The sequence below is a fragment of the Zea mays genome, chromosome 9, assembly GCF_902167145.1.
Source record: "Zea mays cultivar B73 chromosome 9, Zm-B73-REFERENCE-NAM-5.0, whole genome shotgun sequence".
Classification (NCBI taxonomy): Eukaryota; Viridiplantae; Streptophyta; class Magnoliopsida; order Poales; family Poaceae; genus Zea; species Zea mays.
Window position 1 is genome coordinate 39,258,688 of NC_050104.1, and position 60,948 is coordinate 39,319,635.

The 60,948-nt window shown below is 46.3% G+C and overlaps 2 protein-coding genes and 1 long non-coding RNA gene across 4 annotated transcripts; 1 reads left to right on the forward strand and 2 right to left on the reverse strand.

Annotated features, from left to right (window-relative positions):
- The first annotated feature begins 43,868 nt into the window (after window positions 1–43,868).
- On the forward strand, window positions 43,869–53,528 carry LOC100284960 (nodulation receptor kinase). Of its 2 annotated transcripts, none has more exons than NM_001157855.2 (8): window positions 43,869–44,344; window positions 44,436–44,959; window positions 45,190–45,343; window positions 51,771–51,897; window positions 52,080–52,165; window positions 52,249–52,320; window positions 52,578–52,781; window positions 52,947–53,528. In NM_001157855.2, exons 2-8 carry the CDS (start codon window positions 44,607–44,609, stop codon window positions 53,265–53,267), a joined length of 1,317 nt encoding a protein of 438 aa, NP_001151327.2. In that variant the 5' UTR covers window positions 43,869–44,344; window positions 44,436–44,606; the 3' UTR covers window positions 53,268–53,528. The 2 variants fall into 2 exon arrangements, with proteins under 2 accessions (NP_001151327.2, XP_008658698.1); XM_008660476.4 differs by having other exon boundaries at window positions 43,920–44,344; window positions 44,505–44,959; window positions 52,947–53,513.
- A 31-nt stretch (window positions 53,529–53,559) lies between these two features.
- LOC103638274 (phosphatidylinositol 4-kinase gamma 5) lies at window positions 53,560–57,408 on the reverse strand. The gene is made up of 3 exons (XM_008661235.4): window positions 56,906–57,408; window positions 56,177–56,270; window positions 53,560–56,086 (listed from the first exon to the last, which is right to left on the reverse strand). The coding sequence occupies exon 3, from the start codon at window positions 55,999–56,001 to the stop codon at window positions 54,073–54,075; it is 1,929 nt and encodes a 642-aa protein (XP_008659457.1). The 5' UTR covers window positions 56,002–56,086; window positions 56,177–56,270; window positions 56,906–57,408; the 3' UTR covers window positions 53,560–54,072.
- A 682-nt stretch (window positions 57,409–58,090) lies between these two features.
- LOC103638275 (uncharacterized) lies at window positions 58,091–58,772 on the reverse strand. The gene is made up of 3 exons (XR_558664.4): window positions 58,588–58,772; window positions 58,255–58,511; window positions 58,091–58,164 (listed from the first exon to the last, which is right to left on the reverse strand). It is a non-coding gene; the product is annotated as an uncharacterized lncRNA (long non-coding RNA).
- Between the last annotated feature and the right edge of the window lie 2,176 nt (window positions 58,773–60,948).

Consider the following 60,948-nt stretch of genomic DNA (forward strand, 5'->3'; position numbering starts at 1 on the left):
TGAAGGTATATTTTAGTCGAACCAGACCACCTTCGTGAGGGTTGTTGTTGGTTTCCTTCGGCACTTCCCAGATAGCTACCAATGGCCATACCCTGTAGGCCACGTGCTCTTGAACTAAGTCCCTAGTCCCGATGAAAGAGCAAACTATGATGAAGGCCCTCTGGCATTCTTTGGCTGCTTCATCCATTTCCACCTTCGGTTTCCGGAGGCCGAAACGCTGCCAGATAGGGCGCATGATGATATCTTTAATATCTTCTCATGCTTTCAAATCATTTTTCACATAGAACCATTCCTTCATCCAGTCTCCAGGCCATCTCTTTCAAAAGGTTGGCACGAGACAGCTTGACCCAGATCGAGCACCAAAGCTATAGCAGCCAAAATTGTTATGATATTGTTCTTTACCCCAGGGTTTCGTCTCATATAAGATCTCATGCATATTGCAGAAACTTTTTGCATTTGGCTCCAAACCTTGGCTCTTCACGGCCCATACGAAGATTCCCATCCTTATGATTGCTTCGGGGGTAATTTGATGAAGGCAGATTTCAAATATCTTCAAAACTTCAACCACAAAACTGCTTAGAGGAAACCGAAGCCCAGCTTTGAAGAAGCTTCGGAAGATCACGACTTCATTTTCCTCACGAGTAGGACAAGTCTTCTCCCCTTCGTCAGCCCTCACAATAGACAAATCCCAAAAGTATCTACCTCTCATATTGGCAAGATGGCTTTGTTTAATGGTTGATTTTCCAAAAACTGCATGGCTTGGCCGCCAGGGTCGATCTTCCGAGTCTTCCCCCCACTTTCGACATCATAACTGTCACTATCACCAGTATCTTCAGATAAACCTTCCAAAGTTTCCCTTGTAATCTTTTCTGTATTTGTCTTTGATATTGATTCAAGAAAGCCAAGATTCTTCTCCTCAAGAAGGCTCAGCTTTGTTTCAGCAACAGCTTTCTTATCTTCAGACATCTTCGGAAACACTAAAAACCGCTTTTAAAGCCGAAGCTTAAAAAACTTACAAATTAAGCAAGTCTTGTTGCGCAGGAGCTAAAAACTGAGTAAGCAAGAGCAGATGGCAAAGAAAGCTTACCAAATGACATTGCGGTGTGCTCTTATTTATACATCTGACGCATTGAGAACAGGAGGGTCCCGCTTGACATTGACTGTTGCTATTCTAGCAAGAGGAAGGTGTTTTTTCGGACCTTTGGCTTAGGGCCTTCGTCCATATCGCAATCTGAATTTATTATCCTAACAAATTAATATTGCGAGGGGATACTGTTGGGGGCCTTCGGCTTCCGAAGGTCCTCAAAAACGTGATTTGACGATGTTTCTGGAGTATAATACATGAGCAGGTACCTTCGGACACGAACCCTTCGGACAAGTCAAAATTGATGTATGAAGAAACACAAAGAGAACGAAGGATGGAACAGAGACGAAGCTGTGCGCAAGGAAGCTTCGGCATGATGGCAGAAAAGAGGAAACCGACTTAAAGAGGAAAAGACTATTTAGACCCCGATAGATTACTATAGAGTTATTATCAAAAGCAAAGGACCTGGATGTAATTTTACATGGGCTGCGACCCGTGCCTATAAATAGGTGAACAGTACTCCCGTACTGTTCACATTGACTTGGCATTTGCTTTTGCATCACGCTTGTACTTTTACCTTCTTTCAAGTCAAAGGTATATTTGTAACCCAACGTCATTCCTATTCTTCTATAGCAATAAAATAAAAATGAGTTGATAATAATACATAACTATTCACATTATCTTTTATATTCCATGTAATTCCCTTTTCATTATGATATGTAATATTTATGAAGGTATGTCCTTCATAACCTTCGTCCTAAAATCATTATATCTCAGGGGAAATAATGCTTTGAAGGACAAAGGACCTTAACGTTTAACGTTCTCTGTGTTGCCTTGTTCTTGACTCTTAGCATTTGAGAACAAGTCCCCAACAGGGTCGGACTTCCGTAATAGCCTGAAGAAGGGTAGCGCCCTCTCGACCAGTCTTGAGATGAAGCGGCTAAGGGCGGCCAGTGACCCCGTAAGCTTCTGGACATCCTTGATTCAGGCCGGAGGCCTCATTGTCTCAATTGCTTTGATCTTCTCTGGGTTTGCTTCAATGCCCTGGTGTGAAACCAGGAATCCCAACAACTTCCCTGAGGAGACACCAAAGACGCACTTTTCCGGGTTCAGCCTCATGCGTATTGGCCGCAGCTTGTCAAAGACCAGGGTTAAGTCTTCCACTAGGGTCGACCCTCTCTTAGTCTTGACCACGATGTCATCAACTATACCTCTATCCTGTCCCTAATCAGGTCACCAAAGGTCTTACTCATCGCCCGTACAAATGTCGGCAAGGCATTCTTCAGACCGTAAGGCACTACAACATAATAGTAAAGCCGATCCATAGTTACAAAAGTGGTATGCTTCCTATCTTGCCTAGACATCTAGATCTGATGGAAACCAGAGTAAGCATCTAGGAAGGATAGAAGGTCGCACCCAGAGGTAGAATCCACGATCTGATCTATTCGTGGAAGTGGATATGGGTCCTTGGGACAGGCCTTATTGAGGTTGGTGTAGTCGATGCACATCTGAAGCTTCCCGTTAGCCTTGGGAACGATGACTGGATTGGCCAGCCATACTAGGTGATGGACCTCTTCGATGAAGCCAGCGCGTAGCAGCTTCTGGGCCTCCTCACGGATGAAATCCTGGTGCTCAATGGACTGTCTCTAAGGCCTTTGACTCACCGGTTTAGCATCAGGGTGGATCTTCAGATGGTACTCGATCACCTCCCTAGGGATCCCAGGCATCTGCAACGGTTCCCATGCGAATATGTCGGCATTTGCCTGGAGGAAGGCGACGAGCACGATTTCCTATTTCTCCTCCAGATTGCCCGCGATGCGAGTGGTCTGGGAGGAATCCACGCCGACCTGGATGGTCATGATGGGACCGCCGTCTGCTCCATATGGTTGCACCTTAGGCACCTTGGTAGGTGCCTTGGTACAAGAAGTCGAGGGGTCCCTCCCCCCGTCATTCGGGTGAGCGGTTTCTGCCGCAAGGGCGTGCAACTTCTCGATAGCTGCAAGCGCAGCGGGGCGATCGCCCCGCATGGTGAGGACCCTAGCAGGGGACGACATCTTGAGGACCAAGTACCTGTAATGGGCAATGGCCATGAACCGGTACAGGGCCGGCCTGCCAATGATGGCATTGAAAGGGAGGTTAACCTCCGCAACATCGAACTGGACGTTCTTAGTGCGGAAGTTCTCCTCAGTCCCGAATGTAACCGGGAGTGCGATGCTTCCAAGGGGATACACCGGTTGAGGGCCCACTCCAGAGAATGGGCGAGAGGGTCCCAGTCGGGATCCTGGGATCTGCAGCTTCTTGAACGCAGCATGACTGATGACGTTGAGCCCAGCCCCACCATCAATTAGGACATGATGTAGCTTCATGTTGGCGATGACAGGGGTGGTGATGAGTGGTAGTATGCCGGCCCCTGCCATGTTTTCGGGGCAGTCGGATGCCCCGAAGGAGAGTGGTGCTCCACCACCGCTGATGTGGGGCTGCCTTCGAGACCCCTGGGATCGTCGAAAGGACCTCACGATGCAGGGACTTCACGTTCCTAAGAGAGGTGAGTCCCAGCTTCCGCCATACATCACATACAGCTTCTTGCGGTGGTCATTGTCATCACCGGAGTCGGAGTCTCCAGTGAGGATGTCCTTGAGGACTTGCTCGGGGGACTGATACCCGAGGTCCCGTTCTCCCACGGTCGCGCCACCATCGTCGACCTTCTCCTTGTCAGGCCGACGTCGAGGCGGCGAGCCATCCTTGGAGGCCTACTCGCGCCGCTCGCTGATGCGCTTCGTGAGCTTGAGGATCTCTCGGCATTCCACGGCGTTGTGGTGACTGTTGGGATGGACAGGGCATGACCCACTGTTACTTCCCTGTTGTCGTGGACGCTTGCTGCGCTCGTCCCGGCCCCCAGCCGCTGCTGTGGCGACCGGAGCACAAGACTGTGGCTTATCATGACCGTGGTTCTTCTTCTTCTTCTTGCCACTGCCCTGGGTGGCGGCACCTGAGCCGCCCATCTGGGTAACTCCGGTCTGCGGTGTCGAGTGTCATGCACGGCCCTCGGCAGCTCTGACACATTTATCGACCAGACCAAAGAGTGTAGTGACGGTCTCTACGTCATGTGTCGCTAATTTCTCCAACATCTTCTCATCACGCACTCCCTGTCAGAAAGCAGTGATAATGGAGGCATCGGAGATGCGAGGTATAGTCCCTCGTACCTTGGTGAAGCAGGAGATGAAAGCCCGGAGAGTCTTCCCGGGTTCCTGCCTTATTGCATGGAGATGAGCCTCCACACCATGCTGCTAATAAGCACTGGCCAAGTTTGCTGTGAACCGCACACAGAGCTCTTCCCAGGAGTAGATCGACCCTGGGGTGAGGTTCATGAGCCAGGTCCGGGCCAGCCCGGTCAAGGCTACATGGAAGTAGCTTGCCATTACAGCAGTGTTTCCACCAGCTGCCGTAATGGCAGTGACGTAGACCTACAAGAATTCCGACGGGTTTGATGTATCGTCATACTTCTTCGGCAGGTGTGGCCGGAACTTGGGTGGCCAAGTCGCCGCACGGAGATGATCCGCTAGTGCGGCACAGCCCACGCCGACCAATGGGACACCCGCCTGGATTCGGGCACCCCTTGCAGTGAAGTCTTGGTCGAGGTTGCGACCCTCGAAGTTTTGCCAGCGCTCACATGCCCTCTCTAGAGAGACTCGAGCATCCTGCCCGCACGCCTGCGGTTGAGCTCTGCCCGCAGGTCGTCAGTCTGTGCACCCTTCACTGAGGGTGAGTGCACAGATGCCGACACCTCGCGTTGACGCCGGAATGATCGAGGACTAGACCTGGCCGAGCTAGGATGGGCCATGCCGAGGAGACGGTCGACATATTCGTGCCACTGCCTCATGGCCCCCGGTGAGGCCACGGAACTTGGAGGGTTACGTAGCAACTCCCTGGCTGCAGACAACGCCCCACCAGGAGCAGCCCTCGAAGGAGTCCTAGATGTCTGCGCGGTCGTGTGCTGCTACGCAGCGTGCATAGCAGCAGCACCAAGCGCAGGGTGGTTAGAGCTTCGTGGCACGGAAGATGTTGCCCCTTCCACCATCAGGAAGTCCTCGGGAGACAAGTACGGTGCTCGACGATCTGAACCATTATGTCGAGCAAGAAAATAGGCGAAAAACCCGAGGCCAGACACCCTACCTGGCGTGCCAAATGTCGGTGGGAAAATCCTCCGGCCGGGTGGCGGAATGCACCCGCCCTAATCCTAAGATGAGGAGGGGGCCTAAGCGCTCGCCTGATTGGTGAATTCTGGAGGAACACAAGAACACTCAAGGGTTTATAGTGGTTCAGGCCGCTGGAGCGTAATACCCTACATCCACTGTCTGTCAGTTGTATTGACTGTGTCCCTTGTAACGTTGTGTCCCCTCCCTTTTATAGTTTAAGGGAGGTACATACAAGGATGCTGAGCTCCGACATGCGGGCCCAGGAGCATAATGGAAGGAATACATTATGTGAATAATTAACGCTAACAGCACACATGAGTAGAGGCGTATAGGCGGAGCCGTTCAGATTTCTTCCACCTTAGTAACGCATGAGTAATCAGCGGGAGTCATGATGACTGCAGTCCATGTAGCGTTGATAGGCAGTGACCCTTTTATTGGAAACACACGAGTAATGGTGAGTCATTGTCCTTGCTATGGTAACGTGTGAGTAACAGCACGTCCCACGCAGCGTGGACTGGGCACACCGCCTGTTACTGGAATGGACAGGTGCATGTCTTATCCGTAATGAATGCAAAGACGTGCGTAGTCCAGAGGCTTCATGCCAGGTTCCGCCCGTTGGCTTACGCCGCGCGTAGTAGGCCACATGGCAGCATCGGGTCTCCGCCTGGGCGGGGAGCAGGAGTGTATGTGATAAGGTCCGGATCCCACCAGATCAGGTCTGGACACGTGTCGGCACCGGACCCCCGCCTGGGTCCTGATTAAGGCCCGGGTATGTTCTGTCCTAGAACCCTGGGACCCTACTGTGGGCGGCTCGGACCCCATACGGGGGGGTCTGGATCCCATTCCAAGGGTCTGGTTCCACATGTGGAGGTCTTGGACCAAACTTGGAGGCCCGGACCGTATATGCAGGGGTCCGGCACCTTACCATGGGGGTCCGAACTCACTGGTGATGTCTCAGAGTATGTCACTTTCTCTGGACACGTGGCGGCATCGGACTCGCCCATGTGGTGGAGTCAGGTGTTGTTGCTGGCCCAGAGTAGTCGCCCAAGGCTGGGGCGAGTCATGGCCTGGTCCCACATACAGCTCTTTTACCACGCGACTAAAAGTAGCCACGTGGGTACTGCGTTTTTATATAGTAGTAAGGTGTACCCTAGTTTTAGGGTACCGATAGTGACCTAATGCGATTAATCTGATCTAGTCTAACTTTATCTAATCTAGTAGAAAACCCTCATCTTATTTGATTCAACATTCTTGCCTATATTTAAAGGTTAAAACCAAGTAACTTAGAGTAGCTAAATCTGGTAGATTAAACAATATTCATGTCTAACTCTAAAACCTAAATTGGTGCCCTAGACCAACTCGGCCATGCACTCCTAATAGGTTACATAATCCATCTATTCTAACATATTGATAAACAAAATTTTGACCTACCCATGTACCCCAGCTATCTTAAACTATATGCCCCTAACTCGGATGATCACACCAAGACCAAAGGAAAGAAGAAGGTCAACCTCGACAAGGAAAGATATGAGTAGAACTAGATCTTTAGATGAATCAAGATTCACTATTTGGGATGGAGTCTGTCGGGGAGGAAATCCCCAGCCGGGTGGCGGAGTGCACCCGCCCTAAATCCTAAGATGAGGAGGGGCCTAAGCGTTTTGCTCGTTAGTTGGAAAATGGGAAGAACACAAGAACTTACAAGGATTTAAAGTGGTTCAGGCCGCCAGAGCGTAATACCCTACTCCACTATGTGATGTATTGCTTGGGAGCTCGCGTTGTCTAGAGTCACTTGGGTCTAAGTGAGCCTGTCCTTTGTAATGTTGCATGCCTCCCCTTTTATAGTTGAAGGGGGGCATGCACAATGGTACTGAGCCCCGACATGTGGGCCCAAGAACATAATGGATATAGCTCTTGGACCTACAGATATTCGCCACTGGTGCAATCTTCTCGCGCCCTGACATCTGAGATCTGTGTATCCTCGGCGTGTAGGGGAAGCTTCTTGTATAAGGGATGGTGAGCACAGTGCACTTCTTGGCATGGGCGCACTATTTGACAACAGACTAGACAGGTGCGCCATCTGTAGGACGACCCTGACGTCGTCTGCCAGCGGAGAGGACTGGATGCATTAAATGCCGAGATGGCACATCGTCTGTCAGCATGGTGGCAGGCGGCGCGTCCTCTCTGCAATGAATGCAAAGACCTCTTGGCTTTAGAGGCTGTTGGGGACTTGTTCTCAAATGCTATGAATTAAGAACAAGGCAACACAAAGTGTTAAATGTAGATGCCCTCCGTCCAACGAAGCATTATTCCCTTAAGGATTAATGAACTTTGGACGAAGGTTGAAGGCAATACAATTACGAAGGTTAAATCTTCGTAATAGATTGAATAAAGTAATTTAGAATACGAAGCGTCAAAGGTAAATAAATTGCAAACAAACAACATTACTTTCATATTAAATTGATTTAACATATTTAAGCATTGAATACAATTATACCTTTGCCTTGACAAAGATTGATTCCCAAATGATGCGGTTGCAATTACAGAAATCTGTGAACAGTAAAGGAATACTGTTCACTATTTATAGGCACGGGACACAGCCTGTGAGGAATTACAATTATGTCCCTCATAAGGAATTACAACAGCGACTCAAACATTTATGGACTAAAACGTCATTCTACTCCTAAGTCGGTTTGTAATTCCGAAGCTTCATACAGAGGAACCCTCGGTCATCACATGCGGACAGCTTCAGCCGAAGCTGTTTCTCCCTACAAGACCTTCGGCGACGAAGCATAGTCCCAACAGTAGCCCCTTCACGGTGCTAGATCGTTTTTCGTAACGAGCTTGATCCGTGAAAAAAGTCTCTTAGGCTTCGGGAAGCCGAATGTTCGAAAAACACCTTCCCTGAGCTCGTTGTCGAGAAACGATTTAGTTTCCGAGCGCGTAGCGGTCCCACCTTGCAGCGGGTGCAAGCAGCTGTTCGCCTGGTGTAAAAATCCTGGCGATTCACCTTCTTACCTGCATCACTATATAAACAGACGGATAGGTGTGAAGTTACCACAGCATTCATTGCTATTTGCACTGTTTTGCTGCCAAAATTTTTAACCATAGCCGAAGCTTGACTCTCGGAATCAAACGAAGCTCTAGTTTGAAGCCTACTTCGTCAGAAGAAAAAGCTTCGGAAGAAAAAGTACTTAGTTCCCAAAAAATTCAGAATTAAATGGCCAGAGTGCGTTCTACCGCTAGGGTTGAACGTGAGGGGGGCGAAGCTGAAGGACTGGAAACTGTTCCCATCTCCGAAGCGATGCAACGATCCGGACTGGTAACTTCGGAAGGAATCCATACCGCTGAGACAGAGCTGACTGTCCCCATCTCCGAAGTTGCTGCCGACGCGGAGGAAGGAAATATTGAGGAAACTGATTCCGAAGATGATTATCATATTGCCATGCCAAGTAAGCCCAGCCACTTGGACTTCGGAAAATCAACTGTTTCTAAGGCTGATCTCTCCAAAATGGTGAAGTCGGGTTATTTCAGTGAGAGTGAGAAGAAGCTACTTCGCTTCGGGGGGGAAGAAACTACCCCGAAGCCAGAGAAGGATGAGATAGTCATTTTCAAGAGCTTTCTAAAGGCTGGGTTGAGATTCCCCCTTCATGGGATTATTGCAGATGTATTGAAGAAGTTTGGGATCTACTTTCATCAGCTGACTCCTAACGCTATCGTTAGGCTTAGTGTTTATATCTGGGCCCTCCGAAGCCAGGCAGTGGAGCCGTTTGCCGACAGCTTTTGTCGAGTTCATGAGCTGCATTACTAGACGAAGGCTAGAAAAGATGGATTGCATGATAACTTTGGGTGCTATAATTTTGCCTATCGGAAAACCACAAAGTTTCCTGTAATCAGCTACCGAAGCAAATGGCCGGCAGGCTGGAAGTCGGAATGGTTTTATGTGAAAGTTGACGAAGACAAAGAGAAGCTGGTACAAAGCCCTCTTGAATTGATCTTCGGAGAAACAAGACCGCGATGCCAAATGTCATTAGAAGGTCCCACTTGGGCTGCACTGGCTGAGTTTAAAATTGTTTCAGAACATATCAGCACTAGGGACCTGGTTCAAGAGTTTTTGGCCTTTAGGGTTTTTCCTACTTCAAAAGAATGGGAAATGCCGAAGCTAGAGGGGGAGAAGAAAGAAGGGGAACTTGTGCGGTTACCTTACTATTACAAGTTTAAGAAATACTTTAAAACACCTTGCCAAGAGTGGCTGGAAACAATTGAAATAATGTGCAATGAAATACTCGGTAATTACTCCAAAAAAGAAGATCAGTTGATGACTGCGGCCTTCGGTACCCGTCCGAAGCGAAGACTGAATCGAGTGCTGGACGCCTTGGGTTTTGAATACCCTGATTATGAACAACTGAATAAAATTGTCGAAGGCCGGAAAAGGAGAAGGGTAACCGAAGCTTTAAATGAAGATGAGAAAGAACCACCAAAAGAGAAGAATATTCTGAAGAAGAGAAAAATATCATCTCCGAAGCGAAAAGTATCTGACGAAGAAGAGACTCCCGCATCACACTCTGCCACTGACGTGGAAGAGATTTTGAAGGTAATGACTGAATCCCTGCCTGTGAAGCTAAGTCCATTAGGGCCTCAACTGACAAAGTTTTTTCAGAAGGAAAAGGAGCCCGAAAAAACGAAGAAAACAACTAAAACAAAGAGACAAAGAATCATCGCAGTGACCGAAGTCATTGACAAGACACCACCGAGAGCTTCAGCTCGGAAGGCACCAGCGGCTGAGGAAATATCAAATGTTGAAGTCGCACCTTCGGAAATCGCGGCTACCGAAGCTACCTCAGCCGAAGATTTGAACTTGGAAACCACAATCGAACATATCGACAAAATACTGCTAGACATGGCCACAGAAGAAGCTACTACTGCCGCCGAAGAGACCATGGCCGCAGTGTCTGAGAAAGGGAAGGAAATAGGTGACGATACTTCGGAGGACGAAACCTTCATGTTTCAAAATTTAGTTGGACAAGAATTGTCAAAAACCGAAATAGAAGAGCTTAAAGAATATGCCAGATCTTGCGGATATAAACCAGGAGCACTCCTCTTCGGAGGTATTGACGATGAAAAATTAGACTGTATCCGGGATCAAACTGGAGCTAAGATTATCGGTACTCTATCAAAGAGTATCGGTTTTCCGAGGCTGGAAACGGATATTAGCCGCTACCGACGACTACATATCGTTGGTAGATTATTTTATTCCAATTTCAAGGTGAACTACTTTTCCCTTGACTTTTATTGTTTTTAATAATGAAGACATTTCTAACGAAGGTTGTTTATGCGCAGAGTATGCTGTTGAGTAAGGCTTTGAAAATGCAGCAGGATCTGGAAGACAAAAAACACGAGGTTATAATTGGAAATTTAGAGAGCAAAATAAAAGAGCAATCAACTACTATTGAAAAGAAAAACTTCGAGCTTCAGACAACTGAAGGCTTATTGGCAGAAGCCGAAGCTAAAATAGCAGAATTGAATGCGAAGCTTCTCTGCCAATCTGAACAGTTTGAACAAGAAAAGCAAGAACTTAATGCGAAACTTGAAGCCGAAGTCCAACAAAATTCAGATTTGAAAAAATTATTGGCAAGCCTTCAAGACAAATGTTTGGAGTTTAGCAATAAATGTATTCAACGACTGAGAAAGATATTCCATTCAGTTGGGGCTAGCAGTGAGAAATTCACCCCGTCAACTGAAGATTTACAAAAGACCTTCGAACATATTGAGGGTGAAATTGATGAGCTTGACGAAGTTATAGCCGGGCACGGTGACTTCTGTGCCTGGGTAGCTTCTCGGGGCACTGCTGCAGCTTTCCTGAAAGCTGGCTGCGACCATGGAAAAATTGTTAATAGGCCCAATTTCACTCTATCACCATCAATTTTAGATGACATTCCTGACCTCGCCCAAAGCATTTCTAATAGATTTGTAAAGATGATATGGACAAAAGGCGGGCGAGAAAAGGCTGGAGACGAAGCTCGGAGTCATCTTGAACCAGTAAGAAATCATACCTTGTGTTTACCTTTTCCTTCAAACTTGGTTTTGACTCACAACAACTTAATTCATGTACGGTGACGAAGCCGAGACCGATGCTTAAAGAGTATGACGCCGAAGCTGAGGCCCCGTGAAGATCAGTAGGAGTAGACTGCAGAAAAACTCAAGAAACTTTTGTAATAACTTTTGTAAATATGGCTAAACTGTTTTTAATGAATTTTGTTCATACCTTGTAATATGCTCTTACCCTTCCATTAATGTAAGAGGTGCTTTGATGTGGACGAAATTATCTTTTTGAGCCCAAGGCGAAAAAAACACCTTCCCTTCTTTTCGTACACAGCAAAGCATAAAGCAGCTTTTCCTTTCTATCGAAGCTCTTCTTTTCGTATACGACGAAATACAAAAGACAATTTTTTTTTTCTTTTTGCCGAAGCAACCACTTATGCTATGATGATGGTTATCCTACATATGCCTGGATGAATGTTTATGAATGCAAATGTTATGATGTAATGTGGTGTGCAAATGAATGTCCAAACACATATCCGAAGCCATAATGACAACCGTTATTTCCTTAGAAACAATCACATATCAGCGTTGATTTTTCGCTGTAAGCCTCCCTTAGGAGCTTCTTCGCCTTTTACTTTCGGCGGTATCAGCGTTGATTTTTCGCTGTAAGCCTCCCTTAGGAGCTTCTTCGCCTTTTACTTTCGGCGGTATCAGCGTTGATTTTTCGCTGTAAGCTCTGCATTCCCTTTGGAACGACTTTTGTGCAGAAAACTTACACTGCGCCCCCCTTTGGAGCGACTTCTTTAGTAGCTTCGTCGTGCTCCGCATCCCTTTAGGGACGGCTTTCGAGCTTCTTCCCTGTTTCTCTTTTTTTTCGACACTCGATGGTGCGTTCTCAGTTTTTACATTTACATCTCTGGGGGATTTTGCTCTTATAGAACTGGAAAAAAAAATTACATGTGATGGCCCCATTAAAAACCTTTCTCCCCCTTCAGAAAGGAAAAGGGTGCCATAAAAGAAAAATAAAAAATATATAAAAAATTACATCAAGTTATACATAATATCGCCGAAGCTCATCCGCATTCCAAGATCTAGGAATGTCGTTGCCGTCCATATCCTTCAATCTGTATGAACCGGGTCTTGACGAAGATACTACCAAAAAAGGTCCCTCCCATTTCAACTGCAACTTGCCCACTGTATCTGGGTTAGCCACTCTCCGAAGCACCAAATGCCCTGGCTCAATATTCTTTAGCCGAACCTTTCTATCACGCCATTTGATTGTTTCGGCTTGATACTTATTGATGTTCTCCACAGCTTGAAGCCTGATCCCTTCTATAGCATCTTTTTCCACAGAATGATCAGCTTCGGAATCTGATTCTGTCGAAGCTACTACTCTTATTGATCCAGTTTTAGCTTCCTCCAGAGTTATTGCTTCGTCACCAAACAATAATTTGAATGGAGTAAAGCCTGTTGACCTTGATGTTGTTGTATTGTGGCTCCACACCACTTTGATTAATTGATCTGGCCATTTTCCCCTGGGTTGGTTGAAGATTAACTTCATTATTCCTGTCATTATGATGCCATTAGCTCTTTCAACAAGTCCATTTGACTCCGGATGTCTAACTGATGCAAAATGGATCTTCGTGCCAATTTGATCACAAAATTGTCTGAAATCTTCGGAGTCGAATTGTGTTCCATTATCTACAGTGATGGCCTTTGGTACTCCGAAACGACAAACAATATTCTGCCAGAAAAACTTTTGAATGGTGGCCAAAGTTATTGTGGCTAAAGGCTTTGCCTCAATCCATTTAGAAAAATATTCCACGGCCACTACAACATATCTTAAGTTTCCTTGGGCCGGTGGTAACGGACCTAACAAGTCGAGGCCCCACCTTTGCAATGGCCAGATGGGTTGTATCAGCTGAGTTAGAGACGAAGGTTGTTTTTGATCTCTTGCACATTTCTGACAACCTTCGCACTTTTGAACTAATTCCGCTGCATCCGAAGCTGCCTTCGGCCAATAAAACCCTTGACGAAAAACTTTTCCAAGTAACGGCCTAGATCCAATGTGAGATCCACACAGGCCTGCATGTATTTCTTTCATCAATTCTATGCCTTCGGCTCTGGACAAACACTTGAGTAATGGAGCACAAACTCCATGCTTGTACAACTCCCCTTTTATTATGACATATGGACGAGCTCTTGCCTCTATCCTCCTGTTATAAGTTTCGTCATCTGAAAGGAAGTTACCCTAAAGGTAAGAGATGATCTCAGTTCTCCAGTCTTCACTATAAACAGGAGATATATTGAGGACTGCTCTTTCAAGAAGCTCCACTGAAGGTGCTTTTATTGTTTCGAAGAACACATCCGAAGGTAAGGGCAGCCCCTGTGCCGCTGACTTAGCTAGCAAATCAGCATGCTCATTTTCTCCTCGAGGAATATTTTTGACAGAAAATCCTTCGAAAGAGGCTTCAATCCTTCGGACCGTGTCTAGATATTTTTCGAGCTTCGGATCTTTAGCCTTACAACTCTTGTCAATATGACCCGAAACAACCTGGGAATCAGTTTTAAGAATGGCCCTTCTGATTCCCATTGCTTTTAACTTCCGAAGACCCAAAAGCAGGGCTTCGTACTCAGTAATATTGTTTGTGCAACTAAAATCGAGTCTTGCCGCATAACAAGTTTTAACTTTGGATGGTGAGACCAACACAGCAGCTGCTCCTGCTCCGAAGGTTCCCCAAGACCCATCGCAAAACACTGTCCATACTTCGGCATTTTTATTTGTTTCTTCATCCTGAGCCCCTGGCGTCCAGTCGGCAATGAAATCTGCCAGTGCTTGAGACTGGATCGAAGATCTATGCACATAATCAATGCAAAATTCATTGAGCTCTGCAGCCCATTTTCCAATCCGTCCAGTAGCTTCTCTATTTCTCATAATATCCTTCAACGGTTGCGAAGAAGGAACAACAATATTGTATGCTTGAAAGTAATGCCGAAGCTTCCTGGATGCCATCAAAACAGCATACAACACCTTCTCCAATTCTGTATAGTTTTTCTTTGATACACTAAGAACCTCAGATACAAAATATACTGGGACCTGCTTCTTGACTTGGCCATCAAGCTTCTCCTGGACAAGTGCTGCACTTACCGCTGAGTGCGAAGCTGCCACATATAATAACAAAGGAGCCCCTGGTGTTGGTGGAGTTAATGTTGTTAGATCCATCAAATATTGCTTCAGTTCCTCGAAAGCTTTTTGTTGGCTTGGTCCCCATTGAAAGACTTCGACTGATTTCAGCACTTCGAAGAATGGTAAATTTCTCTTTGCTGATCTGGATATGAATCTATTGAGAGATGCCAGCCTCCCCATCAATCTTTGGGCCCCCATTTTTGTATTTGGTGACTCCATTCGAAGTATAGCTTCAATTTTACTTGGATTAGCTTCAATTCCCTTTGTTGAAACCAAGCATCCAAGAAATTTCCCCTTCTTTACTCCGAAGACACTTTTTTCTGGATTCAGCTTTAGACCAGCTTGTCTAAAACTGGCGAAGGTCTCCTGCAAATCAGCAATGTGATTTTCTTGTTTCGTGCTTTTTACAATGATATCATCAACATAAGTTAGCACATTTCTGCCTATCTGAGACTGAAGAACCTTCGAAGTCATTCTGCTGAAACTTCCTCCAGCGTTCTTGAGCCCCTCAGGCATCCGAAGGTAACAATATGTTCCACTAGGGGTTATGAAACTGGTCTTCGGCTCATCCTCCTTCTTCATCCAAATTTGATGATAGCCTGAATAACAATCTAAAAGACTCATAAGCTCTGACGAAGCTGCTGCATCAACTAAGGAGTCTATCCTTGGCAATGGGAATTCGTCCTTCGGACAGGCCTTGTTGAGATCCGTAAAGTCGATACACATTCGCCATTTGCCATTGGCCTTTTTTACCATAACAGTGTTAGCTAGCCATTCTGGGTACTTTACTTCTCTGATAACTCATGCACTGAGGAGTCTTTTGACTTCATTCCGAGCTCCTTCGGCCTTGTCATCAGACATTTTTCGAAGCCTCTGCTTTCTGGGTCTGAAGGATGGGTCAACATTGAGTGAGTGTTCAATAACATCCCTGTTAACTCCGCAAAGATCATTAGCTGACCATGCAAAAACATCTTTGTTGTTGAACAAAAACCTTATCAAGGTTTTCTCCTGTTCTTCGGATAATTGGGAGCCCAACAGCACCTTCTGCTCTGCTATGTCCTCACATAAGAGCATGGGCTTCGGCTGATCTGCCGAAGCTGCTTTCTCCCTTCTGAATTTGTACTGTTCACAAGCTTCAGCTGCATCTATATTATGGATTGCTTTTGAGTCAGTCCAGTTTCCTTCAGCCCTTCTGGCAGCTTCCTGACTTCCATGAATAGCAATGGGTCCTTGATCCGAAGGTATCTTCATGCAAAGATAAGCAGGATGAAGAATTGCTTCGAAAGCATTGAGGGTGCCACGACCAATAATTGCATTGTAAGGGTATTCCATGTCAACAATGTCAAACACAACTTGCTCAGTTCTGGTGTTGTTGATGAATCCGAAGGTCACTGGCATGGTGATCTTGCCCAGTGCTACAATCTGTCTTCCTCCGAAACCACAGAGAGGGTGTGTAGCATCATGGATCTTATCTTCTGGCTCTTGCATTTGTCTGAAGGCCTTAGCAAATATAATATCAGCTGCACTGCCTGTATCAACCAAAACATTGTGGACCAGAAACCCTTTGATAATGCAAGAAATAACCATAGCATCATTGTGAGGAAAATCCTTGAGTTGAAGATCCTCTTGGGAGAAGGTGATTGGAATGTGAGACCATCTTGACTTGATGAAGGGTCCCTGCACTCCAACATGTTGTACCCTTCTCTGCGCCTCTTTCTTCTGCTTTTTGTTGGTTGGCTCTGAGCATGAACCACCTGTTATCGGGAGCACCAGCTTCGGGCCGAAGCAGCTCCAGCTTGATCGCTAATCGAAGCCATCAGCTCAAAAAGTGGAAGTGGGTTGACCGGAGGTGGGCGCCAATGTTGGGGACTTGTTCTCAAATGCTATGAATTAAGAACAAGGCAACACAAAGTGTTAAATGTAGATGCCCTCCATCCAACAAAGCATTATTCCCTTAAGGATTAATGAACTTTGGACGAAGGTTGAAGGCAATACAATTACGAAGGTTAAATCTTCATAATAGATTGAATAAAGTAATTTAGAATACGAAGCGTCAAAGGTAAATAAATTGCAAACAAACAACATTACTTTCATATTAAATTGATTTAACATATTTAAGCATTGAATACAATTATACCTTTGCCTTGACAAAGATTGATTCCCAAATGATGCGGTTGCAATTACAGAAATCCGTGAACAGTAAAGGAATACTGTTCACTATTTATAGGCACGGGACACAGCCTGTGAGGAATTACAATTATGTCCCTCATAAGGAATTACAACAGCGACTCAAACATTTATGGACTAAAACGTCATTCTACTCCTAAGTCGGTTTGTAATTCCGAAGCTTCATACAGAGGAACCCTCGGTCATCACATGCGGACAGCTTCAGCCGAAGCTGTTTCTCCCTACAAGACCTTCGGCGACGAAGCATAGTCCCAACAAAGGCCTTACGTCAGGCTCCGCCTGTTGGCTTTTGTCACGAGCCACCAGCCACGCGGCAGCAGCGGGCTTCCACCTTCACGGGTAGCGCGAGCACGTAGGGTAAGGCCTAGACACGTGTCGGCACCGGACCCTTACTTATTCCTAGGTTCCCCTGCCCCGGGTCCTTGTTGTGGTCCGAACCTCACTCGGAGGGACCTAGGGCCCATCCAAGGGACCCGGTATGCCTTCTTGGGAGCCTCGGATCGTAATAGTGGGTCTAGGTTGTGCGTCCAGGGGTCCGGTATTCATCCATGGAGGTCCGGACCCAATGATGCATCCTGGGGTGCATCATCTTCCCTTGTCGCGCGGTGCCCCTAGACCTGCCCATGCGGTGGGGTCGGGTGCCGTTCTTCGTGCGGCCAGGAGACGTTGTATGTGTACAGCGTCTTTATACCGTAGTAGAGGGTACCCCTGATTCAGGGTACCGACAGTGGCCCCCGAGCCCACCTCAGGGGAGGATGCGAGCCTGCAGGTGGGGCCAGAGTCTGATTGGCGGTTGGCTTGCTGCTCCTGCGCGCCTGTTGACGCAATTAATGACAGCCCACCTATGGGCACGCTGACTGCCATGCCTGTTTCCACAGTTGACTAGTTCGTGACCTTCGTACTTAATATCACTGATGGGCCGTGCGCGGGGTGCCTCGAGTCGCTGCACTAGTTCTGAAAACTTATCTTTTCAGTTTTCTGCGACGGTCCCGAGGAGACGTGGCATTGGCGCGAGCGACGGTGCAATTTTCCACACCCAGTAACCGGCGCCGGTTGCATGACATGTGGGCCTGGGCCCCCAAGTTGGACCGCCGGTTGCAGCGAAGCTGAGGGGGCGCACAACCACGGGGCAGTTGTACGCTTCCTGTGTGGTGGTTCGCCTTCTTGACCGCTGGTTTCGGCGAAGATGAAGGGGCGTATAACCGTGGGGTGGTTGCACGCTCCTCGTGCGGCGGTTCATCTTCCTGACCGCTAGTTGCAGCGAAAGTGAAGGGGCACATAACCGCGAGGCGGTTGTATGCTCCTTGCGTGGCGGTTTTCTTCTTTGCGCTTCGGGTCAGCCTGTATGACACGTGGGGCCTAGCCCCCGTGTCATAGGGTGGGAACCCCGGTACGCATCAGAGGAGACCTTGCCCGTGACGCTTCGGGGCGTGAGTGGGGAAATCCGCCTTTAAAAAGGGGGTCCATCCCTCGGGCAGTAGCCATGCCTCGCTCCTCTTGCACCTTTCCGCCTTCTGGGCCTCTGGATGGGGCGCGCTGGTGTTCACTGGAAGAATCCACGTCAGGGCCACCCCCTCCGGTGGTTTCACCGCCGGAGGCCTTGCGCTCTTCGTTTTCTGCGCAGTGGTGCTATCGATCTTGTCTTCTTCCTGCTGCTGCTGAAGGAGCACGACCTCGTGGAGGTTGGCGCTCTTCTGCCATCGCTCGGCTTCAAGGATTTTCATCATGCAGCCCGGCTGCAATCTCCCGCCAGTGGTCATCTAGAATTATGACCACCAGCCTTATGGTGGAGAGAAGCGAGCTGGGCTACGGCCTCCCCCCCGCCCTCACCTTCAAGGATGTTCATCATCCTCGCTGGGGTGGAAGGCAAGCTGAGTTGGGGTCCTGCCTTCCGCATGGGCTGGCGACCCGCTTCTTCCTTCAGCATTCGGGGGAGAAGGGCGTTCACCAGCCTTGCGGAGGAGGCGAACTTTGGCTACGCGGGGCCGGCCGGCTGCAGGCACCGTCAGCTGCCGCGTGTCTGGCTCCTTGGCCTAGATGGCTTTGGTGCCGCCTCCGGCGCTGCCTCCTGCTGCTTGGTCGAGGCGTGGCTGTCCGTCCACCGCACGGGCGATGGTCGTGCCGTGCGCAGGTCCGCCACATCCACGGCGTCTCCCGCGCCGCTGGCCGCACTGCTCCGACATCGCTTGGGGGTTGTACAAGACGTCGTACGCCGTGGGGGGTGGCGGCCGTGTTCTTGGATGGTCTTGTCCTCACTCCCGTGGGAGGACGGGAGCGAGGACCTCTTCGCGCGCGTTGAGGCGGCCGCCGTTGCCGGTAAGCTACCGATGCGGAGGTGGCCGCTGTCGTCGATGCTGAGGTGGTCGCCGCTGCTCGTGAGGCTGCCCACTGCAAAGGTGGTTGCCTCCGCTGGCGAGACCGTCAGTGCCACCTGCCGCCGAGCCTCCAACTCTTTGGCTTTAATGGCCTCGTTGTTGCCCCCCGTAGGAGGACGGGGGCGAGGACCTCTTCGCAATGGCGCACGTATTGAGGTGGTCGCCACTGCTGGCGAGTCATCGGTGCAGAGGTGGCCGATGCCATCGATGCTGAAGTGGTCGCTCAGAGCTACCTACCACGCGGCCCTATTGGTGTGGAGGTAGTTCATACCTGCAGAGTAGAGATGGAGCTAGGGCTCCACTTGAAAGCAGATGTAATACTTTTGCTTTTTGTAAGGTACTTTTGAGTACTATTTATCAAGCAGTATTAGTACTTAGCTGTGTACCACTTGTTCCTATTGTGCATGATGTTATGTTGTTGACTCCCCCTTGGTACCTGGCCCCCTGCCTAGGATGCAGGCTTGATGTGTTGAGGTTGGATACCAGCGTATCTGAAAGGGTTGTCAACAACTTTCAGGAGGCAGCCTCACCGGGATCTGGATCTGTACACAGCTTCAGCCAGGGAGTGTTAGTAGAACACCCATAGGGTCCCTTGTCTGATATCAGCCATCCTTTGATACATGCTCGGATCTCGCAGGTTTCAGTCCGGGTGCCAAGTTGTGCGTCCGGACTCCCTTGGGTCGCAGCTCTAGGTACTAGGACATTTGTCGCAGAGTGGTAGAGCGTGTAGGCCCACGGTACGGGACCAGGCTGAGCGGCTACACGGGCTCCGGACCACCCCAAGAGACAAATGTCCATTCTCTAGCTCCGGTCCCGAGGTTGTCGGACCCACAGGACTTATAGCTCCAAATACTAGGTACCCATCATGGAGTGGTGGAGTGTGCATGCTTTCGGGTACGGAACCAGGCTAAGCGGCCACACAGGCTCCGGACCACCCATGGAATGGGGTCACGTTCTCTAGAGCCGGCTCCCGGGCTGTTGGACCCCCCAACTTTCGTAAAGGAGGCCCTAAACTGCAAGCCTGGCTGCTCAATTTGGATGTTGTCATGTCAGGACAGATGGGAACCGTGCGGGTGGGTTAGATAAAAGGCATTATCTGAAAAACTGCAAGGTAGGACTATGGAGCAGCAAGATGGAACTATCATAGGGGCACAACTGAGTGGGTAGTTTTTCTTTATAACTCATCATGCATGGGTGCGGACCAACAGGCCGGGTTTATGGAGACAGACCCCACCGGGTTGGCATACACGTATGCGCTTCCTAGTTACAAAAGGGAAACAAAATCGACCCTCAGACTTGCTCTATATATGGATAGAACTTACAGAGATGTTCCAGCATCGGGGTGAGGCACTCCTTCAGTCGTAGCTAGATGGTTGCCCTCGGGTCGGCGCATTCCCGTTACCTTGAAGGGTCCTTCCCAGCTGGGGGAGAGTTGCGGAGCCCTTCGTGGTTTGGTACTTGCCGTAGGGCTAAGTTCCCATCCACGTTTGACGTGGGAGCCCTCGTGTTTGGCTGTGGCCATTTCTTCATGATCCTGTCGGAAGTCTGGGTCCGTGGGGGGTCCATAAGGGTTTCCGGGGGAAGGCAAGCTTCAGCCCCGTAGACCGAGGAGCACGGGGTCCCTCTGGGGGTCTGTCTAGTTGTCTCCACCGGAGTAGGATCCTCCGGTGAAGACATCCTTCAGGTCCCCCTCGGGTGACTGTTACCTGAGGTCCCGTTCAGCTGTGGCCACCTCGCCGTCGTCGACCTTTTCTTTGCCAGGTCGGCAACGAGGTGGGGAGCCGTCCTTGGAGGATTGCTCGCGTCGTTCGTTGACACGTTTCGTGAGATCAATGATCTCGCGACACTCCACAGCGCTGTGGCAACCGTTGGGGTGCACAGGGCATGGGCCGCTGCTACCCTTCTGCGGCCGTGGGCGCTTGTTACGATCGTCCCGGCCCCTGGTCACGGCTGCAACAACCAGAGCGGTGGACCACGGCTTCTAGTAGTCGCGATCCTTCTTCTTTTTCTTCTTACCGTCCCGGGGACGGCACCCGAGCCACCCGACTGGGCAGCCCTAGTTTGTGGGGCCGAGTGCCATGCACGGCCCTCGTTGGCTCTGGCGCATTTGTCGGCCAAAGCAAAGAGCGTGGGGACAGTTTCCACGTCATGCGTGGCCAACTTCTCCAGCATCTTCTCGTCACGTACTCCCTGACGGAAGGCCGTGATGATGGAAGCATCGGAAATGCGTGGTATAGTACCTCGCACCTTGGTGAAGCGGGAGATGAACGTCCGGAGAGTCTTCCGGGGCTCCTGCCTCACCGCATGGAGGTGGGCCTCCACACCATGCTGCTGGTAAGCACTGGCGAAGTTCGCAACAAACCTTGCGCAGAGCTCTTCCCAGGAGTAGACTGACCCTAGGACGAGGTTCATGAGCCAAGTCCGGGCAGGTCCAGACAAGGCGACATGAAAATATGTTGCCATCACAGTGGTGTTCCCACCTGCTGCCGTGATGGCGGTGACGTACACCTGTAGGAACTCCGACGGGTTTGACGTTCCGTCGTACTTTTCTGGCAGGTGTGGCCGGAACTTGGGCGGCCATGACGTTGCGCGGAGATGATCCGCTAGAGCGGCGCAGCCTACGTCGGCCAAGGGGACACCTATTGGGGACCGAGTGCCCATTGGTGTCTACGGTGCCGTCGCGGCGAAGTCTTAGTCAAGGTTGTGGCCCTCGATGTTCTGGCGACGCTCGCGCGCCCTCTCCAAAGAGACCCTAGCGTCCTCTCCCGCACGCCTGCGGTCGAGTTCTGCTCGAAGGTTGTTGGTCTGTGCGCCCCTCACTGAGGGTGAGCGCACAGATGCCAACGCCACATGTTGATGCCGGGATGACCGCGGTCTCAACCTGGTCGAGGTAGAGTGTGCCATGCCGAGCAGTCGGTCGATGTCGTCCCGCCATTGCTTCATGGCCCCTGGTGAGGCTGTATAGCTTGGAGGGTGTTGCAGCAACTCCTTGGCTGCTGACAATGCTCCTGGAGTCACCCTCGATGGAGTCCGGGATGTTTGTGCAGCTGTATGCTGTCGTGCGGCGTGCACAACAGCAGTGCCCGGCACTGGGCGATTGGGAATCAGTGGTGTGGAAGAAGCAGCTTCCTCCTCCACCTCGAGATCCATCGAAGTCTCGACGTGGTGCTCAACGATCCGCACCATCATGCTGAGCGAAGAAACAAGCAAAAACCTAAAGCCTAGAGCCCCTACCTAGCGCGCCAAATGTCGGGGAGGAAATTCCCGGCCAGGTGGCGGAGTGCACCCGCCCTAACTCCTAAGATGAGGAGGGGCCTAAGTGTTTTGCTCGTTAGTTGGAAAATGGGAAGAACACAAGAACACACAAGGATTTAGAGTGGTTCGGGCCGCCGGAGCGTAATACCCTACTCCATTGTGTGATGTATTGCTTGGGAGCTCGCGTTGTCTAGAGTCACTTGGGTCTAAGTGAGCCTGTCCTTTGTAACGTCGCATGCCTCCCCTTTTATAGTTGAAGGGGGGCATGCACAATGGTACTGAGCCCCGACATGTGTGCCCAGGGACATAATGGATATAGCTCTTGGAGCTACAGATATTCGCCACTGGTGCAATCTTCTCGCGACCTGACATCCGAGATCTGCGTATCCTCGGCGTCCAGGGGAAGCTTCTTGTATAAGGGATGGTGAGCACAGTGCGCTGCTTGGCACGGGCGCACTTTTTGACAACAGACTAGACAGGTGCGCCATCTGTAGGACGACCCTGACGCCGTCTGCCAGCGGAGAGGACTGGACGCATTAAATACCGAGATGGCACATCGTCTGTCAGCATGGTGGCAGGCGGTGCGTCCTCTCCGCAATGAATGCAGAGAACTCTTGGCTTTAGAGGCCTTACGTCAGGCTCCGCCCGTTGGCTTATGTCACGGGCCACCAGCCACGCAGCAGCAGCGGGCTTCTACCTTCGCGGGTAGCGCGAGCACGTAGGGTAAGGCCAGGACAGGTGTCGGCACCGGACCCTTACTTATTCCCGGGTTCCCCTGCCCCGGGTCCTTGCTGTGGTCCGAACCTCACTCGGAGGGACCCCTAGGGCCCATCCGAGGGACCCAGCATGCCTTCTTGGGAGCCCCGAATCGTAATAGTGGGTCTGGGTTGTGCGTCCAGGGGTCCGGTATTCATCCGTGGAGGTCCAAACCCAATGATGCATCCTGGGGTGCATCATCTTCCCTTGCCGCGCGGTGCCCCTAGACCTGCCCATGCGGTGGGGTCGAGTGCCGTTCTTCGTGCGGCCAGGAGACATCGTACGTGTACAGCGTCTTTATACCGTAGTAGAGGGTACCCCTGATTCAGGGTACCGACAAAGTCCTTTTTCTTGTCACAACCTACCTTTGCTCTAACCATATCTTATCTTATACCTAAAAGATATTCATGCTTTCTTAAAAGCACCTATTAGTTAGTACTTAAAATAAGAAAACTTCGATTTTTGAACTAATTAAGAAACTAAAAGGTAAACCACAAACCAAAGTAGTTGCATCCCAATTCTTACTAATCTCGGGGACGAGATTATTTTTAAGGGGGAAGAATTTGTAACACTCCAAAATCACATTCTGAATAAATTAGGGAACTCATTTTATGATTTAAATAAATAATTTTTTCAAATAATAGATTACCTAAAAGATTATTATGGGAACTATCATTTGTGTTAAAGATCTATTCTTCAAAAAAAGAATTAAGTTAAACTATCTCTTAATATAGATATGTGAAGTTATTTTATTATACTTCTAAAATGTGGCTATGTGTTTGAATTGTTTTCTTTAATAATTATTATTGTAAAACATCTTACATGAATTATTTCTACTGATTTTCATTTACTTAAATGGATAAATTAATTAATACAAATGCTTTGCATAAATCATGTTGAGTTTTTGTTTGTTGTAATTTATTCTTGAAATAGAAAATTTAACTTAGCTCTAAATTAGACTTGAATTTTAAATTTAAAATAGAAAGCAGAAATTAGAAATACAAGCTAATATAATGGATTGATGTATGTTGGTTGGTTTGTTTGTATACGACGTCCTTAAGGTAAAGTTGATACAAACTAGGGTATCGCAATAAGATAATTAAGAAAATACTATTTTCACCTCGCGTGTAACACCCAAAAAATAATTTAAAAATTTAAATAAAATATATATTCTAAGATTTATTTAAATTGAAGGACTATTATGATTAGTACAAATTAACAACAATATTATTGGAATAAAAGAGATAAGTTAGAATTCCTAATAGATAGGATATGATTGTAACAGATAAGTGCCAGATTAGATCTATCATGTAACAGATTTGGATTCGAGTTTGTTAGAGTTCCTAATATATAGGATATGGTTGTAACAAGTACCAGATTAGATCTATCATGCAACCGTCCATCTCCTAGCCTATATAAATACATGCCACCATAACACCTCAAGCCATCAATCAAAGACTCATCTCATCCATAACCTCGTAGCAGCCACCGCTCGCCGGTGGGCCTGCCACCGCGGGCAGGATGCTGCAGCCCCATTCTGGCGTGAACAGGATCGTGTGGGGGAGAAACGGCCCTGGCCGTCGATCTGGTGATGAGCACTCACGATTGAATCTCAAATACCCCATCGTGATCGAAAAGCGTAGTCGTTGATCTCGGATCTGTTGGCCAAGATCAGATCGCAGGATCCTTTAATCTCGAGCGTTGGATCGGGATCTGACCACTGACACTGAATTCCAGTTCACGACTTTGTGGATCTAATCTCGGGCGTTAAAAACATATCGAACGACCCATGGTGATGGATGCCCCTTCGACCTCGGTAATTTGCTAAAGAGCCCTATGTTTTATCAGAATCAACCCACTGTCCAGGGGAGTGTAAAAGTAATTCAATTTAGGCCCTAGAAATTTACAAATTGACCCCTCGAGCTAGTAAAATTAGTATTAAGTGATCCTAAATCTTATTTAATACATATCTTTCACGTTTTAACTCTGAATTGACCCGTTCTAGTTGCGCTAGCCTCGTAATAAAATTGTCTACACTTTAGTAACATTATTTTATCATATAACATGTTCTCAAAAATAGTTAACTAATTTGTTCACCCTATATTTATTGGGTTAACATGTTAATATAGTATTTCAATTCGGAGTATCTATAATTTTACTAGAATAGGATTATGTTATAACTTAGTCTAAAGTTGAATCAGTTATTTTTTATATGTTTCTCACATGATTTATAGCACAGAATATATTATTATCATTTAATCACCTAAAACTTCAGAAAATCATATCTTTATAATCATAACTCCGATTTTAGTCGTTCTCAAACCTACGATCTCGTAGCATCGCGTAGAATATTATTATACAGTTTGTGCTTATGTTTGGTGTGATGTTAATTTTGCTTATACCATGTTTGTTTGTATTGCTACGAATAGCTATAAGGTCCCGAGAATCTGAAGATCGTCCTGGTACCTGGAATCTCGAATCCCAGTCATGTTCTTATTAATTATAAATTCATAATGATCTACATAGGTTGATTTTGATGGGACCAAATAGGTTACCCTAGTTTGACTATCTTTATACCTTGTTTACCACTGAATTTTTGGTAGTACCTGCTATTGCTATATGTGGTTTTGGGTATGGGGATACACATTATTCATGATCATACTTTTATTATCAGTTTGTTATTTATTGTTCATGATAAGATCATTATGTTAATTGGAACATGGAGCGACCACCCAGAAAAACAGTGCTACCACAAAGGTGGTATGGGACGCCCTTGGCTGACTAATTAGGAAAGCTAGTGGAGGACTACCTTACCCGAAAGGGGCAAGGGCAGTAAGGGAGTGGTCAGTGTAGGGAGGCCCTTGGGTTGATTTTGCTGCGATGGCGATCATGTGAGGGGTCCCTGCATTGGAGCTTCTAGAAACTGTAGCGGGTTTTTGGAAGCTAGTGGAACTTTGTAAAGGCCTCGTAGTGGTACACTGCCTCGCTTCCTTAGTAGAGGTGTATGGGGTCCGATCAACCCCATGGCAAATGGGTAACACGACTTGTGGGTAAAGATGTGCAACATCTGCAGAGTGTAAAACTGGTATATCAGTCGTGCTCATGGTCATGAGCAGCTCAGACGCTCACATGATTAATTTATGGAACTAAATTCAATTTGTCATATGCATTGGATTGAGGGTGTTGTTATCACTTTTGTTCTACTACTTAATTGGGTTGGTATTTACTAATACTTAGTAATTGCTAATAAAATTTTGGCCAACTTTAAAAGCAATGCTCAGCTTTAACCATCCTCTTTGGTAAGCCTTACACTTCACATGAGCTCCCACCTTTGGCGAGTTCATGCACATTATTCCCCACAACTTGTTGAGCGATGAACGTACATGAGCTCACTCTTGCTGTCTCACACCCCCACAGGTCAAGAACAGGTACCGCAAGATGAGGCGCATGGAGGATTCTGCGATGTGTTCGTGAGAGGTCTAGGCCGTCGTCTCCCAGTCAACTTTGGGTTGCTGGATCATTGTCTCCTTACGATGTAATTATTTAATTATTTTGTACAGAACTCCCATTATATAGTAAAGTTGTGGCATTCGTTTCTGTACCATGGTTCATCATATGTGTGAGACTTGGTCCTAGTACACCTGGTGATTATGTTCGCGCCCGGGTCTCCAAAACTCGGGTGTGACACTTGATCCTAGCACACATTTAAGACGCGTCTGGGTTTGCCCTTAAATCTGGGTGTGACATTAGGGCCCCCGTGCCTTGAAGCCACTCTACAATAATGGTTTAAGTCCGTAGCCCCCCTATGCCCTAGGGTGCTTATGACATATTTAAGTGCCCGCGGCCCCTCATGCACTGGTGCACTCATAAAGGCAGAGGCACTTAGTTGCCCAGAGCCCTACATAGGTCTCTAGGTCCTTAAGGCCCTAACCTCATATAAGATGAAAGGTCAAGTCTCAAGCCCCTCAAGGCTTGAGACCTCCCACAGGTTTAATGGAATTTTAATGGATAATTATAAACTTGTCTACAAGATGGAAGGTTGTGGCTAGTCCCACCAAAGGCATTATGGCCCCTAAACAAGGACACCACATTTAGAGTCTATTGACAAGTCCATAACACTGGTATTTTGTTTAAACCTCTCGTATAACATATTGAATGTGTGATGTGTGATGTTATAGCCTAACAAGCGTATTGTCGCCATGACTTAGACAACAAGGTACTCAAGACCACTATTCAGTATGTGAATTGACCTTGAAGCCTTGTGTGCGTATGTTGGTGTGCCATGAAGTATTATCAACTATAGATTATTACACTAATTACTAACTACGCCATACCCAATGCCATAGACCCTGACATCCGTAGAACCAGCATAACATACCTGCTTGTGTAGCAGGTATGACAACCACTAACACTACAGGAAACGCATAAATTTTCGTAGGCCGGGATATTTTCGTCGGCCGGCCCACGAAAATACAATATTATTTTCGTCGGCCCTCGTGACCGACGAAAATGTGGCCTATTTTCGTGGGCCAGGCAATATTTTCGTGGGCAGGCCGACGAAAATAAGAAAGTTATTTTCGTCGGCCTCAACACCGACGAAAATGTTGTGTATTTTCGTCGGCCTCAGCCCGGCCGACGAAAATAAACGTTTAACGGGCCTCTATTTTCGTCGGCCTCCGACGAAAATAGAGGCCGCTAATCGTCCATCCCAGCCTCACCGCACCTTCTCTCTCTCGCTCGTCTAACCTTCTCCCTCACGCGCCCGCCCTCGTCGCACCTTCTCCCTCACGCGCCTGCCCTCAACCGCGTCGCGCTGCGCGCCCTCGCCGCGCCCACTCCGAGCAGCCATCCCACGCCGCGGCCCCCTCCACCGTTGCCACGATAATGGTTTTACTTAGTTTATAGTAATTAGTTAGCTAATTTAGTTGATATAATGTATAGATTGATAGCTATTCACTTGTTGGTATAAATAGTTAGCTAGGTATTTATTTGTTAGTATATATATTTAGTGTATTGGATGTAGGATATTGTTAGTGTATTGGATGTAGGATATTGTTAGTGTATTGGATGTAGGATACTTGTAGCATTTTGTTTAGCACATTGATATCACATGGTTAGCATATTGTTCATTATGTAGCTATCGTGCAGTATTCTGTGTTGGTAACCATCGTGTTGTTGTTTCTTTGCAGGTTTTAGAAACATCACTTTATAGTGGAGGTGCTGCCAATTTTTTAATTGACAATAGTAATTTTTGTACATAGGTGTTCTTCCGACTTGACCTTCACCGTTAGCTGGACTCGTACATTATTCTCAGGTATACATTGTTTTCGTAATTTCGGTTAATGTGGTCATTTATTATTTACTATATAGTTATTAGTTAATAAGTAGTTACTATTTATTTATTACTTAGTAAGTTCCTCGCCCGCCCGCGAAGAAGAGAGCCCACCGTCTGTCCGTCCACGCCGCCGTGGCGTGCCGTGCGCGCGGCCGTGGCGTGGCGTGTCGTGCGCGTGCCGTGGCGGCCGTGGCGTGCCGTGCGCGCGGCCGTGCGCATGTCGTCTTTTGAATGTTATTTATCTTTTGTTTAATTAGCCTTTGAAATGGACGGTGATCGGAGGGTGATGTCTTTTGTTTAATCTCCGAGATATTTTTTAATGTTTAGAGTTTAGTTTTAATCGTTAACCGTAGCGAACCGTATGCGTCACCCGTTCGGGAACGGCGAACGTCACATTGGCTTGTGAGGTTCGCCGTTCCGGAATCGTCCGCGTATTTTGGACAGCCTGAGAGTGTAAGATGATGCTTGTGATTTGTGACATGTGCCTTACGATTGATGCGGAATTTCGGTTGTGTAACCCAGTTGTTCTCCAACACACCATGTTCAGGCGTGTGCTTGGAGAGCAGCGGGGTTATGCTGCCGAAATTTCACGGCAATCGTAGGCTACACGTCACAAATCACAAGCATCGGCCTACACTCTTGGGTGGGTTTAGGGCCTTTACCTAATAGGGTGTTCACCTAAGCCACGGACGATCATTGATGTTCTTTGTCTTTTGTTTAGCCTTTGAATTGGACGGTGATCGGAGGGTGATGTATGATGGGTGGAGAAAGGATGGGGCACATTCGAATGAATGGATGGGTGTAACAAAGGCTTTTCTTGAGCACGCTTTCAAAGATGCAACTGGTCGTCTAGTGAAGTGTCCTTGCAATCGCTGCGAGAACAAGTGGCCTCAGAAGAAGGAAGAAATGGAGAAACACCTTTGCAAAAGTGGGTTTATGCCGAACTACCTTGTATGGTACCGGCATGGAGAGTCTATTAGACACGTTGACGCGGAGGTGGAACTTGATGACGATCATGATAGGATGGACGACATGTTGCATGATCTTGGTAGGGATGTTGAAATGAACGCTGAGGAGCCTGGGCAGCTTCCACGCGATGCTCAGGAATTCTTCCAGCTACTCGCCGCGGGAGAAGAGAGACTGCACGAGCACACTCAGATGTCAGTTCTTGGGACTCTCACAAGACTAATGGCGATAAAGTCGAAGCACAACATTTCAAACAATGCTTACAACGACATCGTCCAACTGATGGGCGAGGTTCTCCTGGAGAATCATAAGTTGCCAAAGAATATGTACTTCACAAAGAAGATGTTGGCTGGTCTTGGGATGACATATGAGAAGATCGACGTGTGTCCCAACAGTTGCATGCTATTCTTTGAGGAGGATGACAAGCTGGACCATTGTAAGCATTGCGAAGCTTCTAGATATGTCGAGGTGACAAATGATGAGGGTGAATTGGTAGTTACGAAGGTCGCAGCTAAGCAACTTCGTCGATTGCCCATCATTCCTCGGCTTTCAAGGTTGTTCCTCAACAAGGAAATAGCTCTGCATATGACGTGGCCAAAGAATGGTGTATGTCTCGTCACTGGTCCAGACATAATGGTCCATCCGTCGGACGGTGATGCGTGGAAGGCATTTGACGAGTTTGATCCCGAATTTGCAAACGACCCTAGGAGTGTACGGCTTGGTCTATCGACGGACGGATTCACACCTTTCAATACCAGTGCAAGCCCTTACTCGTGTTGGCCTGTCTTCATTGTGCCATATAATCTTCCTCCTAAGTTGGTCAATAAAGAAGAGTTCATGTTCATTGCACTAGTCATCCCAGGCCCCGAGCATCCAGGGCCAAAGCTGAATATGTTTGTTCGCCCTTTAATTGAAGAGCTGAAACAATTGTGGAGAGGTGTGAAGGCTTATGACAGCCATACTGAAAAGGAGTTTACCATGCGCGCTACTTATTTGTGGTCAGTGCATGATCTGCTGACGTATGGAGATTGGTCTGGATGGTGTGTTCATGGTCGGTTGTGTTGTCCCATATGTATGAATGATACGGATGCATTCAGATTGAAGCATGGTGGGAAAGTGTCATTCTTTGATGCTCATCGACGTTGGACTCCATTCAAGCATGATTTCAGGAGTTCGCTTACTGCATTCAGAATTGGAGCCAAAATCAGAAATCGGCCACCAAAGAGGCAAACTGCACGTAGATAATGGCATGTCATGCTTGTCTGAAGCAAGGAGAAAATGATAGGTTCCAAGGCTACGGGGAGGACCACAACTGGACCCATATTTCATCAATATGGGAGCTTCCGTATGCAAAAGCCTTGATCATGCCGCTCAACATAGACTTGATGCACCAAGAGCGTAACGTTGTTGAAAGCATCATAAGCACATGTTTCGATGTGACTGATAAAACGAAAGATAATATGAAGGCAAGAAAAGACATGGCTGAAATTTTTAAGAGGCCGATGCTCGAGTTGAAAGTAAGCGATAAAGGGCATGAGAGTAGGCCGCGAGCTGATTACTGCCTCAAGCCGGATGAAAGGAAAGAAATATTTAAGTGGTTGAAGAATCTGAAATTTCCAAATCGATATGCGGCAAATCTGAAACTGGCAGTCAATCTGAAGACCGGTAAATTGATCGGTTTGAAAAGCCATGACTACCATATTATTATGGAGAGGCTGATGCCCGTGATGTTTTGAGGCTATTTTAAGGATGAGCTTTGGAGCATATTTGTAGAGCTGAGTTACTTCTATAGGGAAGTATGCGCAAAGACGGTATCGAAGAGGTTGATGCAGAAATCTGAGAAAGAAATTCCAATTCTTATTTGTAAATTTGAAAAGGTTTTCCCGCCAGGATTCTTTAATGTGATGCAACATCTAATTGTGCATTTGCCTTGGGAAGCTTTGGTAGGCGGACCAGTGCAATTTAGGTGGATGTATCCTATAGAAAGGGCGTTGAAAAATCTCAGGGCGTCTGTTCGCAACAAGGCTAGAGTCGAAGGGTGTATTGCGGAGGCTTTTGCCCTTAAGGAGATATCTCAATTCTCAACCAAGTATTTCGCTCGAGCCAACAATGTGTTTGCGCCTTCAGTGCGACTTCATGTCAAAAATGAATCACCCCAAAGCACCCTTCAAATTTTTGCGAATCTGGGTAAAGCAGTTGGAAAAGGGAGTGTACGTCACATTGAAGGATCAGATTTGAACACGCTAATGCTATATATGTATAGCAATATTGACAGCACACAGGAGGCGTTCGAGTAAGTTTTCCTCATAGTTACGTCCATTTTCTCATCTCATAATTTCTATAGTGTGTAATCTCCATGTTTCTAATATGTCCAACATGTTTGATGAAGAATGTTGGAAATCTACTAGTAAACCTACGGCCATCCAATTAGAAAATCTTCGACGTGATGGGTTGAAAGGTGGACCAAACTTCATGCAGTGGTTTCGTAATTATGTTAGTAATTGTCGTTCTCTCATTGTCCATACTTAATCTTTGAATTTTGGACTTGGAAGATATAATGCATATACTAATTCCTTGTATAGGTTTCCAAAAACTCTGTGCACCCGGACTTGCAGCAAATGGCACATACCTCTATGTCCGTCCGGAACTATACTCGCTATGATGTAAATGGATATCGCTTCCGAACCGCGAAATTGGAGAAGAGTCGACCATTGGCAGCCACCACCAATAGTGGTGTGTTGGCAAGTTCATATGTTGACGATGACAAAGTAGTGGACTAGTACGGTGTTCTTCAAAACATTGTAGAGTTGATTTTCGATGGCCCCAAGGAACTTAAAGTCGTGTTTTTCGAGTGCGACTAGTTTGATGCTCATAGTGGGACTCGTGTCGACAAGTATGGTAATGTCGAGGTGAAGCATAGCTCTAGGATTCCGAGCAGTATGAGCGATGTTGTCCTTGCAAATCAGGCAAAACATGTGTACTACCTGCCATATCCTCACCCAAGCCTTAGGGCTTGGTGGGTTGCAATCAAAGTCAACCCACAAGTCGTCGCTCCAGAGAGTGCTGACTACGTGAGTACGAGCAGGGACAACGATGATGCTGTTTTCAACCAGAAGCGGCGTCGAATCAAGACATAGCTCACCGATTCCATGTGACCAATGGAGAAGGCCTTGAAAATCTCTGTTGCAATTCAAGTGACTTAATTGAAGAACCTAGGTCAAAGTGCAAACGACCTGTCGTCGTTAGAAGATCAGTAAGGATTCAACGAAATCAAGAGCGTATGAATAAACAACGAGCCGAAGAAGCATCATCGGATGCAGATGACTTTTGATTAGTATGTTTCTTTTAGTTAATCAATTAAGCTATGTATTCCAATTTTCACATTATTAATTTTCATATTATTTGTTTCATATACTATGGTTTGACATTAATTTATCTACAGTTGAACATGTTCAAGCATAGGAGATCGAGGAGGAGTGGGGGCAGCGCGGCCAGCGAGGACAGCTCGGACAGTGGGCTTTTTCAGGGCACCTCACAGAGCCGACAGAGGCATCAGCAACTTCTCGACTATCTAGACGAAGTGCAGGGTGAGGAGGGTGAGCAGGAGGCTCCTCAGCAGGATGCTCATGTGCAGGGTGAGGAGGGTGAGCAGGATGAGGAGGTTGACCCTATGGGGGCAGGCAGCGCGGGCGACGCGTCAGATGGTTCTACGTCCTTCAGGTATTATTATGCATATTAGTTTAATTGATATTAGTTTTTAATCATTTCACCATATTGAATTTACTTGTATACTTAGGTATAAGAAGAGCAATGCGCTTGGTCCGAGACCTGCCGAGAGGAGGCTCATCCGGCCGCATGGAGAATGGTGGGGCTTATTTCTGTTGTGTTAATTTTTTAATGTGAACGTGATTGCACTGGTTTACTTGTTTTATTAATGTTTGTAGGTCATGGGAAGACTTGACTTGGGACGGTACAGGCAAACGTCCCAAGGTGAACGCGGTGTTGGGTAGCCTCTGTCGCTTCTACTACCCTAGCATGGTGGAGCTCAATGGCGAGAGGTTCGCGGCTATGCAGTGGGCCGACTGGGGTCTGAAGGACTACGTCCAGCCAGGGGAGCCAGGGGAAAGCAGTAGCGGAGGGGGAAGTTCGGAACAAAAACGAAGGACTTGTCAGGTGGCTGTGTGGGACGAGTTCTGGGTGAGTTTACTTTCGTATATAAGCAATTCACTGAATTATTGCTTCTCCTAATCTTACTTTAACTTAACTTCTCCATTTGATATGTAGGGGAGGTTCCAATTGCCGAATGAGATCGAGGAGGATCAGGCTCAGTGGGCACGTGTGAAGAGGCACTTTCGAAAGTGCGCTGATAAGGTCATCAAGGATGCCATGTACAATGCTCGCATCCCGGCCGTCAACTACTACTACAAGAAGATAAAGGGGCAGAAAATGAGCAAAGTATTAGGGCCAATGAGATCTACCTCACAGAGGAGCAGTACTTGGAGAGCGTTGTGGATTGGCTGGCGAAGAACATGGAAGCCTGGAGGTGGTTGGCTAAGAGATGGGCGTCGCCTGAGTGGATTGCAGAGTCCCAGAAGCACCGTGCCAACCGTGGCACTGAAGGACCGGGGAACAGGTACGGCGCCGATGGACACCTTGGTACCGCACACCGCATGGTAAGTATATAAATCAAACTTGTATGTTACATCTATGAAAATTCTATGGTTTAACTCTTCTTTTTCATGCAGGAAGCTGAAAGTGGAGTTGCTCCAAGTTTTATGGAGGTTTATGTCCGTGGTCACCGTGGCCCTGATCCGGTGAACCCTAATGAGCTATGCAGCGAGGCGACAAGGGAGAAAATGGTAAACAAGTTTGTATTTACGAATTAAATTGCATGTTTTGTGTCTAACTCCAACTCTAACTTTCTTTGCAGAATGCATATGGGGAGGAAATGACTCAACGCCATGGGCCTGATTTCGACTGGATGCATTCAGACTTAGATGCCTCGATGTTGTACCACAGTGGTGGGGGTAGAAAGCATGGCAGGTGAGGTGGTTGTCTTTGATTCGACAATTTCATTAACAAGAATGTGTCCACTTAATGGCTCAACTATGTGTATCATGCAGGTTTGCCTTTGGCACCGGCGTTGTGGAGTACAACAGGACAATAGGTCAAGGGAAGGCATCGTCTTCGGCAGGGAGTTCTCGCTCCTCCAAGTCTGCTCGAGAGGCTCAGCTGGAGGAGGAGACTCGGGCAGCATAAGAGCAGGCTCGAGCAGCACAGGAGCAGGCTCGAGCAGCGCAAGAGCAGGTCGGACAGCTGACGCAGTATATGGCTTCTTATTTTCAGGTAATTCGTCTATCTCATCACGTGTCATTGAATTCAAAGTATAATGTTGCGATTCTAACGTTTCATCCATTTGCAGGAAATGACTACTCGACTCGGCCCTGATATGAACTTGCCCGCTTTTCGCCCTCCCCAGGTAACACTATCTGAATACTTCAATTTCATAGCAACTCTTTTTTTATTATCAAAAATGGCTCGCAGGCACAAGGATGGGGACAGTGGCTAGGACAAGCTCCAGCGTCGTAGCCACAGTGGACCGGTGTTGGGTGGACGCAGGCACCTCCAGGCACTTGGACGCCTCCACCACCCCAAGGATCGCAGCCAGTCCTGGGATGGGTGCCACCGGTCTCCCAGCCACCGGTGGGCTCTCAACCATTTCAAGCGTGGATGGCACCACCACCGACGGGGTGGGTGCCACCACCTCAGGGGTGGCTAGCACAACAGTACCCGTGGATGCATGCACAGCCTCCTCATCACCATGGATCACAGGTGACGTTCCATGTTTAGTTTTATGCAAATGGTGACCAAACATAGCAATGTATAGGTATAGGGATAGCAAAACAGAGCCTTATTTGAATGATTGATGAATTGCAGGGTTCAGCGTCACATGCTCAGGGATCGGAGGGTGCTGTCAACGTCCAAGACTTCTTCATCCATGGTTCTGGAGGCAGTGGCCAAAACTCCCACAGCCCGTAGGAGTGAGTAGTGAGTAGTGAGTTTGTTTGAATGTGTATTGATTGTGAATGTTTGAAACTATGGATGTGTATGGCCAAAACTCCCACGAAAACTATGTATGGACTATTTATGTACTATGGAAGGTTGTGAATGTGTTTTGTGAATTGTGTATTTTGCTTGTGAATCTGTATATGTGAATTGTGATATTGTGAATTGTGTATTTTGCTGTCAATTGAAAGGTGCAGAAAATTCTGTTTTGGGGGGGGGTATCATGAATTTTCGTCGGCCTGATTGCAGGCCGACGAAAATGCTGCCAGCTATTTTCGTCGGCCACCACCGGGGCCGACGAAAATACTCCTCAGCTATGTTCGTCGGCCACCACTGGGGCCGACGAAAATCACGTTACTATTTTCGTCGGCCACCGAGGCCAACGTAAATAGTCAGCCGACCAACTATTTTCGTCGGCCTTGGGGAAGCCGACGAAAATAAGTCATTTTTGTCGGTACCGACGGAAATGGTTGCCTATTTTCGTCGAACTTATTTTCGGCGGCTATTTTCGGCGGCCTGCCGACGAAAATAGGTTTACGCTTATTTTCGTGGGTTTTTGGCCCACGAAAATTTAGGTGTTTCCTGTAGTGTAAAGAAGGACATCCTCAACACTATGTCATAACCAAATGCATGGATGTGCGTACAACTCCACGTCTAAGATAAGATCAGGGTTGTTAGGTATTTGCTAGCCGGGCCACCATCTAGCTAACAAGTAAACTCTCTCTCCCTTATTCTATAAAAAGGGAGCATGGTAAAGATAAGGGGGATTTGCCCATATAGGAAGGACTCCCCCACATAGAGGATACATGCTGACAGGTCGGTCCTAAATAAACCCCATATTCCAAAAACACAAGGGCAAGGCTCCCACTCATAGCATCTAAGGGCATGCATATATAAAGGTGGTCTAGGGACCTATAGGCTAGAAGTCCCACCAGAACCAAGAGAAATGAGAAAGCTAGGAGGTCATGATGCTCCGTTTATTTATGAGCTTGTAATCTTGTTCATCTTTATTTTCATTAGATGATAAGTAGCAAGAGGACGTAGGGTATTATGGACATTGTGGTCTGAACCTCTATAAATTACTCGTGTGCTGGTTTCGGGTTGTGTCCAAGTTTAACACATCGCTCGCCACACCCCTGCTCTCTAATAACTTTCTTCTTTTTGGTACTTTACATAATCCGGTGTTTATCCACACGGCAAAACCAAATAATTATGTTGATCATAAAACAAACCTAAACTAAATGAGCCATGGGTTTCTTACATTGGTCATCTAATGCCACCTTTGATGTCTACAAATGTGTTTGCTTTTAAAATCTAGTGGAACATTGAAATGAAAGAGAAAACCTTTAAGGCATGATTTGGATAATGCTTACTAACCTTGATTGTGATGATCATCTTACGGGAGATGAATCAAAATTTAGTGGGTTTGAAAAGGTTTTGAAAACGGAGTTGCTTATAGAGCACCAGAGCTCTTAGGTCGTCTCCGGTGGATCATGTAAAATAGGGGGACATAGAACTGTAGATGACACAATTTAATACTGTTTGCAGAGTGAAGTTTGAAATAGGGGATAGGGGAGCTGCCGGAGACAGCCTCACGGCCCACACCTGACGCAATCTATCATCCCTAGGTCGTGTTGGTGTTTTCTTTACGGTGTGCTCCTGTCTTGAAATATACATTTTTGGTTCTCAAAAGCCGAATTATTCTAAGTGGGTGTTTGGTTTCTTTGGTCACCCTCCTAAACTTTAGGGACTAAACTTTAGTCCCTAAATATCTTATTTGAAAGACATATTTTAGTCATCTTGTTTGATATTTTAGGGACTAAAAATTGCTACTAAACTTTAGTCACTAAAATTTAGGAGGTGGGAACCAAACACCCTATAAATTTAGTAGAAGAAAAATTAGAAATATATTTTCGTATTTTTTTACTACGTTAGACGCTAACACTTAATTCTATAAATATAGTCAAATTTATGACCGTTTCACTTCGTACAACTGAGAATATATTATATCTCACGATGAAGGGAGCAGACTAAATGTACTAAAACAGAAAAAAAAAGATCTACATTATAATCTCTCTAAAGCCCCAAAAGCTTGTTTAGGTAAACCAGTAGCGGGCGGCGGCGGCGGCGGAAGATAGAACAACAAAAGATTGAACCAGATACGACGTATGAAAAGGCCAGATCACAGCGAAACGTTGTGGGCAGTGGCCAAATAGCGGGCGGTACGTTCGACGCTATGAGGAACGCCGTCCGGACGGACGGATGGCCACTGCACAAAGAAAAATGTTGGAGTATTTAACAGCTGCCAAATGCATGCCAAATCGGCAGATCCAAATCGATGTCCCGGCGGATATATCAATACAGTTATAGAGTGTTTAGTTTGAGGAATGATATAGTCCATCATCTTCTTACTCCTCATTTTTTTGTTTGGTTTGTGGAATAGAGTGAGTTAATCTATCACCAACTCATTCCTTATAGTTATTTGTTTAGTACTAATACGTGGAATGGAGTCATCCCACCAAATTTGAGGAATAGACCCATGATGTATCACTTTATTTTGGATAGAGTGATTCATCAAACCAAACACCTCATTAGACATTAGCAGCGGATGAGGCGCGGCTGTTAGTAATAACCGCGTGCCTTTACCCATACAGGTACAGAGGCGTTCCTGCCGCCGCTGCCGGGGAGTCGAATACTTCACAAGCACAATACAGTAAAGTACACTGCGTGGTAGGTAGCGATTACAATGACGGGTGCCAGTACAGCTGCAGAAGCATCAAACATCAAACGAAAGCTGTTGGCGTCCATCTGGTCGTTAAACACCTGTGATTAACCGTCTAACGGTGTTTTTGTCGAGACGTGGACGGTCTACGGCCCTAGGACGGATGGTCCGTAACTTGGAAGCGGCTCCTTCTTTACGTACGTCCGCGATGACGTAGATGGTCGTCTTCTTCGTAGCAGATCTAGATCTCGCCTCCCGGAGGGACCTCGTCGAAAGGAGAGATCCTAGGGTGTGTCTTGGAGTCGGTATGTCACACAATACGTTTCTAGTTGACGTAGAGTCGAAGAGAGATGAAGATTTGAGGTAGAGTAAGCCTAAACTAGTGTTACTCATAATGCAGAAGGTAAAAATGATAAGTAGAATTCCAAAACTAATTTCGTTACAAGTCGATTCTCAAACTAAATCCGTAGAGATCGCTAACAAATTTCGTAAGAAACAGAGAACTATAACTACTTTTATGGATGTATGGACTGTCTGTACCGACATTGCAGACCGTCTAGACCGTGGACAGTCCAGCCTATAAGACCGCATAGTCCGACTACCTATTTTAGCGCTCAACAGAAGTCATATATAATGATATACTAGTTAAGTACCCGTGCGTTGCAACGGTTTCTATATATTATACAAGTAAATCTCATTTAAATAAGATAATTGTTCAAACATGTTCTAATTTGAGAGATCTCTATCCACTCCATTCATTTGCTTTGTCTAATGAACGGATGGTCCAAAAATAAAACTGTGGGTTCATGATAACATAAAGTACGAATGTAGGTAAATTTTTCTATAAAAGATTACTATAATATAAATAAACTTGTGTATATCACATTTGACGGTAAAGAAAAAAATACATGATAAGAAATCTACCAAGTAGTAGGTTTGAATTAGTAGTCCATTAGAAGACAATGTTGTATCGATTGAGCTGTTAGAAACAAACATAAAGAATGGTGATTGCCTCAATGAACTGAATAGAAAAGATAATGAAAGAAGAGTTGATCCACGGGGTTGCATGTGTCGGGCGCCAGCGGCCTCTGCAGTGTTCGCCCCTCCTACGCGTCGTTAAGATGGCTCCCCGTCAAGAAGGTTCAGGCTTTTCTGATCTCGGCCCGGTGGAGAAGATGCACACATAGAGATATACAAGTTCAGTAACATCCACCTATTTATTGTGCACGGTCAAAATAGTGGGACCTCACTTAAAACATGAGAATTGACACCCACATATGCTTATGTTTTCAACGCTAGGTACATCAATGGCCTGAATGTCAGCCAGTCCTTAGGTGAGCAGGCTACATCAGAGAATTAGCAAGTCATCAAATACATCGACTTACCTGTCCCAACAATTACTATCCATTTTGAAATCAACACGACTCTGTTTACCTTGGTCGGAAGGTTACATCAAGAATCTAATAATCTCTCAAGTACACATTCACATCTCCCACCAACCATCTACTGTGACATAGAGGCTAGTTAAGAGATATAAGCATGTAAAACACTACCTTTTATAACGATGATGTCAGGAAAATGTTCTGGTTTCACCAAACAACAAAGAACAGAAAACACTAAATACGAGCTAACTGGTTGTATTAATAGTTACATGTAAATAATGGAGAAAAATAATGCCCACTCCTCCTTAAATTTCATGCAAAAAGGGTCCATAAGCATATGAACCACCAAAAACCCATAGACTCCCGTCATAAAAAGCCATATGGCATTTGTAATCTAGTATATTTTTTATTTAAACAAACCCTTTATGTTTTATGTCAGCCTCCTTTTCATCCAAAACCTTCGAGGCACCTGACTGGCATTTTGTTGCGCACTGAAAATCTAGTGCATCAAAAAATACAAGGAAATATCAAAACAGTTCATTGTGAATCTGTCGTTGTAGAATGCCCCAAAATGTCAAATTTTCAAGTATGATTAGCAACATCTCTTTCATCGCCATTCTACCAAATGAATGCTTCTAAGTACAAAAATCCAATAAGACAAAACAATAACAAACTTTATCTAAGGATGCTTGTGGGTTGATCTTTGCAACACTGACATCAGGCACTACAGTGTACTGGCTAAATGTTCATGTCCCTATGAAATGGTAAATGGGCTTTTCATTTACAGTGAACCTGCTCTTCATATAATTCATGATGACACCTACGCCTGTGGCAATACGAACCTTATTACAGAGGTTGGTCTTTCCGTTCGTGCAAAACTTGCATTCTGCTTGGTAGCAACGAATGACATGATCTCCAGGTTGCACATCAGTTACTCCTTCGCCAACACTTTCCATAATTCTATTAAGACAAGCAAAAGAAATTATGTCTATCACAGCCCAACGATGATTTACTTCGTGCATAAAACTGAAGCAAATACAGACACACACTAATTACCAAAAGTAAAATTTAAAAATACTAAAAATACTCTAGAAACTCTAAAACTTATGTAAAATCGTTTCACGGTGGAGTTTATAAGAGTTGGTGGTAGTGCCAAACAAATGCTAAATCTGCAATTCTATAGCACCTCAATGCCATAACATAAGTTATTTACAAAAGAAGTATCAAGCGCTCCGCCTCCGACCCTGAACCCCTCCAACCACACACACCAAAACAAATAGAATCATCCGTAGAAATGAAAAAAATCTTAGGTTTGACTTGAGATATTTTATACTGCTTGATATTGTATATTTTGCATGTGAATTCATAAATATCTAAACCAAATTAGGAGAAAGGATGGTGTGTGCCTCTCAAAGCTTCGGCCTCAGATTTGGTCCTCGTGGCTGCTCCCTTCGAATTAATGCCTCTTGGGTCATCGACATGATATGCTACACATTATTCCAGAAGGGAATATAATTACATGGGTCTCAACTCCCACGAACAGGTGCAGAAGCAGAAGCAGAAGCATAGCTGAGACTAATGCATACATGTCGAACATGCGTCCGATGACGAAACTCCGACCACAGTACCCAAATGGGCTCTCGAATCAATGTCTTACATGTCGGTGGCCCCATTCTCGCTGGCCACCACAGTCTCGTCCTCCTCCTCCACTGGAGGGTTTATGAAGCATCACCTGGATGTCCTCATCTGTCGGCACGACGACGGCCCCAACGGCGGCAGGGGCTTTTTCCGTGTTGGGGGTGGCAGGGACATGCTGCGGGACGACCACGAGTGGGAATGGGTGCGGTTGAGTGGGGGGCAGGGGCGCTGTGGACGGGAGGTTGCAGTTGTTGCGTCGCGTGGGGAAGGAAGGTGACCATGGCGCGGAGGGCGTCACCTTCGTGTCGTAGGACGATGGGTGGTGGCAGATGCGTAGGATCTGCGCCACCAAGCTCTTCAGGGTGCCTGACGTTAGCTCTTACAACACCTTGCGGGAGGATGAGCTAGGCTGCCTCCTCCGTGCCGTCGCCGCGGCCGCGGCCGAGGGGATGCCGTCGAACCTGACTCGGCGGATGTTGTGGTGGTTAGGTGGTGATCGTCCTTGATGAGCAGGAGCACTAGCAGGAAGGCGAGCGGGAGCGAGAAGACGTTGTCATCCCTCGACACCGTTGCCCCCGCTCTCTGGTCCCGGCATCCTTCGCCTTCTGCTCCGCCGCCACCGACATATATGAGGTTGGGAGGAGGTACATATACTTGCTGGGGGCTCACGACGATTGCGGATCCGGCCAAGGATGACGGTGGTGGTTGGGGCTCGCGACGATTGCGGATCCGGCCAAGGATGACGGGGGTGCTGGGGGCTCGCGACGATTGCGGATCCGGCCAAGGATGACGGGGGGCGAACGACGACTAGGTAGCGCGGGTTGATTAAAAGGGAAGCGAGGGTTTTTTTGCAAAATACTGACGCACGACGACCATCAAAACTGGTGCTTTAAGTATAGTATAGAAAAGAATGTGTGTAGCCATGGGGCTACCCTATCATTGTTGTTTACCTGTTTCACTAGAAAAAACGTCTACATAAATGGCTAGTGGATTAAGCAGTTCTATTTTACAGGGGAAATGTATGGGTGGATGGGGAAAACTCACGGTCAAAAAGAAAAAGGACCCCAAAAAACAGAGAGAAAACATCCAACCTAGTAAACAGTACCTACAAAAATGCTTAGCGTAACTAACTGCCGAGATCAATACACATTCAAAACCAACCTTACACAAATCACGTCTGTTTCGAATCCAGAATCTATAGGAAGCAGTTCTATTTTACAGGGAAAATGCATGGGTGGAGGGGGGAAACTCGCGGTCAAAACAAGCAAAATTGTAAGTGAGCAAATGTTTTTTTTAACCATTTTATAACATAAAAGTTACGTCATGTTTAAATACACTAGAGCTAAAAGTTAGACATCAAAACAGTCTATCTAATAGTTCAACTATTATATAATTTTAGCAAATTAACTAATATTTAACTAGTTATTTATTAGGTGGCTATAGGAATATTTGATCACACCAGAGCTAATAGTTAGTTGGTTAAAAAATTGCTACTGAAATTAGATAGCTAATAAATAGCCAACTAACTATTAGCTAATTTGGAGTATGCAGTTAGTTTTAACAGCAAATTGTTAACTCTAGTATATTTAAACATGGTCTAATTCACTACCAATTTTTAGCCAACAAATTGTTAGCCCAACACTTGATTCTTGCTTTTTTTTTCTCTATCTCTTATAACGAAATTTTATAGACGGAGGCAGATCAAGCTACGGGACAGGGTCACAGGGGAGACGGTGGTGAGACAGAGGAAATGGTGACCCTACCAGAGTGGACGACTGCCGTGCTTTTCAGGCCGTCAGTCTATTAAAAATTTACTCAAAATCATTATTTTACCATGTTCTGTACTTTAGACTATATTGTTTGAAAAATAGAGTTTAAATATAGGTATATAAAAATGAACAAGCTATCAGAGATAGCCTCATGGAGTCCCAGCCACAGCCGCGCACCGCACAGCAACATGATCACGAGGGGGTGTATCACTGTATCAGTACATGCTAGGGATGTCAATGGGTACCCGAAACCCGATGGGTAAAAACCCTATTAGGGCACGGTAGGGTGGATTTTGATACTCATGAGTATTTTATTGGGTCATTTGTTATGTCCATCGGGTACGGTGGGCGTGGGTATGTTCTCTGTTGCCCCATACCCGCTACCCGATGGAGAACCCGCTAAGGGCTTGTTCGGTTATTCCTATCCCATGTGGATTGGATGGGATTGGAAAACATTATGAAAGATTTTGATTTATTTGGGATTGAAACCTATCCAATCCTATCCAATCCACATGGATGGAGAGCAAAACGAACAAGCCCTAATATATGACACGTGGGTCCGAATTTATATGTCTCATATAAAATAAATTTGCTCTCGCTATTTGCTAACCGTAAGAATCAATAATATGTTTTGTGTGATTTGAAGGCATGATGTTGCCATTTAATATTGAATATTGTTGAACCTGTGATACAATTATGTTGGGTTAAATACATTTGTTATGCTGATACTTATTATTGCGATTCAAATGATCATGTCTATCGTAATGTTAATGGGTATGGGTACCCGCTACACATGGTAGGTATGAGTATGGCGTAATTTTGTATCCATGATGAGTAGTGGGTATAGGTATGAGTCAATTTTTTCCTGATGGATATGGATATGGTTTCGTGTGTCCACTCGGTACCTTACCCACTGCCATCCATAGTACATGCACACGCACGACTCCTGTGCACATGGCAATTGACAGGGTCTCGACAGTCGACAACACGGTCACCAACTGCTCCCGTCTAACGATCAGGATCCAGACGCCAAGGAAGAAGGGTGAGGTAGAGGTTGACACAGAAATCAATTTTCTCCTTTCTCGGTCTCGCGAGCAAGCCTCGCCATGGATATCTGCACCAGTTGCTTCCAAGCCAGATATTAGAGCTGCCTACTACTTGCGTCGCGCGGAGAGCGGGTTGGGACCAGAAACAAGAGTAGAGCAAGACTCCTATCTTTTTTCCACGCGCCAGTCTTCTCTGAACCGGTGAACCCATTCCTCCTCCTCTTCCTACTCAACGCCACGATCGAAGAGGAGACTCAGTCAATCTCGCCTTGCTCTCCTCTTCGACCCATCGTCGGTTCCTGGGATCAGCATCGACGAGCAGGATTTTTCCGGCTGTGGAGGTACGGAGCGCACTGTGCTGCCAAACTTTAGATGCCTGCTTTTTCTTTTTCATGCGCAATTCCGCAGTTTTACCGCGTAGTTGCTGTGCAGGATTACTGCTGCTTGACAAATCCGAGCGCAAAGGTTGCTTCCTGACGCGTTCCCCCATGGCACGAGCAGGAGCACGAGCACGAGCAGGAGAAGGCGGCTAGAAGGTTCCTGCTCCCGGGCGTGACCTCTCACACGGCATGGTCGTTGCTTCGCCGGGGAGGCGCAGCGGGGATGGTCGATAGGAGCAGGGCCGTGCTCATCGGGGTCACCGCCGGCGTCGCGGCCGCGCTGGTCGCGGCGGCGGGCGTGCTTCTGGCCGTCTGGCTCTACCGCCGGCGGGCCAGCGTCGCCGCACGGACGCGCTCCCCGGAGTCGCCCTCGGCGACGCTGCGGGCCGGCGGCGCCGGTCGCGCCAGCCTCGACTCCAGCGTCTCCGTCTCGGTGGTCTCCGAGAGCGCCGCCGACTGGGGCCACCCGCCACCGCACAAACGCGCCGCGTTCTGGGCCTGGAGAGGCGGCGCCGGCCACAACGGCAGGGAGCCGCCACCGCTGTCCGTCTCCGGGATCCCAAAATACCATTACAAGTACGTTCTGCGCTTCTACTCCATTTATATATCTGGAACACGGAATTTTTTCCTCAATCTTGTCTCAGTTCAGTTGAACTGTTCTGTGCTGTGTGAGCTGTGAAATTACTGCCTTTAGTTGGGTCCATGGCTGTGATTCTGTGGAGTTGTCACTTATATATGATCAGATCATCAGGTGTAAATATCATTTTCTGAATTGTTCCATCATGTTACTGGTGGTTGCTGCTCAGGGATCTGCAGAAGGCTACCAGCAACTTTACCACAATTCTTGGGCAAGGATCGTTCGGCCCTGTGTACAAAGCTGTAATGGCCACTGGTGAAGTGGTAGCTGTAAAGGTGCTCGCGAGTGATTCAAGGCAAGGGGAAAGAGAGTTCCAGACTGAGGTATTGTAATCTTTTTCGGGTGCACCAGTTTTCGGTTTTTGTTCTAAGCAACTTATCTGTATTGGTCGAGATGGATTTGCTAGGACGCCTGCACTTCATTCAGCGAATCATATAGATTATTTGTACCTTATGGATAGTTTGGGAAATTAGCTCATTTTACCTTCCCAAACTAGCCTTAGGGTCCCATTTCCCGAGGGATTCCTATTTTAGGGCTAGTTTGGCACCCCCATTTTCCTATGGGATTTCTAATTTTGAAAGGGAAAAATGAACTAATTTCCCTTAGGAAAATGAAAAACCCTTGAAAAAATGAGTTCTCAAACTAGCTCTTACCAAGGGAAAATGAACTAACCTTAGAAAAATGAAATTCCTTAGGAAAATGGGGTTTCCAAATTGGAAACTCAATTTTTTCAAGGGAGTCACGTTTTTTAAGGGAAAATGAACTAATTTTCCTTAGAAAAATAGAAATCTCTTGGAAAAATGAGGTTGCCAAGGGCTAGTTTGGGATCCATAAAATCGGAGGGGATTGGAGGGGTTAGACCCTTTTTTATTCAATTGAGAATTTAGCACTCCAATCCTCTCCGGTTTTCGAGCTCCCAAACTAGTCCTTAGTGAATAATTCTGTGATGTCCGTGGCGAGAAGGCTCTGGCGATCTCGGAAATAAGGAAGAAGAATAGAAGGAAGGCAGCGCGAGGAAGCAGAAGCGGGAAGGAGACAGGAGAGAAGCAGAGGTAGACGGTAGAAATGTTTCTGTATTTTTCTTTCTTCCCTTTTCTTCTAGTTTCAGTTCAGTATTTATACAGCCTAATCTTGGGCCAATCACTAGTTACAAGGCCGTATATGGCCCAACAACAAATCAAATCACCACACTTATCTTCTGTTAATCTCCAATCCTGTCACGCACCCTGGGTCATGACATTTTCCCCCCCTCGAGCAGCATCTGGACTCCAGATGATGGCATCAGGAAATCGATCTTTCAGCACTGTATAGTCTTCCCAAGATGACATCTCTGCTGGAAGACCGACCCATTTGATAAGTACTTGAACCACAGCGGCTGCGCCCTTTTGCACCAACCGACGATCCAGAATGACTTCAGGTTCAGGTGACACTCCTTCAGCAAAAGCAGCAGATGGCAATTGGGAGTACACTGGGGTATTGTTGGGAACATGAGTCTTCAGCTGTGATACATGGAAAACAGGATGAACAGCTGCTGATTCAGGCATATTGAGTTTGTAAGCAGCGGAACCAATGCGAGATAAAATCTGAAATGGTCCAAAGTATTTAAAGGACAGCTTGGCACAAGGTCTATGAGCAACAGAGGACTGAGCAAATGGTTGCAGCTTGACATAGACCATGTCTCCTTCTTGGTACTGCCGGAATGATCTGTTCTGGTCAGCATAATATTTCATCTTATTTTGTGCTGCCGCCAAATGTGCCTTGATCATCTCCAAGTAATGATGTCTATTCTGAAAAGTAATAGAAGCATCATTCTCCCTTTCCCCCATCTCGAATGGCATCATGCCCACATTAGGATCAACACCGTATAATGCTTTAAATGGGGAGCATTTCAGAGAAGTGTGGTAACTACTGTTATACCACAATTCAGCTGAATCCAACCACTTTGCCCACTGAGAAGGGGTGTCATGAACTGCACAGCGGAGAAACATTTCCAAACACTGATTAACGCGTTCCGTTTGTCCATCAGTTTGGGGGTGGTAGGCAGAGCTTAGATGAAGTTGGGTGCCAGTCAACTTGAACAATTCTTGCCAAAACAAACTTGTAAAAATTTTGTCTCGATCGGAAACTATGGACTTTGGCAACCCATGTAACTTGACCACATTTGAAAAGAATGTGTGAGCTATGCTGTGGGCTGTGTAGGGATGCTTGATAGGGATGAAATGAGCATACTTGGTAAGTCTGTCCACCACCACCATAATGACAGAATAACCACTAGATTTGGGCAACCCCTCTATGAAATCCATAGAAATGTCCTGCCAACAGTTTTGAGGAATAGGAAGAGGCTGTAATAATCCTGGGTACTTACAGTGCTCATGTTTAGCTCTTTGGCAGACTTGGCATTGTTTGACAAATGTTTCCACGTCGTTTTTTATGCCTTGCCAGTAAAACAACCTCTTAATTCTCTGATAAGTTGCTTGTATCCCAGAATGACCTCCCACAGCTGATGAGTGGAAAGCAGCAATCAACTTAGTCTGTAAGCCCACATTCTGTCCCACCATCAATTGATGATTCTTATAGATTAGCCCATCCTTAAGTCTGAAACCCTGAGAATTTGGGCTTTGCACTGCCAGCTCTCTCAACAGATTCTGAGACTGAACATCCAACTCATAGGACTTCACTATCTCTTGAATCCAGACTGGAGTGCCTACAGATATGGCAGTTAATTCCATGTTTGGAGCCACCCTGGATAAAGCATCAGCAACCTTATTTTCAGCTCCCTTTTTGTATTGAATCTTGAATTGCAGTCCAGCTAGCTTAGCCATTGCCTTCTTTTGCAGCTCAGTTGCTAGAGTTTGATCTTGCAAATGAGTTAAGCTCTTGTGGTCAGTCTTAATAATGAAGAGCCCCCTTTGTAAGTAGCACCTCCACTTGTCCACTGCCATCAATATAGCTAAAAACTCCTTCTCATATATAGAAAGTTTACTATTCTGGACTCCCAATGCCTTGCTGTAATAAGCTATAGGGTGTCCTTTCTGAGACAGCACAGCTCCAACTCCCTTATCACAGGCATCAGTTTCCACCACAAATGTTTCTGCAAAATTGGGAAGAGCTAATACCGGTGTAGTAGCCATAGCAGCCTTCAATGCCTCAAAAGCCTCTTGAGCAGCAGGTGGCCAAACAAACTGTTTTTGCTGCAGAACCATTGTAAGTGGTTTTGCCAATATCCCATAATGTTGCACAAATTTCCTGTAATAGCCTGTGAGTCCCAAAAAACCCCTAAGATCTGTGTGAGATGTAGGGATTGGCCATTTCTGCATCACTGCTGTTTTGGAGGGATCAGTGGAAACACCATTCTCAGAAATTACATGCCCCAGGTATTCAATGTGCTTCACTGCAAAAGAGCATTTACTCCTCTTGGCATACAACTGATGCTTCTGCAACACACTAAAAACTTCCTGTAAATGATTAACATGTTGCTCCAAGCTAGAACTATACACCAAAATATCATCCATGAAAATGAGGACAAACTTTCTCATGCAATGCTGAAAAATGGCATTCATCAAACATTGGAACGTAGCTGGAGCATTAGTGAGCCCAAAAGGCATGACTCGAAATTGAAAATGCCCATGATGAGTTTTGAATGCTGTCTTCTCCTCATCACCTGCAGCCATTCTAATCTGATGAAATCCAGAGGCCATGTCTAGTTTAGAAAAACAGGTAGCTCCAGCCAACTCATCAAGAAACTCATCAATAATTGGCATTGGAAATTTGTTTTTAACTGTAATGTCATTCAGTTTCCTATAGTCCACACAAAATCTCCAGCTACCATCCTTTTTCTTTACCAGAAGTACAGGGGAAGCAAACGGACTCACACTTCTAGTAATCAGGCCAGTTTGCAACATCTCTTTAACTTGCCTTTCGATCTCATCCTTTTGCAATGGAGAATATCTATAAGGTCTGCAATTCACTGGAGCTGACCCTGGAAGTAGAGAAATAGCATGATCATAATCTCTGTAGGGTGGAAGAGAGTTTGGTACTTTAAACACCCCTGAGAATTGTTCCAATAGATCTTCAACCACAGGAGGAACTGTCTCAGCATTTTTTTTTCTCTTCCACCTCCACCTTTTGTAATAAGGCCATGGCCCATATATCATTTCTTTTAGTCCAACCTTGAATCTGGTCTCCAGAAACTTCCAATATCTCCTTGTTTCTTTTGTCTTTCTCTCCTTGCAACCTAATTATACTTCCTTCATAATAGAATTCCACCCACTTCTGGTCCCATGCACACAACATAGGGCTGTACTGCTCTAGCCAGTCCATTCCCAACACCATATCATAAGCAGCTACTGGAATAACAAAAGCATCAGCATGGAAAGTTCTGCCACAACTCCACCACTCTAGTTGTATTGCCTTCTGGGTGCAACGCAAAACTTGTCCATTAGCCACCTTAACATCCACTGGTTCAATTTGTTGTAGCTCACAATGTAGTCTGGCTAAAGTCATATTACTGACAAATGTATTGGAACTCCCCGAATCCAGCAACTGCAGTATCACTTGGTTGTTGATTAGTGCTCTGAGCTTAATGCACTTAGAATTATCTGTTCCTCTCATAGCATTGAGAGACAGAGTCACCTCATCCCCATCTTGGTGAATACCAGTTTCCAAATAGTCCAACACTTCATCATCCAGAATTGGACCCCCATCACCCCCTTCCTCTATGGCAATAACATTCAGCTGTGGTTGGACTGCAGTTTTACACTTGTGGCCTGGCACAAACTTTTCACCACACTTGTAACATAGTCCATTAACTCTCCTATACTCCTTCAACTGTTTGGCCTTCCAAACCTCTCCATGCAAATCAGATGATTCCCTGTTGTTCACATGAGAAACAAATGCAGGTTTCACCAGGCCAAACCTCTTGTTCCCTGTTCCCTGTCTAGACTGAAATGCCTCATGTTTCAGTGCAAGTTGTGCTGCCATAGAGACCGACTTGGGAAATTGTACTTCAACACAAGCCCTTAATTCCATTTTGAGACCCAACACGAACTGTGTGACCAAGAATGTCTCGCTAATGGATTTGTCAAACAGCCTGATGTGATACACCAACTTTTCGAATTGAATCTTATATTCCAATGCAGTTCCAGTCTGTTTCAGAGTGAGTAACTCCAACATCTTATCTGCATGTGTAGATACTTCAAACTCATTAAGAACAGCCAGCCTAAACTGGAACCATTCAAACAACTCTACACTCTCTCTACAAGACTGGAACCAATGTGCTGCTCTCCCTTTCAAGTGCAAATAAGCAGCACTGACTTTAAACTCCTCAGGAATCGAATATAATGCAAAATAAGCCTCGCAATGATCAATCCATACTCTAGCATCCTCTCCTTCAAATATGGGAAAATCCATTTTAGGTAGCCACACCCTCTTGTTTGCAGAATCCACTTCCCCAATATTCCCATGATCTTCCACCCTTTTAAATCCTCCTTCCACATTGAGTGTCTGCTTGGGTGGAACATTCTGCCATACCTGAGGGCCTATGGGATGAGCTCCCATCAATCCGTCTCCAGCGGGGGATTTCGAGGTCGACGCCATTCCTCTTGCAGCATTAGTCACCATATTCGCCAACTTGGTCTGCTCCTGCGACACCTGAGCCAAGGACTTCATAGAGAGGTCCATCTTTGCCTGTAGATACTGCACCATCTTGTCGCTCTCCATTTGTCGACTCTCGATTTCTCCCAACTTGCTTGCCAGCACTCCAATGCCGTCCATCTTCTTAGATAGTTCCATCAAAGTTGTCGCTGAGGAATCCAGTGCTTGCTGGAACTTCTCGGCCAGGCGTTTCTCTACATCTTCCATCGCGGCAACCAGATGTCGCGCCTGCGCGGATGGCTTGTTAGGAGCCGTGTCTGCAACTTCTCTCCAACGCTTGACAGCAACCGAGCCACCCGCCTGGATCCGAGAACGAGAAGGATGGCGACGAGCCTCTGATACCAATTGTGATGTCCGTGGCGAGAAGGCTCTGGCGATCTCGGAAATAAGGAAGAAGAATAGAAGGAAGGCAGCGCGAGGAAGCAGAAGCGGGAAGGAGACAGGAGAGAAGCAGAGGTAGACGGTAGAAATGTTTCTGTATTTTTCTTTCTTCCCTTTTCTTCTAGTTTCAGTTCAGTATTTATACAGCCTAATCTTGGGCCAATCACTAGTTACAAGGCCGTATATGGCCCAACAACAAATCAAATCACCACACTTATCTTCTGTTAATCTCCAATCCTGTCACGCACCCTGGGTCATGACAAATTCTTCCTGGAAATTTTGCTCCTGCCTGCATATTGCTGCCACTGCACTCTAGTCACATAGTATGGTGCAAAAAGGCAGATGAGAAATGAGCACTTTCACGTGAGTTTTAAAAAAGAGAACACATTCACCAAAAAAATATTGTTTTGCGAGTCTACAAAGAAGAGGAAGTACAACAAGGGTATCCTGGTGATTGTTTTGACGGTTCTTTCTTTCTTAAACACAAAGTAATTATGATCTTGAATAACACTCTAGCAAAAAAAAATCTTCAATGATGGGACATGCTTTGCCTGAAAAAAATGAAACATTAAAGGAAAAACAAACAAAGGTAGTTAAAAAATGTTGTGGGTAAAGTAAGTTCAGCCTGCAATACCTCTAATCTATGTGTAGTTTGCAATGTTCATTTGACTCTAATAATCTGATCAAAGTGCAATAATGGCTACATCGTGTTTGCAGGTAGCATTGCTTAGCAGGTTGCATCATAGGAATCTTGTTAATTTGGTTGGGTATTGTGTAGAAAAAGGTCAGCGCATTCTGATTTATGAGTACATGAGCAATGGGAGTTTGGCAAGACTTTTATATGGTATGGGAGATAATTTCTTTATTTTTCTAAGGCTAAGCACAGATTAAAGGAACATAATGAAATGATTTGCATATTGGTTATACACTGACCACATTGTGTCAGTGCACAGCAAAGGAACTATAAAGATTGGTTCATCATTTGGAAGACATTCCCCTAATTACTTCCATATCATGTCATATCAGGCGACAATAAACGAAGTTTGAGCTGGCAAGAAAGGCTGCAAATTGCTCACGATGTTTCTCATGGGATTGAGTACCTGCATGAAGGGGTACGTTAACATTTGATAACTATTAAGGTATGTATTCTCGAATAATGGGAATTAATGAAACCTGCTATGTTTCATGAGTGCAGGCTGTTCCTTCTGTTATTCACAGGGACCTAAAGTCTGATAATATACTTTTGGACCATTCAATGAGAGCCAAGGTTAGGCATGACATGTATTGATCATTGTAACTGCTTCATGTGCACTTTTTAAGTGCTATCATGCTGCTTTCAGTTGTTTCAGCTAAACCAATACTTGCTCATCATGAGTATAAAGTTCAATGGTCAGCTCAATCTGGATATATGCAATGCAACTAAAAGCAAGATTTTGTTCATGAGACAAAATACTTAGCCTGAAACTAATCTACTAGTACATTGTAATTGTAATCCATCCTCTTTTTTTTTCTTGGTGGGTGCAGGTTGCAGACTTTGGTCTATCAAAGGAGGAAGTGTATGATGGAAGGAAGTCTGGCCTTAAGGGCACCTATGGCTATATGGATCCTGATTACATGTCCACAAATAAGCTAACAAAGAAGAGCGACGTGTATAGCTTTGGCATAATACTTTTTGAACTGATAACTGCCATAAATCCACAACAAGGTCTGATGGAGTACATTAATCTGGTAAGCCATTTTATGGTCACTACTACAGTCTAATGCTCTACTGCACTGTAAAGCATGATGTTAGGTCACAACCGCTGTTACTATCAGATAAATTAGGTGCCATAAGCAAAAGTGTCATCGGCAGTGTTGTGGAGTAATAATTATACTATTCATGACTTGTTTCAGGCAGCGATTGGAGGGGAGGGGAGGGTTGATTGGGACGAGATACTGGACAAGGACCTCCTAGTAGGGAACATCCCTGAAGAGGTTCGGATGCTTGCTGATGTTGCCTACCGATGCGTTAACAAGAATCCGAGGAAGCGCCCCTGGATATCAGAGGTCACACAGGCCATCTCAAGACTCAGACAGCACCAGCTGATAAAGCATGATGCGATAACTCTGCCGAGGAGTGAGACCAGGACCGTCCTTAGGAGGATAGACTACCAGCACGTGGAGCTTAGTGACCTCACTAGCATCAAAGAACTTACGCCGATAAGGGCATCATGAACTCGTGAGCTTGTTCTAGTATGTAGGTTGCTTTATAGAGTTAGATTTGGACTTGGTTCGGCGATGTTGTAGCTGTTTGATGAAAGCATCAGGTAGCTAGATCGTTGAAAGATGTCTTGGCTGCAATGAGAGCTCTCCTTAATTGGAGTTCTGTACTGACCTGAGGTTTGAAATCGTTGTAAAAAAATCAACAGTAGTAGCTGTAGCATTTGATAAAAAAAGACTTTATAAACTGCATTTTTACCATGGCCATGTGAGTACAGACACTGAATTCGACAGTAGTAGCTCAGTGTGAGTAAAGACACTGGATTTTTACCATTGCCATGTGAATAACAAAACGAATTCAGTCACTGCAGGTCTGCAGAAACGACTAAATTACAAGACTTGCTGAACATGTCAATCGCAACACAACAAAACGATTGTAATATCTTTAGCGTTTATCTGCCACAATGTTAGTTACGACACGAGAAACTTTCTGCTGAATGTTCATTCGAATGAAACTTTTGAGTGCATATCATGAGTGGAAGAGTCGGGCGGCCAGAAACAGGCAGACATTGAATCCCAACTTCTTTCAAGCAACTCATGTCTAGCAGAGCCTAGCTAAGAAAAAGGGGGAAAATGTATTTACAAAGCGAGGCCATCATATCAGCATGGACATCAGGTTCAGGCCCCCACTCACTCAAATCCTGTTGCAAATCACAATCCTGTGAAAAATGGCTTTATTCGATAACTGCAGAGCTCAACACCTGCATGAAAGCCACAGCAACGGCCGAGCAGGTGCTCACCTCTCTACTCCTGTGCCAACTCAAAACTGGCAAGAAGTGCCAAGCCTCTGCTTCGCCCTTTGCTCTTTGACAATGCACTTGCGTGAGCGGAATGTCTCAGGAAGGAGCTCATGGAACTTCTCGAGGAACAGGCACCACGTCTCAGGTTTCATGTCAGCCAGCTTGACGAAGCTCACACTTGAAGGGAGCATGTCGTTTGCACTTCCCCAGTTACAATGCTGAGAGCCGCTGTCATTGCTGTTGCTCTTCACAGGATCCACAAACTTAGGACCAGCATACAGTTGACGCTGGGTTTTGTTTGTTAGATTGACACCCTTCAGTGAGGTCGACAGCTTTGAAATGTTAGCAAGCCACTTATTAACAGGCCTAGGACATGCTAATTTTCCAGCATCACTTTCTACCTCCTCAGTATCATCTTCCTCTTCTTCCTCTTCTTCATTGGCTTCATCTAATTTGGACAGTTGGTTTCTGGAGTTTCTTGTCTTAAACTCAAACTGGCGGGTCGATGGTTCTTTTAGCATTTCATGATATTCATTGTCAAGTTCAAACTGAGTTAAATCCTCCTCACCAGAGTCAAGTTCTGTGGAACTGTCTTCTTGCTCTGCTGCCAGCCTCCTTGCCTCCATGCAGACAAACTCTAGCTCACTTGGCTGATCTTCCATCCCAGTAAATTCCCTGCTCATCATCTCCCCAATCTCTGCAAGGCACATACCAAATGCTGTGGCTTCTTTCAGAAATATGGTTGAGAGTATTAGTACTCTCAGGCATGCTTCACGGATCATAGGCAACTCCATCCGCAGCATGTCAGCATCTTTTACTGGATCAAGATTTGCTATGTACTCGAGCTCATCCTCAGAGAATGGGACTGATGCCTGAGGCCAGTGGATCCATTCAAAATAAGGATCCTCTAAACACTCTGGAAGGCAGAGACCATGATCAATAGGAATAAGTTCAGTATGATTCCCAAATTTTCCTGCTCCGGTTTGCTTCCTTACCAGAAGATTGCCAGCATGTCTATCAGTGTTGAAGATCCTGATGTCAAGAATACCGATCCTATGGACAGCAGAAACAGGAAAGCTTGAGGTGCCATGATCACTGGCATCAAAATCGTGAGGAATAAACTGCTGAAATGATGCAGTCTTGCTAACAGCTTGAATGCTACCATCAGCAATATTTTTGTTAGCAAAATTGATGTCTTCATTCATATGAAACACAGGATGAGAAATCTTAACAAGTAACGTCGGAGGAACATTAGCAGAGTTATCATAGTCCAGAAGGTACGCCGCAACCTCTCTAAAACAGGTCTCGCCAATTCGAACTGATCTTTTGAGGCCTGGCTGCCCAAGGGATTTCCCTATAAAACCTTTTGGGTTGTTGGGAGCAAAAGGCTCTTCATCATTTGGCTTCACAATTGCTGCATTCTCACCTTTGCTGTTCCTGAAATAGTAAGCACCACCAAGCCCACTTTTGATAGGTACTGGATCCACACCTTTCTTGATTGCCCTAGCAACATCCTTCACGAGCTGCCTTGTTCGAGAACAGCGGCTCGGGCATACTAACAGTTCAATTGGACAGCCCCTATCTTTTTGCTGTTGGAGATCCTTGCCACTAGGAGACAAGCATGGTGTGGAGGAACTTCGATGCATGAAAGTCTTGGTGAGAAGCAAAGGGAAATCATTTCTAATGGTGCTGAGATCATTTTTCAGAACACTCTCATCAGTGGGAAAATTTAGGGCCACCTGCAGCTTTCTTTTGACCGTATGTGCATTGTCACCACAATTCAATTGAATAGCCAGGACACAACCAACATCGGTTTGGACAAAAACACGTTTCCATCCACCAACCTTGGTCTCGCTTTTGCTTTTAGTAGGATACTCACTGCTAAGAGTTCGGTCCAAGGCTGAGACTGCCATCTGGGTCTGCACTGGGCATTCCAAGTTGCGAGGCATGGTAGAAACTGAAAGAGAAATTGCAGCCAATGTACTAGAGGAAGCTGCCAGAATCCGGCCTTTCTTGCTCCTCTCTTGTTTCCTTCTGCACCCGTCAAGTTCAGCAGACGAGTGAGACTCACAGCAGAGATCATCAGACAGTGACAGACATCTTTTACAACTTGCTAGACATTACCATAAGGTGAAGACAGGCAGATAGCAGCAACCCTTCTACACCAGGTAGCTGTTACTTATGAGACTGGACAAGCTTGCTTGTTGATTGTTAGATCCTGCAAGAACAGAAAGAATTAGAGGAGATTATCATCATAGCCCAAAGAGAGAAGAAACTAACAAAGCACTGAAACAAGACAAGAAGATTCTTTCCATGACATACAATCCACTCTAGCACCAGTCCTGTTCTACATGGACTGTGAAATAGAAGATAAGGAAGCTTCCTCATGATAACTCTGCACAGGCACGAGCTAAATCTACACTACAGCGGTAGCTCTGCACAGGCACAAACTCTGCTGCACAAATGCCAGATCGATCGACACAGATCAGCTTCTGCTAAAAGCAGATGAAGAAGCAAACGCCTAATGGTATGGCGTCAAGGGGCAGAAGACTAGCACCTAACATTGATTCACCATGCTGTGCAATCGGGCATCCAAGTTGAGAGCTTAGTGAATGAAATAACATAATAAAGGAAACAATTGTTCCAGAAGCTACTAGAATTAAAGCTGTGCTGCATCTATGTGCAAGAAAGCATAGTTACTTACTGCCAAATATGTCACCTTTTGCTCACCCGGCTATGAAAAAATCGAATAAAAAATGGGAAGAAAATGCAGAGACTCGGCAGAATTGATGAGATGAACACCAGTGGAAATGGACAACCCCAGGAATGTCGACGAGGAACCCCCACCCGTACCTGATGCAATGCGGAGGCCAGGGAATGGTGGATTGCGCCGTCGGGGTCGCAGATCTGGCACTGCTCCGCCGCCGCCGCACTCCGAGAAGGCAGCACCACCAATCCCTGCCCGGCGGCCGGCGCCGCGCCACCAACTCTCGGTTGCTGGAACAACGGCTCCACCTCCCGGTGCCCCCACTGGCCAGGGAATGGTGGATTGCGCCGTCGGAGTCGCAGATCTGGCACTGCTCCGCCGCCGCCGCTGCCACACTCCGAGAAGGCAGCACCACCAGTCCCTGCCCGGCGGCCGGCGCCGCGCCACCAACTCTCGGTTGGCACAACGGCTCCACCTCCCGGTGCCCCCACTGGCCGCCCCTGCTTCCCAGCTCCCACCCACGCTTGTTCAACCGTTCCTGGTGTCTGTACTGTGTGTTCGTGCGCAGGGGCAGGAGTGGTGCGCCTCAAGTAGGGGGTGAGGGATGGGTTAAAGAGGGGTTAAGGAACACGGGTTAACAAATAACCATGGCTAGGGAGAGATGTGAGTCGGGCGTGAGTAACGGCCATCTCTCTGCTTTCTCCTTTCTTTCTTTTTTTGCAATTGCGAGTTCCCACCGTCCAAATTCCAGTCCCTACATTCAGGTAGTGCTGCTGCAGCAGCGTTTTTCGGTCCTAGAAATGAGAAGTTAGACCATTCAACTCATCTCTATTCTAAATTGTACTTAGTTTTTTTTAATTATACTAGGTGAGTGTCCGTGCGTTGCAACGGAACCGTATAATAACACAATAACAATATATATTATAGATATATGCTCGTGCGTTGCAACGGAAGTAAAAGATTTGTATGACACATTGATACGGAACGACAAACATCACTATAATATGCAAAATACGTGTGGAAAACTATCAATATCACACAAATTATTTCTAAAAAGTTAATTTAGAATTTTTAATTACAGACAAATGTGTCGACAACTGTACACTAATCAACTAATCCTTTTTAGCGATATCGATAAGTTCCTGTTGTATGTTTGCAGGGATGACATATCGGCACGAATTGTCCTCATAACTTAACATATCAATCACAAAGTTCCTTCGAAAAATCTTTACATCCTACAGACAAAGTCATAAGAGAACAAAACATATTATCTTGTAGAATGAGATAGCTGGAATGTATGTTTTGAACATAAAACGAACGTACTACACTCACCCTAACAAATTTCAGTAGTCTGTCATTCCCCCACATGGCCATAGCTTGTAGAACGAGGTAGCTGGTATTAAACCTATAGAATAATGTTTGGGTAACTATGTTTTATACAATGATTATCATAGAAAAAATTTAAACTACTGAGAAGGCGGTACGAAGAAAATACCCTCTTAAGTCAATTGGGACACCAGTCTGAATTGTATGTTCCCACTTAAAGATATCCTCCGCCCATCCAGAATGTTTCTTGTTGTAAGCAATCTTATATTTTTTTGAGGCCATGATAATCGCTTCCGCGAACCTCTTGTATGACATGTATTTACACCAATCTTGAGTCGGTGTAAAATCGATAAAAGTCACATGCTTTTTAACATAATCTATTACGAAAAGGGCGTGACATTCATTGAATTTTCATGGCATAAGAACCTGCAAAATATCAGTCATTAGGATCCTACAACAGAAGTGTCCTTTATAAATACATTCGAAATGAACACATACTTACATATCTACAACCCGTGATATAATAATTCATTGATGGCCAACAATCGAGTATTTTGGCTAACTCTTTTGTTGTAGGATCCTGATGGTACTTTGGAAGTTTACCAAAACCAACCATTCTCTGGACAGTATATATACATGTCCACATGAGGATTAGATGTAGATACTATATATTAATACATTAATGATTGGAAATAAACTTACCCAAAAACGCATGTCCATATAATGCTACCTATTATTTATGATTTCTTCTTTTGGCCTACGTGACTCTTTATTAGCAAGCAGCCAAACAGCCATGTCAAAACATCTTAGAATCATATCTTGATTTATCGTTAATATGTTTTGCATGTCTTTGAAAGATATTTCTATCTTAAAAGGATTGAAACTTTGCACTCATGTCATCCTGTAATGTAGCATAACGAAAGTCTATATCAAGAATCTAAGTAGTTGATATACATAAAATAGATAAATCAATGAGCACTTACTCTAGTGTCGTATTGTCTTCTATTGCCATGATATAATCACATAAAACATCTATTGAATCGGCTTTGGTCACTGGCATGTCCTTTGTGGAAAGACCAACCATTAAAAAGTCATTGGTGCACCCATCGGGAGAGACTTTTACATGAGCTCTTTTATCCCAATCATCAACAAACCACCTTTGCAAGTCTGCTTGAGTAATAGGGCCTTCCTCATCTTCATACACTACTTCGCTATCATCAAGCACGTGGAGTAGTTTCCTCTTATTAGAATCTGTTGGCTTTTCTAATATCTCAACATCAGATGGGCTTCCAGAGTCAACTTCTTTTTCATTTCTGTATAACAGACACCCCCTTCTCTTATTCAGGTATGAAGATAGTAATATAGCAACCATTTTTTTCCTAAAGTGTGACATGTCATCCTACAAATAAGAAACAATTATTTAGCATTATATATGTAACACTTACTGTAGATGTGCATATATGTCATAGTAGTAATAATATTGTCAGGGACCATAATTAGGGGTACCCCCAAGACTCCTAATCTCAGCTGGTAACCCCCATCAGCACAAAGCTGCAAAGGCCTGATAGGTGCGATTAAGTCAAGGATCGGTCCACTCAAGGGACACGATCTCGCCTCGCCCGAGCCCAGCCTCGGGCAAGGGCAGCCGACCCCGGAGGATTTACGTCTCGCCCAAGGACCCCCTCCAGCGGCGGACACACCTTTGGCTCGCCCGAGGCCCAGTCTTCGCCAAGAAGCAACCTTGGCCAAGTCGCCACGCCAACCGACCGTATCGCAGGAGCATTTAATGCAAAGGTGGCCTGACACCTTATCCTGACGCGCGCCCTTCAGTCGATAGAGCCGAAGTGACCGCAATCACTTCGCCGCTCCACTGACCGGCCTGACAAGAGGACAACGCCGCCTGCGCCGCTCCGACTGCTGTGCCACTCGACAGAGTGAGGCTGACAGCAGCCAAGTCCGGCCTCGGGCGCCATAGGAAACTCCGCCTCGCCTGACCCAGGGCTCGGACTCGGGCTCGGCCCCGGAAGATGACGAACTCCGCTTCGCCCGACCCCAGGGCTCGGACTCGGGCTCGGCCCCGGAAGACGACGAACTCCGCTTCGCCCGACCCCAGGGCTCGGACTCGGGCTCGGTCCCGGAAGACGACGAACTCCGCCTCGCCCGACCCCAGGGCTCGGACTCGAGCTCGGTCCCGGAAGACGACGAACTCCGCCTCGCCCGACCCAGGGCTTGGACTCGGGCTCAGCCCTGGAAGACGACGAACTCCGCTTCGCCCGACCCCAGGGCTCGGACTCGGGCTCAGCCCCGGAAGACGACGAACTCCGCTTCGCCCGACCCCATGGCTCGGACTCGGGCTCAGCCCCGGAAGACGACGAACTCCGCTTCGCCCGACCCCAGGGCTCGGACTCAGCCCTGGCCTCAGCCGACGGTCTCCGCCTCGCCCGACCCAGGGGCTCGGACTCAACCTCGGCCTTGGAAGACAGACTCCACCTCGACCTCGGAGGAGCCTCCACCTCGCCCAACCCAGGGCTCGGACCGACCACGTCACAGGAGGCACCATTATTACCCTACCCCAAGCTAACTCAGGCTACGGGGAACAAGACCGGCGTCCCATCTGGCTCGCCCCGGTAAACAAGTAATGATGGCGCCCCGCATTGTAGCACCCCAGGTGTTACCATGGCTAGAGCACACCTTGGCACTAAAGACTATGATCACATGTGGAAGAACTTAAGGAGCAAAGGTATAAGGGCTTTGGAAACTAGGTTTTAGCCAAGGGATGTGAATGACCAAAGGCATTACCCTAATTGTGAGCAGCTATCACCTTGGATAAGAGGGGGGAAAGAACCCTAGACCTCTCTTAAAC

Bases quoted from the DNA above. Each gene is read 5' to 3' on its own strand.
- LOC100284960 (NM_001157855.2), top strand. From the start codon at position 44,607: ATGGTCGATAGGAGCAGGGCCGTGCTCATCGGGGTCACCGCCGGCGTC. The intron at 44,960-45,189 runs GTACGTTCTGCG...GTTGCTGCTCAG, and splicing joins ATCCCAAAATACCATTACAA to GGATCTGCAGAAGGCTACCA. The intron at 51,898-52,079 runs GTATGGGAGATA...ATGTCATATCAG, and splicing joins TTTGGCAAGACTTTTATATG to GCGACAATAAACGAAGTTTG.
- LOC103638274 (XM_008661235.4), bottom strand. From the start codon at position 56,001: ATGCCTCGCAACTTGGAATGCCCAGTGCAGACCCAGATGGCAGTCTCA.